The sequence below is a fragment of the Rhinopithecus roxellana genome, chromosome 20 (genome assembly GCF_007565055.1).
Source record: "Rhinopithecus roxellana isolate Shanxi Qingling chromosome 20, ASM756505v1, whole genome shotgun sequence".
NCBI lineage: Eukaryota > Metazoa > Chordata > Mammalia > Primates > Cercopithecidae > Rhinopithecus > Rhinopithecus roxellana.
The window spans coordinates 10,287,517-10,355,677 of NC_044568.1; the positions used below are offsets into that span (position 1 = coordinate 10,287,517).

Sequence of the window (68,161 nt, forward strand, 5' to 3'; positions counted from 1 at the left end):
ATCTCGGCTCACTGAAAGTTCTGCCTCCCGGGTTCACGCCATTCTCCTGCCTCAGCCTCCCGAGTAGCTGGAATTACAGGCGCCCGCCACCACACCCAGCTAATTGTTTTCTTTTTTTTTTTTTTTAGTAGAGACGGGGTTTCACCATGTTAGCCAGGATGGTCTCGATCTCCTGACCTCGTGATCCACCCGCCTCAGCCTCCCAAAGTGCTGGGATTACAGGCGTGAACCACTGCGCTTGGCTTTTTTTTTTTTTTTTGAGATGGAGTCTTGCTCTTGGTCCCCAGGCTGGGGTGCAATGGTAGGATCTCGGCTCACTAAAACCTCTGCCTCCCGGGTTCAAGCGATTCTCCTGCTTCAGCTTCCTGAGTAGCTGGGACTACAGGTGCGCACCACCACGCTTGGCTAATTTTTCTATTTTTAGTAGAGATGGGGTTTCACCACGTTGGGCAGGCTGGTCTTGAACTCCTGACCTCAGGTGATCTGCCTGCCTCGGCCTCCCAAAGTGCTGGGATTACAGGTGTGTGCCACAGCTCTGGCCAACTTGTCTTTTTTTTTTTTTTAATTGAGACGGAGTCTCGCCTGTCGCCTAGGATGGAGTGCAGTGGCACAATCTCGGCTCACTGCAACCTCCGCCTCCCGGGTTCAAGCGATTCTCCTGCCTCGGCCTCCCGAGTAGCTGGGACTACAGGCGCGTGCCACCACGCCCGGCTAATTTTTTGTAGTTTTAGTAGAGACGGGGTTTCACTGTGTTAACCAGGATGGTCTTCATCTCCTGACCTGATGATCCGCCCACCTCGGCGTCTCCAAGTACTGAGATTCGGCCTCTCAAAGAACTAAGATTATTACAGGCGTGAGCCACCACGTCCGGCCCAACTCGTCCTTTCTTTAGACTATCCTGTGAGGATGATTTATGGGCTGTCCCTGAACACACCCGTTCTGCTTTCCCCGCCCCAACTGTATCCCAAATAGGGGAAGTAGTTTCTTCAACCTTCAAAATCGGGGCACTGGCTGGGAACGGTGGCTCACGCCTGTACTCCGAGCCCCCTGTAATCCTAGTGCTTTGGGAGGCCGAGGTGGGCGGATCACCTGAGGTCCGGAGTCAGAGACCAGCCTGGCCAACAGGGTGAAGCCCTGTCTCTACTAAAAATACAAAAATTAGCCGTGCGTGGTGGCGCGCACTTGTGATCCCAGCTACTCAGGAGGCTGAGGCAGGAGAATCGCTTGAACCCGGGAGGCGGAGGTGGCAGTGAGCCGAGATCACGTCACTGCACTCCAGACTCGGCAACAGAGCGAGACTCCATCTCAAAAAAAAAAAAAAAAAAAAAAAAGGTGAGCGACATTAGGCCAGCTCTAGTGTGCGGCTCCAGGCCACCAGGGCGGACGCTCTGACTCCGCCCTGTTAAAACGTGGGCAGCTCCCGCTGAAAATTGGCACATCTTGGCTTCCTCAAGCACCAGGGCCTTTAAAATGGTTCAGCTGGCCGGACGCGGTGGCTCACGCCTGTAAATCCCAGCACTTTGGGAGTTGGAGGCTGGCGGATCACGAGGTCAAGAGATTGGGACCATCCTGGAAAACAAGGTGAAACCCCGTCTCTACTAAAAATATAAAAATTAGGTGGGCGTGGTGGCGCGCCCCTGTAGTCCCAGCTACTCGGGAGGCTGAGGCAGAAGAATCGCTTGAACCCGGAGGCGGAGGTTGCAGTGAGCCGAGATCGCGCCACTGCACTCCAGCTTGGGCGAGAGAGCATGACTCCGTCTCTAAATAAATAAATAAATAAATAAAAGGTTGAGTTGAGTCATCGCATGAGGTAAGTCTGTCTCCACTTCTCAACCATAGGCTGCAGCCTCAGGTCCGCACGGAAAACCAGGAGCTCCAAGACTGCCGCACACTCAACATCCAGCTCGTCGCGGGGCCGCGAGGGACGGCCGCAGAAGCCAATCGGCTCCTGCTACGTCACAGACCCCACCCTCAAACCTTGAGGAGCCCGCCCCACGCACTGCTGACCCGGAGCCAAAAGAGCTGCGTGGCGTCCGACTCTGGCGTCACTTCCCCTCCCGCGATGGCGGCACAGGGAGCTGCTGCGGCGGTGGCAGCGGCGACTTCAGGGGTCGCGGGGGAGGGCGAGCCAGGGCCCGGGGAGAATGCGGCCGCCGAGGGGACCGCCCCATCCCCGGGCCGCGTCTCTCCGCCGACCCCGGCGCGCGGCGAGCCGGAAGTCACGGTGGAGATCGGAGAAACGTACCTGTGCCGGCGGCCGGATAGCACCTGGCGTGAGGGCGGGGCCCAAGGCCGGGGGCTGGGCGGAGCTCAGGGCCAGGGGGCGGGGCGGGGCCAGAGGACGGGCTCTCCGTGAGGGCGAGATCCGGGGGCTGGGAGTGGAGAGGAGGAGGGGCGGGGTTTGAGGAAAGAACGCCGCGATCTGGGCGCTGAGAAACCAGCCGGGTTTTGGGAGGCTGTCGACCTTTGATTATGTGGAGCGACGCTTACAAACCCACCACTCAGGCCTTCACTGGGATTGTTCCCATTCCACTTTCTTGCCCAGTCTTAGACTTCATTCCTTTTTCTTGCTAACGCTGCTTCCTCACCCGTCTCTTGTCTCTGCGTCTTCTCTTTCCATTTGTCCCTGGCAGCCACCCGCAGAGGGAAGGTCGTCCAGAAACAACAGGCTTCCCTTTCCTAATGTTCTGCTGCCTTCTCTCATTTTCAAAATTAACCCCAAACTCCTTAGAGTGGCATTCATTTTTGTGACCCCTCCAGTTTGTAGCCAACCCTAGCAAAGGGCATTGCCAGGCCAGAACACACTGTGTCCTCTGAAGACCACACGCCCTTTACCACCTGTGCCCTCTGCTTGGAATGCGTTTTCTTCCCTTTCTCCTTGTTCGCCTGCCTAGCTCCTACTCATCCTCTTAACTTCATATCCTTTGTGATGTCATCCTTGATTCCCCTTCAGGCGAAGTGAGTGGTTCCCTTCTCTGTGTTCCTGCAACATTTTTTTCATACCTCAGTCATAGTTTTTGTAACATTATGTTGTAATTTTCTCTCTCTGTCTTCCTCCATCATACTGGGAACTTCTGGAGGGCAGGGCTTCTTGTGATTCATCACTGTGTCTTCTGTACCCGGCAACAACGCAGCATAGGGCCAGACACGTAGTGGGTGCCTTACTCACTTACTGAATGCTCTGCTAATTGTCAGGTGCTCTGCTAAAAATTTTGGAGGCATTAACTCACCTTCTAAGGTTGGCACTATTATCCCTTTTTTTTTTTTTTTTGAGACAGGATCTTGCTCTGTCACCCAGGTGGGAGTGCCATGGCGCTGTGACAGCTCACTGAAGCCTAGACCTTCTCGGCTCAAGTGATCCTCCCACCTCAGCCTCTCAGAGTGTTGGGATTACTGGCATGAGCCACTGTGCCCAGGTGTTATCCCTTTTCACAGATGAAGAGACTGAGGCTCAGAAAGATGGAATAACTGGCTCAGTTACACATAGCTAGGAAGTAGGGAGCTGGAATTTTATATATTTTGTTTGTTTGTTTTGTTTTGTTTGTTTGAGATGGAATCGCACTCTGTTGCCAGGCTGGAGTGCAGTGGTGCCATCTTGGCTCACTGCAATCTCTTGCCTCCCGGGTTCAAGCCATTCTGCCTCAGCCTCCTGAGTAGCTGGAACTACAGGTGTGCGGTGCCACGCCCAGCTAATTTTTGTATTTTTAGTAGAGACGAAGTTTCACCATGTCGGCCAAGATGGTCTTGACCTCTTGACCTCGTGATCCACCTGCCTCGGCCTCCCAAAGTGATAGGATTACAGGCGTGAGCCATGGTGCCCAGACCTGGAATTATATATTAATGTAGGCTATCTTAATCCAGAGTCAGCACTCATGATCCCTGAACAAATGAGCAACTGAGGGTATATGGTAAAATAAGCATTGAATTTAGAGTCAGACTTATATTCAGTTAAGTATCAGCTCTTATCACTTTTCAAATCTGTGACCCTGGGTAAGCCTCAGTTTTGTTTTGTTTTGTTTTTTGGGGTTCTTTTTTTTTTTTTGAGACAGAGTCTTGTTCTTGTCACCCAGGCCACAGTGCAGTGGTATAATCTCGGCTCACTGCAACCTGTGCCTCCCAGGTTCAAGCAATTCTCCTGCCTCAGCCTCCCGAGTAGCTGGGATTACAGGTGTGTGCCACCACGCCTGACTCTTTTTTTTTTTTTTTTTTTTTGTATTTTTAGTAGAGATGGAGTTTTGCCATGTTGACCAGGCTGGTCTCCAACTCCTGGCCTCAAGTGATCTGCCCATCTCGGCCTCCGAAACTACTGGGATTACAGGTGTGAGCCACACACCCAGCCAGTTAATTTCCCCTCTTTTTTTTTTTTTCTTTTTTGAGGCAGAGTTTCACTCTTGTTGCCCAGGCTGGAGTGCAATGGCGCGATCTCGGGTCACCGCAACCTCCGCCTCCCGGGTTCAAGTGATTCTCCTGCCTCAGCTTCCCCAGTAGCTGGGATTACCGACGTGCGCCACCACGCCTAGCTAATTTTGACGGAGTTTCTCCATGTTGGTCGGGCTGGTCTCGAACTCCTGACCTCAGGTGATCCGCCCGCCTCGGCCTCCCAAAGTGCTGGGATTATAGGTGTGATCCACCGCACCCAGCCCCAGTTATTTTCTCATTCATAAAATAGTGATAACAGCCCCGACCTGGTCCACCTCACAGTTGTGGCAGTGATTGAGTAGAATGGCAGAGGTGGACTAGTGAGGTTAGCTGATGCGTGGCCCTGGATTCTGGAAACTGCTCCTCAGTGTGCAGGATTCCTTTTGTTCCAGCCTTACCTTCCTGATGACCCTAGCCTTTTTCCATCACAGATTCTGCTGAAGTGATCCAGTCTCGAGTGAACGACCAGGAGGGCCGAGAGGAATTCTATGTACACTATGTGGGCTGTGAGTGGCTTGGTACATCTGGGCCTGGGTGCGGGGAGTTGGGTGCCCTGGTAGCACTCTCATGGCCCATCCTTACAGTTAACCGGCGACTGGACGAGTGGGTAGACAAGAACCGGCTGGCGCTGACCAAGACAGTGAAGGATGCTGTGCAAAAGAACTCAGAGAAGTACCTGAGCGAGCTCGCAGAGCAGCCTGAGCGCAAGATCACTCGCAACCAAAAGCGCAAGCATGATGAGATCAACCATGTGCAGAAGGTCCGGATCCCTTCCCATCCACAGGCCCGGGAGGCCTAGCTGTCTCTGCCAGCTCCCTTGGGTCTCTCGGGCCCCAGTGCCAAAACCATAGCAAATCCTATTTCTTAAGCTCCTGTAGTGTGTCAGGATCTTTACCTACTTCCTCTTACTTATTTTTCATAGCTAAGGAAACAGGCTTAGAGAGGGTAAGGGCTTCGCTTCAGTCTCACAGCAAGGAAATGGCACAGCTGGGACTAGAACTCAGGCCTCCTGCACCAGTAGCCTCTTTTGTCTCCTAGTGGCTGTGCCTTAGTAGAAAAATGATTTGAAGTTCAGTGGGAAAGACGAGAATGTTATTGGGCAGTTGCTATAGCCAGGTACCCTGCCAAGTCCTGTTTGTGTATAAGCTCCTCAAATTCTTCCCAACAGTTCAACACACAGGAATAGTTACTTTTTGGTATGTGAGGAAGTAGCCTCAGAGAGATTAAGTAACATGCCCAAGGTCACACAGCCAGTAAAATGGTGGGCTGGAATTAGGATAATAATGCCAAACACTTGTTAGCCAGTGAGCCAAAGTATTAAGCTAAATGCTGGCTTTTTATTTTTATTTTTTTATTTTTTGAGATGGAGTCTTGCTCTGTCACCCAGGCTGGAGTGCAGTGGCACGATTTCGGCTCACTGCAGTCTCCACCACCTGGGTTCAAGCAGTTCTGTCTCAGCGTCCCCAGTAGCTGGGACTACAGGTGCCCGTCACCACGCCCAGATAATTTTTGTATTTTTAGTAGAGGCGAGGTTTTACCATATTGGTCAGGCTGGTCTCGAACTCCTGACCTCAGGTGATCCGCCCACCTTGGCCTCCCAAAGTGCTAGGATTACATGCGTAAGCTACTGCGCCCAGCCTAAGCTAAGTGTTTTAAGCCTAAGTTACATGACCTCACTGACATTTCACAGCAGGCCTGTGAAGTAAGCATTATTATCCCCAATTTATAGAAGAGCTGCAGATAGGTTTAGGGACCCAGACAGGAATTAGATCTACCAGCTAGATTGTGCTACCTCAGAGCCAGAGGCCTTAGCCATGATTTTGGTTTTTTCTTAAGAGATGAGAGTCTTACTGTGTTGCTCAGGCTGGACTTGAACTCCTGGGCTCAAATGTTCTTCCTGCCTCAGCCTCCTAAGTAGCTGGGACTACAGGTGTGCATCACTGTACCTGCCTTGGTTTTTTCTTGTATTGATATATAATAGTTGTACATATGGTTTTTGTTTTTGTTTTTGTTTTTTTGAGACAGGGTCTTACTCTATCGTCTAGGCTGAGTGCAGTGGCACAGTCATGGCTCACTTCAGCCTCAACCTCCTGGGCTCAAGCAATCCTCCTGCCTCAGCCTCCTGAGTAGCTGGGACCATAGGCAAGTGCCACCATGCCTGGCTAATTTTTTTATTTGTTTGTAGAGACGGAGTCTGCTATGTTGCCCACATTGGTCTCAAACTTCTGGTCTCAAGCGATCCTCCTGCCTTAGTCTCCTAAAGTGCTGGGATTACAGGTGTGAGCCACTGCGCCCAACCGAGTCTCAGTTTCTTAATTTATAAAATTAAAATGAGGAGTGCAAACCAGAGCAAGATTGTCAAAGTCTCCAGACACCCAGACATTTGTTACTTTCAGCCATTGCAGTTTCATCCTTCTAGGTACGTCAGTTCAGTGGGCAAGCCCAGCATTTACATTTCTTTAAATGGAAGAAATAAAGTGGATAAGATAGACATTTCAGGGTGTTGCACTTTATTAAGGTAAGTATTGTTTTGAAACGCTTTTATTTCACACCCAATAAAAGTGTGCAGGATTCCTCTTGTTCCAGCCTTCCCAATGATCCTAGCACACACTTGTGTGTGTATATGGACATGTCAACAGGTTTACAGTGCCAAGTGTACTTCTTACTGTGGTGTGATTTAAAAAATTGAAATACCCTAAGCTGGAAGAACTCCTCAAGGTCTAAACTGCCCAATTGAACTTCCTATTGTAATGGAAATGTTCTATAGCTGTACTATCCAGTACAGTAGCTACTAGCCACATGTAGCTGTTGAGCACTTGAAATGTGTCTAGTGTGACTAAGAATTAAGAATTTTAGGCCGGGCGCGGTGGCTCAAGCCTGTAATCCCAGCACTTTGGGAGGCCGAGACGGGCGGATCACAAGGTCAGGAGATCGAGACCATTCTGGCTAACATGTGAAACCCCGTCTCTACCAAAAAAAACAAAAAATAGCCGGGCGAGGTGGCGGGCACCTGTAGTCCCAGCTACTCGGGAGGCTGAGGCAGGAGAATGGCGTGAACCCGGGAGGCGGAGCTTGCAGTGAGCCAGGATCCGGCCACTACACTCCAGCCTGGGTGACAGAGCGAGACTCCGTCTCAAAAAAAGAAAGAATTTTAAAATTATGGTTGGGTGCAGTGGCTCACGCCTGTAATCCCAACATTTTGGGAGGCAGAGGTGGGTGGATCACCTGAAGTCAGGAGTTCGAGACCAGCCTGGCCAACATGGCCAAACCCCATCTCTACTAAAAATACAAAAATTAGCCGGGCGTGGTGGTATACACCTGTAATCCCGGCTATTTAGGAGGCTGAGGCAGAAGAATTGCTTGAACCCAGGAGGTAGAGGTTGCAGTGAACCGAGATCACGCCACTGTACTCCATCCAGCCTGGGTGTCCAAGCAAGACTGTCTCAAAAAAAAAATAATAAAAGCATTATAATTTAAAAAAAAAATTTATTTATTTTTATTTTTTGAGACAGAGTCTCGCTTTGTCAACCAGGCTAGAATGCAGTGGTGTGCGATCTCAGTTCACTGCAACCTCCGCCTCCCAGGTTCAAGCGAGTTTCCTGCCGCAGACTCCCAAGTAGCTGGGACTACAGGCATACACCACCATGCCCGGCTAATTTTTGTGTTTTTAGTAGAGGTAGGGTTTCACCATGTTTGGCCTCAAACTCCTGACCTCAAGTGATCCACCGGCCTTGGCCTCCCAAAGTGCTGGGATTACAGGTGTGAGCCACCGTGCCCAGCCAAAATTTCCATTTTTTGAAGAGTCTCACTCTGTCACCTAGGCTGGAGTACAGTGGAGAGATCTCAGGTTACTGTAACTTCTGCCTTCCTGGCTTAAGCAATTTCATGCTTCAGCCTCCCAAGTATCAGAGATTACACGCATGTGCCACCACATCCAGCTAATTTTTTTTTATTTTTAGTAGAGATGGGGTTTTGCCATGTTGGCCAGAGTTGTCTGGAACTCCTGGCCTCAAGTGATCCTCCCACTTCGGCCTCTCAAAGTGCTGGGATTACAGGCATAAGCCAGCATGTTTGGCTGAGTATAATTTTAAATAGCCCTATGTGACAAGTGGCTACTCTGTTGGACAGCGTAGATCTAAGATTAATTCCTCAACTATTTTGCACTCAACAAAGACGTACCTCTGAGCTGGCAACCAGCAGGGTGGATAACGGGCCAGTGGTGATTAAATCAAAGAATCGGTAATGAAACAATCATCCAGTTAACAATCAGCAAGGTTCTTCAGAGCCTAATTAATGTTTAATTCTAAATAAATTGCAACAATTAAGAAAAGTAGTGTTTTTGTAGTTCTTTATTGCATTGGCAGAAGAGTACTGTATTTTGTAAGAATTGAGAAATGTGTTTTAAAGAGACGTGTGAGGGGCCGGGTGTGGTGGCTCACGCCTGTAATCCCAGCACTTTGGGAGGCTGAGGCGGGTGGATCGGGAGGTCAAGAGATCGAGGCCAGCCTGGCCAACATGGTGAAACCCCATCTCTACTGAAAATACAAAAATTAGCTGGACTCCCAGCTACTTGGGAGGCTGAGGCAGGAGAATCACTTGAATGTGGGAGGCAGAGGTTGCAGTGAGCCAAGATCATCCCACTGCAGTCCAGCCTGGCAACAGAGAGACACTCCATCTCAAAAAAAAAAAGACGTGTGAGAAGGAAAATCTTTCTTCCTCATCTTTACAGTGGTTAGATTCAGAATTGGACAGACCAGGCGCGCATGCCCGACTCTGCTGAGTACCAGTTCTGTGACCTTGGGCAAGTGACCTCACCTCTTTGTGCCTCAGTTTTGTCTCTTATACAACAGTGACAATGAGCACTCTTATTTCAAAGGCTCATTGTGAGGACGAAATGAAATATGTCGGCTGGGTGCAGTGGCTCATGCCTGTAATCCCAGCACTCTGGGAGGCTGAGATGATTGGATCATTTGAGGTCAGGAGTTCGAGACCAGCCTGGCCAATATGGTGAAAGCCCGTCTCTACTAAAAATACAAAAAGAGGCCAGGCACAGGCCGGGTGCAGTAGCTCATGTCTGTATTCCCAGCACTTTGGGAGGCCGAGGCAGGCGGATCATGAGGTCAGGAGTTCGAGACCAGCATCACCAACATGGTGAAACCCTTCTCTACTAAAGATACAAAAATTAGCTGGGCGTGATGGCGCACACCTGTAATCCCAGCTACTTGGGAGTATGGGGCAGGAGAATGGCTTGAACTCAGGAGGCGAGGTTGCAGTGACCTGAGGTGGTACCATTGCACTCCAGCCTGGGCGACGGGGCGAGGCTCTGTCTCAAAAAAAAAAAAAAAAAAAAAAAAAAAGGCAATGGCTCACACCTGTAATCCCAGCACTTTGGGAGGCCAAGGTGGGTGGATCATCTGAAGGTCAGGAGTTCGAGACCAGCCTGGCCAACATGGTGAAACGCCATCTCTACTAAAAATACAAAAAATTAGCTGGGCGTGCTGGTGGGCGCCTGTAATCCCAGCTACTTGGGAGACTGAGGTGGGAAGATCGCTTGAACTCAGGAGGTGGAGGTTGTGGTGAGCCAAGATTGCGCCATTGCACTCCAGCCTGGGCAACAAGAGCGAAATTTCGTCTCAAAAAGCAAAATAGCCGGGCGTGGTAGCAGGCACATGTAGTCTCAGCCACTTGGGAGGCTGACGCAGGAGAATCACTTAAGCCCGGGAGGCAGAGGTTGTGGTGAGCTGAGATCTCGCCACTGCACTGCAGCCTGGGTGACAGAGTGAGAAGAAAAAAAAAAAATGTCTGCCGTGCTTGCCACTTGGAATAAATGGCAGCTCACTAGTCCCTGAGGGCAAGAGACCTCACCTTGCCCTGCCTGTTTACTACTCTGTAAAATTGAAATAAGAATGCAGCTGGGCACAGTGGCTCAGAGGTCAGGAGTTTGAGACCAGCTTGGCCAACATGGCAAAACCCTGTCGCTACTAAAAATACAAAAATTACCTTGATGTGGTGGCATGTGCCTGTAGTCCCAGCTACTTGGGAGGCTGAGGCAGGAGAATTTCTTGAATCTGGGAGTCGGAGGTTGCAGTGAGCTGAGATGGTGCCACTGTACTCCAGCCTGGGTGACAGAGTGAGACTCTTGTCTCAAAAAAAAGGAAATTAGAACATTCTATGTAAGGGTTACTGAAAGAATTAAATGAGGCCATATAAGCACAGTGATTTGTGGAAGGGGTTCTGGGTAAAGTGCTGGCTCCTTCCTCCCTTCTCAGCTACAGGGCAGGGCCTCGTCTGCCCTGGTGTAGGTCATGGGCCATCTTGGGTCCCTCCTCCATTGTCAGGCTATACTGGGTTCCTCCCGCAGGGTCTGGTCTAGGAGCAGGATGTGCTGTGAGTGTGGTGTGACTCTTAGTCTCTGCTTTCTAAGGACTTGAAAAATAGAGGAACCCAGGTGGGCATACTTGGCCGGTATTGCCCTGTTGACCGCTTCTCCCTGAACTTGGGAAGCAGGAAATGTTTTCTGGATGGGAAGAATCCAGTCAGGCCTCCTGGAGGGGGTAATAAGAATCTCAAGCCTTGAAGGATGGGAAAGAGCACAATAACAACAGTGACACAGGATAGATCACAAAGCATCATGGACTCACCTGACTCATGCTCCGTGCCAGGCTGAGGAAGCATTTTCTGCTGGCAGTGAGAGAAGGAAGGGCATTCTCCAGGTGGAAGGAGCTCTTTGTCCTAAAGCATGAAGGCCGCAAAAAGGGGGCTGCTGATAGCAATGAGGAGGCTGGGGCTAGAGGCAGGGAATCTGAGGAGGCCTAGCGAATTGTCCAGACCTGAGATGGGGCCATGACTACCTGGAGCAGGACAGAGAGGAGAATTCCAGAGAGGACCCAATTCCAGAGATGTCAGAAGTAGAGTCGACATCCGCTGTATTAGGACTTGGCCAGGCTGAGGGAGAGGGAGTAGTCTGAGGCAAACCTAGTTATGTGTCTTGGACATTGGGACCAAGGGTGATATTCCCAGTAAAATGAGCAACCCAGAAGGAGGCAGGCGCAGGTTTGCAGGGAGGAGTGTTGAGGTCCTTTCTGCATATCTTGAATCTGCTGTCCCTGTGGGAGGGACCTCTGGGGCAGTCCCATGGGCAGGCAGGGTCTGGTGCTCAGGAAAGGGGTCCAGGCACATCGGGGAGATGGTAACAGTTCTTATGGTGGGCCTGGAAGGCAAGATCTGTTATTTCGTTTGAGTCTCACAATTTTGGCAGAGCTGGATTGCCCCCCATCGTGCAGCCGAAGCCCCTATTCTGATCCTAACCCTGTTCATCTGGCAAAAGGTCCAAACTTGGACATCAAGGATGTCTGGGATATCCGGGGGTGGGACGGGTGGATGCGAGAGGAGCCTGGACCAGCCAGCTTCAGAACTGAGTCAGATAGTTAGCTATTGGTGTGGTTATTATTGCCATCCAGAAATGAGGTCTGGAAGACAGCAGGGAAGCCTTGTGGGTCCTGGATTCCAGGAGGCCTGAACTCCAGGCCTGGCTTTGCTGTTGCTGGCAGGGGAGGGACAGCCTGGTCACCACTTCTGTTCACCTCTGCTTACTTTTCTTTCCTGGCCCAGACTTATGCAGAGATGGACCCCACCACAGCGGCCTTGGAGAAGGAGCATGAAGCGGTAAGCGGGGCTGGGAAGCTGCCTGCAGGTCCCCTGCCTCCCCTTGCTGAGGAGCCCCTGCTGAGCCATGCACTGTGCCCCCCTCCTACCGTGCCTGCAGATCACCAAGGTGAAGTATGTGGACAAGATCCACATCGGAAACTACGAAATTGATGCCTGGTATTTCTCACCATTCCCCGAAGATTATGGGAAACAGCCCAAGCTCTGGCTCTGCGAGTACTGCCTCAAGTACATGAAATACGAGAAGAGCTACCGCTTCCACTTGGTGAGGCTGGGCTGGCCAGGCCGAGCTGGGCAGGGGCCTGGTGAGAGGCAGAGGCAGGCTGAGGGCGGCTGCGCTGGCAGCTCCAGGGAGGAGACAGGCCCAGAGGGACGAGTATAGGGAAGAGCTGCTGGGGGTCAGGAGGCCTGGATTCCAGGCCTGGCTTTGCTATTGCTGGAAGGGTGACCTTGCCAACTCCAGACCTCAGCTTCCTCTTCTCTGGAATGGGGGCAGTAACTCACCCGCTTTGGGTCTTTTGTCAAGGCCAGCCCCATCCCAGGAAGCACACATAGGCCCTGGCAGTGGGACCTTAAGTGTGGACGAAATTGGGGGCTGTCAGGAAGGGGCGCTGTCGTCACTGACACAGTGGGCTGCTTTCAGAGGTGTGGAATCTGAAGCGAATAGGTGTGGTTTAGGGAAGCCATTGTCATGGACGAGTCCCTCCAGAGCCAGGCCCACAGAGACTCAAAACCCCACCCCGCTGTGTGATGTTTGCGTCTCTGTGCTGGGCCTTGGTCTATATATAAAGCAGGATTGCTTTCCTAAGGCTGCTGGGAGGATTACTCAATGTAAGTGAAGTGTTGTGGGGAGAAACAGAGAGGCAGAGACTTGCTCCAAAGCACGCAGTGGTGGGGTGGGGGCTTCCTAGCAGAGAAGCTATGGGCAGCGAGCTTGTTCTCTTGTCCCCCACCAGGGTCAGTGCCAGTGGCGGCAGCCCCCCGGGAAAGAGATCTACCGCAAGAGCAACATCTCCGTGTACGAAGTTGATGGCAAAGACCATAAGGTGAGTGGGTGGCCAGGGGCTGGGGGAGGCCGGGGAGGCCCTGGGCACCTCCCAGATGATCCTCATTGCCACCAAAGGGGAGGGAGGGAGCAGCCTTAGCTGAGCCTCTATAGGCAGAATGCCTCTGAGGGGCCGGGCACTGTAGCTCACACCTGTAATCCTAGCACTTTTGGAGGCAGACATGGGCAGACTGCCTGAGCTCAGGAGTTCGAGAGCAGCCTGGGCAACATGACGAAACTCCTTCTCTACTAAAAATACAAAAGAATTAGCCGGCGTGGTGGTGCACACCTGTAATCCCAGCTACTCGGGAGGCTGAGGCACGAAAATTGCTTGAACCTGGGAGGTAGAGGTTGCAGTGAGCTGAGATTGCGCCACTGCACTCCAGCCTGGGCGACAGAGTGAGAATCTGTCTCAGAAAAAAAAAAAAAGGCCTCTCAGGGCCTCCTAGCCTGACACTAGGCCTATGGTTGGTGCCTAGGAAACACAGGGCCCTGTGGTAGCCCCAGCATTCTTCTGCTGGTGGGGTTAGGTTCAAATTTAAGTTGTTCTGGAACCCAGAGGAGACTGTCTTGCCTGAGGCTGCTTTTAGAAGCCCTTTCTCCTTCCGTTGGAAAGAAAGGTGTTTGTTTTTGCCTGGGAGGGGACTGCTTTGTGTGAAATTTCCTGCTGAGAGAGCTCTGTGGTTATCAAGGGCTGAGTTCCTTGTTCCTGGCCCTGAATGACTTCAGCAGGGCAGGTTGGGACCTTTGGGACCTGCTCTGCTGTTGTACAGAACTTGGCCTTTGCCTTGTCAGTCTGTGAGGGTCTCGCCAAGTGTACTGGTTTCCGGCAGATGGGCCATACAACATAGGACGGAGAGGGCAGGCTTCAGAGTGGCTCCGCTCACTGCAGGGTGACTCATGTTGCCCTGTCACTTCCTCACTGACCACAGACGAGTTACTTAACATAGTTCCTGTTTCCTTGTCCATAAGACGGGAGTCATAATATTTACCTAGTTGTGTTGTTAGTGGAATAAATGAGACAGCAAATGTCAAGTGTTCAGTGCAGTGCTTGGCACTAGTAAGTGCTTAATAAACACGGGCCTTGTTATAATCGGTGATGTCTTGGGGCTTGATTAGCCTTCGACTCGGAGAATATGCAGGTTGAGCCCAGCCCTTGCCCCTGCTCTGCCTTCCTGAGCATGGCTGGGGGGAATGGCAGAAGGGCCTCCGCTGGAGATGTGGGGATGCTTTCCAGCTCTGCACTCTGCCAGCTCTGAGGCCCTGGGCAAGCGCTTCCACTCTGGGAGCCTCAGCTTCCTCCTGAATGAGATGGGCCTGGCAGTGCTGGGCTCGCACAGCTGCCGGGTTGGATGAGAGAGTGGTTGTGGGGTCATAAACCAGGGAACCCTTTAGTCTGTGCCGTGAAGCCAAACTCAGTCCCATTGTCCCCCTCCTGGAGTGTGGCCAAGTGGACAGACAGGGCTCGAGGCTCCTCCATTCAGCAGACATTTACCAGGCACCCAGCTTCTTAGGATCCAGCCTGCCCTGGCACCCCTGCCCCACAGGTCTCCCACCCCCAGACAGGCCAGGAACCACTCACTGAAAGCGATGAGGAACTTCCCATAGCCACGGCATTGGTGCTGGGGACACAGCCGTAAACAGGACAGTCTGAATTCCTGCCTCGCAGCCTCAGTGTCCTGAGCTGAAACAGAGTTAATGTCTGTGAAGACTGAAGCAGATCCTGCATGGAGGGCACCCAGCCCATATTTGGCGCTCAGAAGGGGTAGCCGGGTGTCGTCCGGTTCTGCTGGCACCTTTGAAGCGCTGCTGCTCTCTGATTTCCAGTTCCCTGTCCGCCAGAGGCTGACTGAAGACTCCTTCCAGTATGAAATCTGTCTGGCCTTGCGAGGCGCCCGCTTCCTGCAGCTGGTGCTGGCCGCTGGAACCAGCTGGGTAGGACCTGTGCCTGCCCCCTGAGCCTATCTTCCCCTCCTCACCTCCAGATTTACTGTCAGAACCTGTGTCTGCTGGCCAAGCTTTTCCTGGACCATAAGACACTGTACTTTGACGTGGAGCCGTTCGTTTTTTACATCCTGACTGAGGTGGACCGGCAGGGGGCCCACATTGTCGGCTACTTCTCCAAGGTACTGGGTCTGGAAGCTCAGGGTGGGGAGGGCGAAGGTGGGCATAAACAGAGAGGGGGCAGAGCCTCCCTAATGGCCCTGAACACCCACCTCCTGCAGGAGAAGGAGTCCCCGGATGGAAACAATGTGGCCTGCATCCTGACCCTGCCCCCCTACCAACGCCGTGGCTATGGGAAGTTCCTCATCGCTTTCAGTGAGTGGTTCCTGGCCTGTCTGGGGGTGGGAGACCTGTGGGGCAGGGGTGCCAGGGCAGGCTGGATCCTAAGTTCCTCTTTCTACTGCCGCCAGGTTATGAGCTCTCCAAGCTGGAAAGCACGGTCGGCTCCCCGGAGAAGCCGCTGTCTGACCTGGGCAAGCTCAGCTACCGCAGCTACTGGTCCTGGGTGCTGCTGGAGATCCTGCGGGACTTCCGGGGCACACTGTCCATCAAGGACCTCAGGTGAGGGGGCCTCCTGGACCATGGGGGCAGGACTTGTCCTGAGATGGGCCATGATCCTGCCTCCTCATACCCTGTCGCCATCCTGGCCAGATCCCACAAGGGCACCATGTCTGGCATTTGCTCTCATCCCTTTTTGCAGCCAGATGACCAGCATCACCCAGAATGACATCATTAGTACCCTGCAGTCCCTCAATATGGTCAAGTACTGGAAGGGCCAGCACGTGATCTGTGTCACACCCAAGCTGGTGGAGGAGCACCTCAAAAGTGCCCAGTATAAGAAACCACCCATCACAGGTGGGTGGGGGGCTTCCGTGTATCGGGGGCGGGGAGGGGGTGTGTGGGCAGTGGGGATGGGGGAGTGTTGGTATATGGACTGCTAGGAGTCAAGGCCTTCTTATTACTGTCACATGATCCCAAACCAGTCAGACCAGCTCCCAGGATGGAGCCTGGGGCAGGCCTCTCATTTCTGGGCTTCTCTGCCCCTCCCCAGCACAGCCTGCCCTTTTGTTCTCACCTGGAGGAGGTGAAACTGGCCTGAGCCCAGAGCAGGGCAGCCAGGTGTGAGCTGGCCTGGCCCAGTCCCAGACCTGCCTCCCGCCCCTTCTCCCCACAGTGGACTCCGTCTGCCTCAAGTGGGCACCTCCCAAGCACAAGCAAGTCAAGCTCTCCAAGAAGTGAATGGCCTGGCCCCCAGCTTGTAAATATGTATAGACCTGTTTTGTCATTTTTTTAATAAAGTCAGTTCTGCTGGTGGCCCTGGACTTTGGAAGGGAAGGGGAGGCCAAGAGCCGATGTTCATCATTTCACTTCACACACGCATGGCGAGTTGTGCTCAAACATTTTAATCCTTTCTGCCCTGTTACCCCCACCCCAGATCCAAGCGTCAGCCCAGTTCCGGTGGGGGCTCAGTCCTCCGGAGTCCAGGAGTCAGGGCTCGGGGGCACTCAGCGGCCAGTGGGCAAGATTGGGGCCTTTCCTGTCCTTGAAGCTGCACAAAGGCGGCCCCAGCCCAGAACACAGGGAGAGGGCAGAGAGATGTGCCCATCAGGCTGGGCAGGCGGGCTGGAAGCAGTCTTCCAGAAACAGGTGGGAGCCAGGGCTCATTTTCATAGCCAAGGGTCCCAGGAGCTTGGCCAATGGGCTGGTCCACGGTGGATGAGGGGCCAGAGGCTCTGGCCATTGCTACAGGCAGTGAAACTCCTGACTCTCAGTTATGGTCCCAAAGAGCACACCCAGAAGAATGGGCTCAAAGATGAAGATGGGGCCCCAGCCTCCCGCAGAGTCCTGGAGGAAGGAGTGGCTCAAGCCAGGCCCTGGGTCCAAAAGCCATCAGGGAAACACCAGGCTCGTGTCCTTGAGTGTGATGCATCCATCCTGGAAGGAGGCCAGCTCAGTGCTCGCTGAGCCATGGGGAGAGGAGGCCCAGAGCCAGGCCCAGAGGCAGGAAAAGGATTGGCCTCAGCAAGCCCTGGGCTGGGGCAGAGTTGAAGGCCAGGTGACTGCTACAGAGGTTGCTGTCAGGCTGGGACTCCTGGGTTTGGGGCACCACACGAGGCTGGAGTTCTGTCGCCTTGCTTTGGATCCAGGAGGCATAGCTGGAGGCCAGAGTGTACACACCAGGCCTGTTGCGGGCCCCACAGGCATCGCCCCAGCTCACAATGCCCGTCAGGTACCAGAGACCCTCCACAGGGCAGGAGAGTGGGCCCCCAGAGTCACCCTGAGGAGAGAAGCCACACAGCAGCCATCAGGACCTGGCCAGGCCTCCTTTCCCAAGTTGCACTGGTTATCTGCCCCCCGGGCCTGTGCTTACCTGGCAGGCGTCCTTGCCCCCCTCCACGTAGCCGGCACACACCATGTCCTCCTGGACAATGTGCAGCTCCTCAGGCTTGGCGTTGATGTTGTACAGACAGTTACATGTCTCACGACTGATCAGAGGCACCTCAAGTTGTTGCAGTGGCTTGGGTGTCAGGAGGCTCACTGTGGGGGCAAAAGAGGCTTACTCTGGGCCCCTCCCCAAGTCAGCTACCCCTCCACGCTTCTAGGCACCCAGCGTCCCACCTCACCTGAGGGGGCCACATGGCCCCAGCCAGTGACAGTGCAGTGGAGGCCGTTTGGGAAGGAGGCGTTGGCTGCAGGGAGGCAGATGGGCCGGATGTAGCGGGAGAAGGTGACGGGGCTGCTGAGTTGGAGGAGTGCAATGTCACCCTGGGAGCCCTCCTGGAGGTAGCTGGGGTGGCGGATGATGCACTTCACGGTGCTGACCTTGGCGTCCTCGGAGTAGGAGTCCAGCTGGTGGGCTCCCAGCTTGACCTCATAGTCTTCCTTGCGGTGCTCGCTGCAGGCAGGCAAAGGCTGAGACCCAGGAGACCTCTCCTTGTTCCCCAACCCCTGCTGCAAACCCCTGATTCTGATCAGCCCCTTTTAGGTCTCAAATTGCACCTTAGTTTTATCCTGTAACCTCTGACCCCTCACCTTCACTCCTAACTGGTCCTTCCAGACTTAACTGACACTCTCAGACCCAACCCAAGAACCCCAACCTCTGACCTGGATTGACCCATGAACTTTGACCTCCAACCCACTTTTGACTTTCACCATTTGGTACCTGGGGAAGCAGTGAGCAGCTGACAGCACCCACTGCTCAGACACGAGAGAGCCACCACACACATGGACGCCGTCATAGGTGATGCTGACCTGCCAGGGCCACTGACCGGGGACTGCATTGCTGCCACCTGTGATACGTGCTTGGGGGGCCACACCGCAGGGGGCTGCCCAGGGAGGAAGGGAAGGGGTCAGGTTGTTAGCCTGGCCACTCCTACCCAGCCCAGGAGCTCTGATACAGAGCTTGGGAAGTGGGTTCACAGGAGTCAGCACCCCTTTGTCCCCTCCCAGGTGTGGGCAGTTCTGCCCCTTTTATTCACTACCCATTACCTAATTCAGGTCTCAGGGCAGCCTCCCTCCTTGCAAGCCTGTCCATCCCGCCCCTTACAAGTCTGAAAATTTTCATAAATCCCCAATCTGACCAGGCCACAGCCCTGCTTAAACCCTTCCCTGGCTCCACGCGGCCCTTAAGATAACATTCCAGATAACCATGGCACTGCCATCAGACCCGGCCGTCCCCTCTGGACCCTTCAGTCATGTACATCAGGCCACACATTTGTTTACCTGGGACCTTGGCTGATCCAGGTCACTCTACCTGGAATGCCCTTCCCCATCCTTACTGTCTGGCAAACTTCCCTTTGCCTATGGATGCTTGACTGGAACAGCAGCCCTTCCGTAGACAGGTGGGCTCCTGCTGGCTGAGTTGGGCATTGCCTCCGAGTCCAGTACCCCCCACCTCCACCGTGCTCCCCGGAGCTACCCAATCTCACAATTGTTCCGGAGTCCACAACTGTGTCTGTTTCCACTACGCCAATCTGGGTGTTCCCTAGGGGCAGATTCCCATATCCGCAGTGCCCGTGGCATCGTGGACATGTGTTCAACAAACCAACGGCAGAACTGGGCTCCCGTGACGTGAATGTCTACTTTCCAGGACAGCCCCGGCCCCAACCCCATCGAGGCCACTGTTTGAAGTGGAACCCAACTGCTCTTCACAAAGTCTTCTAGGAGTAGAGAAAACTGCAGACCGGATCCTCCTCTCCCTTATCATCATGACAATAGCCACTATTTAGAGAGCCTAGCGGCTGTGCCAGGCCTGGGAAGGGCTTTCGTTTCCTCATCTCCCTGCATCCTCTCCACAGCCCCAGGAGACGGACATGACCAGCTTCATTTTAGAGGTGCGGAGTCTAAGGCTTAGAAAAGTGGGGGGACTTGGTCAATGACACACAGCCAGTGCATGGGGAAGCCAGGATTGAAAGCTGGTCTGACTCAGAACCGGGTTGGGTGCCTTCCAAGAAAGGAGACCCTTGGTTTGGTTCCCACAAAACCACCTCGAGGATGGGAACGGTGGCTCACACCTATAATCCCAGCACTTTGGGAGGCTGAGGCAGGAGGATCGCTTGAGCCCAGGAGTTCAAGACCTGCCTAGCCAACATAGTGAGACCCCCATCTCTACCAAAAATAAAAACAAAAACAAAAAAACACAATTAGCTGGGTGTGGTGGCATGCACCTGTAGTCCCAGCCACTAGGAAGGCTGAGGTGGGAGGATCATGTGAACCCGGGAGGCTGGATCACTGAGCGGGCAGGGAGCTGTGATGGTGCCACTGCACTCCAGCCTGGGCGACGACAGACCCAGACCCTGTTTCAAAAGACAAAACCAAACCAAAAACATCGCTTCAATTGCCCCACTTTGGGAGTCCGACGTGGAGCTAAATCCCAGCTGCACCCTCACTGGCAGTGTGCCCTGGGCAAGTCCCTGCTTCTCTGCCTGTAAGGTGAGGGCTACAACCCCCCACTCTCGGAGCCCTAAGAGAATCTAGTTGGAAGGCAGCCCAGCCGAAGGCCAGGCACTGGTTAAACCCCAGGGGAATCCGATCCAAGTCACCTCCCCCTCCCCTCCTCCCTCTCTGAGGAAAGTCTCACCTTCTGCCCCTTCCGCTCCTAGAAAGAAAGAAAGAGGAGGGGTGAGTAGGGAAGACTCGGGTTCCCTGACCCCTTAGCACCCACCACTGCTCCAGAGGGCTGGCCCCTTCCCTGGCAGAGCCGAGGTGGGAAAGGGAGGCCAAGAGCTAGGGAGGCCGTGGGTTTTCTTGGGCCCTAGACAAGGGCGCACCCCAGAAAATGATCACGCTGACTCCCTCCAGTGCATTGTCCCCACCCCGCCCCCACGTCTTCACTTACCTGTCCCTGACCGGAATAATCCAAGATAGAGCAGAATGGCTACAGCCCCCAGCTGCCCAGGCCCCAGGACCCCATTCTGGACCATGGCCCAGGACAAGGGCCCCTGGGGCAGACTCCAGGCGCACAAGGTAGGAAGCCTAGGGGTAGTGTCGAAGGCAGGACCCAGATGTTGGCTCAGAGGGAAGGATCCCAGAATCCGGGCTGGAAAGGGGCAGCAAGTGTCCAAGGCTGGCCTCTAAGGCAGGGAGCAGCCGCAACGGGAGACGCCTGGAGTATCCGCAGCGAGCAGTGTGGACAAGTCACCACCACGGTCTGGCCACGCAAGGTCCTCCCAGGAGTGGCTGCACCTACCTGCCTGCCCCTCCCCTGGCCCCGCCCACTGGCTGGGCCCCGCCAGCTCCTCCTGCTACCAAAGTCATGAGTCCTTTCAGAGCTGCAGGCCCGCGTGTGTACATGTGTGTGTCTGTGTGTGTATGTATGTGTGTGCGTGTGCATAGTCCGTTTGTCCCAGTGTGTAGTGTGTATATGGTATGGGTGTATGCGTGTGTAGGCTGTGTGTATCCCCTTAAGTGGTGTGGTGTGTGTGTGCATGCACATGCTGTGTGCGCACGTATGTAGGCTGTGTCCCTGTGTGTGTAGTGTGTGTCTGAGTGTGTACGCACGTGCATGTGGTTTGTGTGTGTGCCCGCAGCCTCCCTGGAATGTGATGGACTCTCCTCCGCCTCAGGTCTTTCAGGTTATCTCAGGCCAGTTATGCCCCCCAGGGCCTGGCCCCAGCCCTTATTATCTGGAGCCACAGCCACTCCTCCCTCCTTCCCTCCCTCCTTAGGCTGGGTATGGGAGCTGAAGACACTAGGGTCAGCTCCTCGCCAGGCCCTTTCTGCGAAGCCTGCACCTGACGGTGGTGGTGAGCTTGTGGAGCAGCAGCAATCATCCCATAGACATTTCCTGAGTGCCTATGATGTTCCCAGGTGCCCAGGACAAAACAGGCACCAGCCCCGTTCCCCTTGAGCCCTGAGCTCGTGGTGAAGTAGGGGTGACACACTTCAATCAAATAATCACCAACAGGCTGGCAAGGTGACTAGTTGGCTTTGGGAGGCTGAGGCTGGAGCATCGCTTGAGGCCAGGAGTTCCAGACCAGCCTGAGGAATATAGCAAGGCATCTCCAAAAGAAATATAAAAATTAGGCAGGCATTGTGGTGCATGCCTATGGTCCCAGCTACTTGGGAGGCTGAGGCGGGAGGATTGCTTGAGCCCAGGAGTTCAATGAAGCATTGAGCATGGTCGCACCACTGCACTCCAGCCTGGGCAACAGAGGGAGACCCTGTCTAAAAAAAAAAAAAAAAAAATTGCAATTACACAATAATTTCAAGCTAGGAATGGCGATAAAAAAGAATGGCGTGAGCACACTGCAGCCTGGCAAAGGCTGGCATTGTGAAAGGGTCCTGGAGGAACTGCCTTGGAAACTGAGACCGAAAGGGGTTATAAAAGGTGGTAAGGTGAAGACGCGGGGGATGGATTGCAGAGGGCAGAGGCTCAGGGAAACAAAGCCTGCCGTGTGGCTGCAGTGGGGGTGAGGCATGTCCTTTTTGAGGGCCACTCTGGCCCTCAAAGCACCTGTTGAGGCTGGGTGTGGTGGCTCTTGCCTGTAATCCTAGCATTTTGGGAGGCCAAGGCAGGAGGATTGCCTGAGGTCAGGAGTTGGAGACCAACTTGGCTAACATGGCAAAGCCCCGTCTCTACTAAAAATACAAAAAAATCAGCTGGGTGTGGTGGTGCATGCCTGTAATCCTAGCTACTCAAGAGGCTGAGGCAGGAGAATCACTTGAACCCAGAAGGCAGAGATTGCAGCGAGCCGAGATGGCGCCACTGCCCTCCAGCTTGGGCGACACAGCGAGACCCTGTCTCAAACAAAAAACAAAAGACAAAAAACAAAAAACACCTGTTGGGTCTGAGCTTCAGGAAAAGCAGAGCCTAGAGTCCTCATCTGCTTTCTGGAGACCAGATGTCTGGGGTCCAGGCTAGAGGTCAGGTTATTCCTGGGGTGGGTGAGTGGGAGAGGCCTGACTGGAAGGAGTGTCTTAGCTGGGAGGACGGGGCAAGACATGGGGCCTGGTGGGTGGGTTTCAGTAGAGGACGGGGTAAGTGTAGTGTTTGTGGAGATGGCATGGGGTGACTGACTGGGTATGGGAGCAGGTGGGGATGTACGCACTGTGAAGATCCTGGGGAGTATTACAGCTGGCATGTAGCTGCTAAGGCTAAGACTGGCTTCGTAAGAACCTCTGCCCTTCTCCTAAGCCTCCCAGTGAAAACTTCCAGCTTCCCTTTAGGCCCTTTACCCCCTTCCTCTTCCTTCTCAAGCCAGCGATTGTGCCCAGCCCGAGAGGCGACCCCTCTGCCACCCTCATGAGCTGGCTTTCACCCCCAAACCTATCCTTCCCCAGGTCCCCATTTGTCCTTTTTCTTTCTCTTTTTGAGACAGGATCTCACTCTGTTGCCTAGGCTGGAGTTCAGTGGTAAAATCATGGCTCACTGCAGCCTTGAACCCCTGGGCTCAAGTGCTTCTCCCTCCTCAGCCTCCTAAGTAGTTGGGATTACAGGTGCATGCCACCATGCCCAGGTAATTAAAAAAAAAAAAAAAATTGGCCGGGCACGATGGCTCACGCCTGTAATCTCAGTAATTTGGGAGGCTGAGGCAGGCGAATCACGAGGTCAGGAGTTCGAGACCATCCTGACCAACATGGTGAAACCCCATTTCTACTAAAAATACAAAAATTAGCCAGGCGTGATGGCACGCACCTGTAATCCCAACTACTCAGGAGGCTGAGGTAGGAGAATCGCTTGAACCCGGGAGGCGGAGGTTGCAGTGAGCCGAGATTGCGCCATTGCACTCCAGCCTGGGCAACAGAGCAAGACTCCGTCTCAAAAAAAAAAAAAAAATTGTGGAGCTTCGATGTGGTGGTTCACACCTGTAATCCCAGCACTTTGTGAGGCCAAGGTGGGAGGATCATTCTTCGATATCAGGAGTTTGAGACCAGCTTGGCCAACATGGTAAAACCCTGCCTCTCCTAAAAAATACAAAGAAAATTAGCCAGGCGTGGTGGTGCATACCTGTAATCCTAGCGACTCGGGAGGCTGAGGCAGGAGAATCACTTGAACCTGGGAGGCCAAGATTGTGCCACTGCACTCCAGCCTGAGCAACAGAGGGGACTCCATCTCAAAATAAATAAATAAATAGGCCAGATGCAGTGGCTCATGCCTGTAATCTCAGCACTTTGGGAGGCTGAGGCGGGTGGATCATCTGAGGTCAGGAGTTCAAGACCAGCCTGGCCAAGATGGAGAAACCCAATCTCTACTAAAAATACAAAAATTAGCTGGGTATGGTGGTGGGCATCTGTAATCCCAGCTACTCAGGAGGCTGAGGCAGGAGAATTGCTTGAACCTGGGAGGTGAAGGTTGCAGTGAGCCGAGATTGCGCCACTGCACTCCAGCCTGGGCGACAATAGCAAAACTGTTTCAAAAATTAAAAATAAATAAATAAAATAAATAAAAATACAAAAATTAGTCGGGCGTGGTGTCTTGGGTCTGCAATCCTAGCTACTTGAGGCTGAGGCAGGAGGATCGCTTGAACCCAGGAGGCGGAGGTTGCAGTGAGCCGAGATCGCACCACTGCACTCCAGCCTGAGCATCAGTGTGAGACTCTGTCTCCAAAAAAAAAAAAGGTGGAGATGGGGGTCTTGCTTTGTTGCCCAGGCTGGTCTGGAATGCCTGGCCTCAAGTGATCCTCCCAAAGTGCTGGGATTACAGGCATGAGCTACTGCACCCTGTCTCTGGTTTTGCTTTACTTTTTAATTGTAGATTCATTGGCTGGAAACCACCTTCCCTTTTCCTGTGCTCAAACATCACTGGTATGACCTTTTCCCGATCCCAGCCAGGGGTGTCCACATGTGTCCCCACTAGATTGGGAGGGCTTTGTGGGCTTATATATCAGACCCCAATTGTGCCACGACTTAGTAGCCACCAGGGAACAGGGGTTGAATGAATGCAGGAAGGTGCAGGTAAGCAGTGGGTGAAGGAGTGGGGTTCACATACAAGGGACCCAAGTTCTGGGCAGAATGTGAAAGCAGCGGACCCTTGAAGGGCCCATATGTTGTGTGTGTGTGGGGGACACATCGGAGCATCATGCATTGAGATGTGTCTATGGCAGGCAGCGAGGGCAGCAGGTCTGAGCTGGGGTTGAGATGTCCAGCACGTGCCGAGGGTGCTGACTCCACTGGACAGGTGACACACAGCCAGCTGGCCACCCGACCTCCCTGCCCTGGGGCAGGAATGAAGGAATCGCTGCCAGGTTATCAGGGTGCATTTCCTGAGAGCCCAAGACCTGACTCAGAGGCTGGAGGAGGGAGGAGGGAGGGGACCTCTCCCTTGGGCTTCCCGCATAGCCTCTGATGCCCAGCCCTTCAGCCTGACCACAGCAATGCCACAAGGCCACACAGGTGCCTGTGTTTACACCTTTACTGTCCCGCTCCTCCCGCCACCCCCAAGGATTCCTGGGTTCAAAATAGCCCGGGCACTGAGGCCCAATTCCCCCGAGCCGCTGCAATCTAGGTGGGTGGGGCCCTTGAGGTTCCAGCCGGCTGGGCCACATTCCAGCCCCACTGGGCGGGAAGTAGAGGGTGGGAAGTAGAAGGGGGAAGTGGCACCAGGACCCTAGCCCCTCAGCTCTGGATCAGGAGAGTCAGCAGGAGCAGGAAGTGCACTGCACGCGGAGATCCTGAGGCCTTGGCCAGTTCTGGGGGACAGAGGTTGCTGCCTCCAGTAGGCCAGTGTGGGGAGCCACTGGAAGGCAGGAAGTGGGCCTCTCCCACTGTCTGGGAGATCCAGGCCTCTTCAGGACCAATGGCGGCAAACAGCTCCTGGCTCCCTTGAACAGCCATGCCCACGAGGACCCAGGAGCCTTCCGTTGTCTGGCATAGGAGGGGCGGTGCTGAGGTCATCTGCAGAGTCGGAGCGAGGCCATGTGGGTCTGCTGCCCTTCCTCTTGGTCCCCTGCCCCTTTCCCCAGGGTCTGGCCACGAAGCACTCTGGTCTGCATCCCTAGACATCCAGGTCCCCAGTTTCTCTCCGGGGTCCAGCTAGGGTCCCATTTGGGGCCAAACACCCAATAATTCTAGTCCTGGCCTGGTGCAGTGGCTCATGCCTGCAATCCCAGCACTTTGGGAGGCCAAGGTGGGCGGATCATTTGAGCCAGGAGTTTGAGTCCAGCCTGGCTAACACGGTGAAACCCCGTCTCTACTAAAAATACAAAAATTAACCAGGTGTGGTGGTGCATGCTTGCAATCCCAGCTACTAGGGAGGCTGAAGCAGGAGAACTGCTCGAACCTGGGAGGTAGAGGCTGCAGTGAGCCAAGATCGCGCCACTGCACTCCAGCCTGGGCGACACAGCGAGACTCAGTCTCAAAAAAAAAAAAAAAAAAAAAAAAATTCCAATCCTGCTCTCTCTCTAGGGTACCACAGTCCAACACTGCCTCTCTCCTGCCTACTCCAGGATGCCCAGGCCCCTTTACCTCACACCTGTTCTCTTGCCCCTCTGCATACAGGACACAGAGGGTTCCAGGGGGCAGGATTCCCTGATAGAGGCAGTGGCAGATTCGTGGTGTTAAGATGGAGACAGCAGCAGCCACAGGGACTGGGGAGAGGAGACAGACTTGTTCCAGGGCTCTGGCCTCCAGCCACTCCTTGTTCCCGCAACCCAGGAGTCTCACCTCGGTCCTGGGGTTCTTTCCAGCCCAGCACCCAGCAGCTGGCCCCCGGAGGGATACCCGCCGGGTGGAGACAGATGGGCAGGGCTGATGGGGAGGGCTCCACCCGGGAGCTCAGCTCCAGGAGGGCCAGGGGGGGCCTGAGTCCCAGGTGCCGGGGCAGCCGGATGCTGATGACCAAGCGGGATACCTGGTGGCCCTGTGGGAGGGGGCTGGCCCCTGCCCGGCCCAGATACACTTCAATGTAAGGCACTGTTGTAGAGCCTGGCCTGTTGGAACAAGGCCCAATGTAACCTTCTGCTCCTCCCATTGCAGGCAAAGTCCTTCCCAGCCCAGGGGAAGGGTCACTCTCTGGGGTCATGCCACTCACTCCTTCATCATCTCTCCTTCCAAATCTCCCTTCCAGGTCAAAACATCTCCCAGTGCTGTAAGATTCTTCCCTCACGCCCCACCCCGGACAGAGTCTTGCTCTGTTGCCCAGGCTGCAGTGCAGTGGTGCAGTCTTGGGTCACTGAAACCTCTGCCTCCCGGGTTCGAGTGATTCTCCTGCCTCAGCCTCCCAAGTAGCTGGGTAACGTTACAGGTGCCTGCCACCATCCCTGGCTAACTTTTGTATTTTTAGTAGAGGGGTTTCACCATATTGGCCAGGCTGGTCTTGAACTCCTGACTTTGTGATCCGCCCGCCTTGGCCTCCCAATGTGCTAAGATTACAGGCATGAGCCATTGCGCCTGGCTGTAAGATGCTTAAAGGAGACTATCCCACTATTTTAAGAGTCCTCTGGGCCAGGCACGGTGGCTCATGCCTATAATCCTAGCACATTGGCCAAGGCAGGAGGATTGCTTGAGGCCGGCCTGGGCAACACAGCAAGATCCCATTGTTAATTTTTTTAAACAAACAAACAAACAAACAAACAACAAAAACAAGTCTTTGGCTCTGTTCCATTCTCCCTTCCCGCCTCTCACCTAGGAGATGAGTAAGACCCACCTGAGGACACAGTGAGTGGCTACCAGGACCCAGCCTGGGGCCAGAAGGATCCCAGTGCAGATTCGATCACCAGCCACATGCACCTCTGCCAGCCAGGGCCAAAGGACCCCCACTGTAGCAGCCTCCGGCCGCAGGCCACAGGCTAGGGAGAGGAGGTGGCTACCTTAGTTGGGGCCCCATGGCTGACCCCTGAGCCCCTGCCATGGGTCTATGCACCCCCAGGAGCCCCTAGAGCCCAAAGGCGTCCTGCTCACCACCATGCTGTGTGTGGGGGGGACAAGTCTGTGTCTCAGTCTCCTCCCCATCAGGGCCCCAATCCCAGGCTAGCTGGTCCTCCAGGTAGGCTCCCTGAGTCACATGGCTGATCCATGGGCCATGGGTCTGCACGGGGAAGAAGGCTCGGGGACGTAGACAGCCACTGGGAAAGTCTCTGATTCCAACCAGAAACCAGGTCCCCTCTTCCTGGCACAAAAGGCTCCAACGCGAGTCATTCTGCAGCAACAAAGTGCATGTGTTACTTGCCTCTGCGTGTGTGCAGAGAATATCAGAACTCCTGGGGCTTTCCAGGACTCTAGATTTTCCCATTTGCAGAAATATCAAGTTCCACGTTCTCCAAATCAGACTCCAAATACTAATTTGTGTAAGAATTCAGCCCTCACTTTAGGATTCTCCTTAAATCCAGGGATACAGAGAAACCATAGTACCAGCTCAGGACCCGCTTCCCAAAAGTTCTCCAGGGCCAGGCCCCGCCCCCAGTTCGTTCTGGCCCCGCCTCCACTCCGGCTCCGCCCCATTCCCAGTTCCACAAGTCCCGCCCCTCCCTAGAGCCCACTCAGACCCGCCTTCCCCAGGCCCCGCTCCCTCCCTAGAGCCCACTCGGACCCGCCTTCCGCAGGTCCCGCCCTCTCCCTAGAGCCCACTTGGACTCGCCTTCCACAGGCCCCGCCCTCTTCCCCAGAGCCCTCTCGGACCCGCGTTCCGCAGGCCCCGCCCCCGCCGCTTACCCAGCAGTGGCCCGCCTCCGCCTCCTCCTGGTAGGCAGGGCAGAGCGCGTGCGGCGGGTCTCCCGGCAGCGGCACTGCCGCCCCCTGGCGGCCATACAGGCAGTGGCACCACCAGCCGCCTAACAGCTCTGCCTCCAGCAGCGCGCCTGGGCCAAGCGCGGGTTCTGGAAGGGAAAAGGCAGGGAGCTCGCGCTGAGGCCCAGACGGCCCCTGCACCGCCCGGTGCCACCCCGGCCAGCGCCGGGCCCCAGCTCACCCCCGCGGCCCCAGCGGGCCAGGCGGCAGCGGCTTCCGGGCAGGAAGTAGTGTTCCGGGTGGGGTAGGCACACGGGCCTCGGAGCCGCGCTCAGGTTCACAGGCGTGCGCAGCTGCAGCAGCGCCAGGTCCGAGGAGTCGTCCCACGAGGCGTTCTCGTGCTGCACCAGGCGTGCCACCCGCTCCGCGCGTGGGCGCGAGGGTAGCAGCACGCGCCAGGCGTCGAGGTCGCGGGGCGGGCTGTCGGAGCTGCTCGGGCTGCGGGATAGGGGGCGAGGGACGTGGGCCGGATCCCGCACACGTGGCTAGAAACCTCGCACCCCTGGCTTAGACTCGCCTGGCGAGGATCCTGCATCCTGGCGGGATCCCCACGCTACCCCCATTCCAGCGGCTCACTTACACCCCTGCCTCCGGGATTGAACTTCTACCATGCCTCTATCCACCCCTGCCAGGCTAGGACCCCTCTTTTTGTGCTGGATCCTACACCTCCGAATGGGATCCCGCACGCCCCACACCCCCCAGGGGAGGGGCTGGGGCCAAATAAATGGTGTCTCAGGCTGATGTAGGGAGGGGCAAGGATCGGCTTGAAACGTAGATTTTCACTCACTACAGAAAGCAGCTGGCAGGTGCCAAGACCCAGCTTTCAGACACCAGTGCCCCATGGCAGGGTCTGGATCCTGGTACCATCACCTGGGCCTCCCAGGGCCAGGCCCCTGGCCGCAGGGCCTTCCCACACTCTGAGAGGCAAGAGACCTGGGTCAGTGGGCCTCCTGCACCCCAATCACTCCCAGCAGTCTCCATCCCAACTCACTCTCCCACGTCCCACTCACATCCAGGGGTGCCGCCCACTCACCAGGCAGGGCAATGGTACAGTTCTCCCTGGGCTCCTGGGGATCTGACTGGGGCTTCTGAGGCTGGATTGGAAAGGCAGGCCCAGGCTCTGAACCCATCACCTGTTCTCGTATCCATGCCTCATAGGTAGCCACGGCAGTGAAAACTCCAGGGCGGTTTCTCCGTCCACAGCCAAAGCCAAAGCTGGTGATTCCTGCCTGGAACCAGCGGCCACCTTCCTCACAGACCAGGGGCCCCCCAGAGTCACCCTAGTGACAGATGACTGCATGTCAAGGGGTCAGCCCAGGGACCCACCCGTTTATACTGGCCTCCTCGAAAAGGTCCTGCACCTTCTTTTGGCCCAAGATACACCACCTTCTCCCTTCTCCTAGAAACCCTCCTTGGCTAGGCCTTGTCCTCTGCATTCCCTGGGGCTCTAAACAGAAGAAAACCCTGTAAGCAGAAGGCCGATGGCAGCCAGAGCCAAGAGCACTGGGGGAGTGCGTTCAAGACCACGAAAGAGAATCCTGCAGGTGTCATCAGAGCCAAGTGATTCTTGTCCAGTTACTAGCTCAAATAATTCCCCTCCCTCCCTTCCTTCCTTCTTTCCTTCCCTTTCTTTTTCTTTCTTTCTTTTCTTTTTTGAGACAGCCTGGGAAATGCTCTGTTTCCCAGGCTGGAGTGCAGTGGTGCAATCTCGGCTCACTGCAACCTCTGCCTCCCGGGTTCAAGTGATTCTCCTGCCTCGGCCTCCCGAGTAGCTGGGACTACAGGTGTACACCACCACAGCCGGCTAATTTTTGTCTTTTTAGTAGAGATGGATTTTCTCCATTTTGGCCAGGCTGGTCTCAAACTCCCGAGCTCAAGTGATAGGCCTGCCTCGGCCTCCCAAAGTGCTGGGTTACAGGCGTGAGTCACTGTGCCCAGGCAGTTCCTCTCCTTTTTTGAGACGAGGTATCACTATGTTGCTCAGGCTGGTCTCAGACTTCTGGGCTCAAGTGATCCTCCCGCCTCAATTTTCTGACTAGCTGGGATTACAGGCATGAGTCACTGCTCCTGGCAATGCTGTCTTTGGTTTTTAAATTCACTCGGCCTCGGCTGGACATGGTAGCTTATGCCTGTAATCCCAGCTACTTGGGAGGGTGAGCCAGGAGAATTGCTTGAACTTGGGAGGTGGAGTTTGTAGTGAGCCAAGATCGTGCCATTGCACTCTAGCCTGGGCAACAAAAGCAAAACTCTGTCTCAATAAATAAATAAATAGCCGGGCGCGGTGGCTCACGCCTGTAATCCCAGCACTTTGGAAGGCTGAGGCAGGCAGATCACCTAAGGCTGGGAGTTCGAGACTAGTCTGACCAACATAGAGAAACACCATCTCTACTAAAAATCAGCTGGGCGTGATGGCACATGCCTGTAATCCCAGCTACTTGGGAGGCTGAAGTAGGAGAATTGCTTGAACCTGGGAGACGGAGGTTGTGGTGAGCTGAGATCATGCCATTGTACTCTGCCCTGGGCAACAAGAGCGAAACTCCGTCTCAATAAATAAATAAATAAATAAATAAATAAATAAGTTCACTTGGCCAGGCGCAAGTGAATACAAAATTAGCAGGCTGTGGTGGTGCATGCCTGTAATCTCAGCTACTTGGGAGGCTGAAGCACGAGAGTCGCTTGAGTGGTGGAGGCGGGTGGGGAGCTTGCAGTAAGCCGAGATTGCGCCACTGCAGTCCAGCCTGGGTGACAAAGTGAGGCTCTGTCTCAAAATACACAAGCAAAAGAATTCACATCAACCCCATCGCTTGGCAATCTTGTCGTTTTGCAGATGAGGCTAGGAGAGATGTCATTTATCTGTTTGTCACCGGTTAGGACTCTGGCCCTGCCAGGCAGGTGCAAGGGCCTTCCCTCACCTGGCAGGTGTCCCTGCGGCCCTCTGGGTAGCCAGCACACAGCATCCCTGGCAATATCTGGAGAGTGAGGTTGAAAGGACCAGGCTGGCTGTAGAGACACTGACAGGTGGCCTCACCCAGCAGCCTTAGCTCCACTTCCTGTAGCACCCAGGGGAGAGGCAGAGGATCTGGGGGCAGAACCAGAGAGCAGGTGCTGTGAGGCAGGTATGGTGTCCCCAGTTCCCAGGATTCAGGTTTGCCCCCTGCGGCTGCTTCTTGGACATCAGCTAGATCCCCCATGGCCTCTCAGCCCATCACATTCACCACATCTCCTGCTGCTTCTCTCTATTCTTTCTACTTCTTCATCTCAGGAATGGTCCCATCAAGCTCCTAGTGAGAGCTGCCATGCATGGTTGTGCAGGTTGTGCACTGCAACAAAGGATGCAATTTAGGGACTGTAATCATTAAGTCTGAGCTCTCATGTGGAGTTGTGTTGGTCCAGAGACATCTTTTCGCAAAGATGCCATATGGACTTGACATGATCCTGTCTGGAGTTGCCAAGCATGGAATCTGGGTGTCATCCCTGTCTCCTCTCTCAACTCCCCTCCCCCAGTCAGTTCCCAGTTCATGAAAACCTCTCATTTGTGACTTCTTGGCATTCTCACCAACTACCCTAATTGAGGATGCATAGCTTTGGGCCTGGATAACTGACTCAGTCTTCTGATCCACTCTTCACTTCAGCAGTGAAGAGGAATGTTACTCAAGTTCAGTTCTGATCTCACCAAGAAAAATAAATGGAACCCACTGTCCAAACCTGGTGCTGCAGCCCCATCCTGCTTTTGATGGAAACAGCTTTAGGATCCAGAAAGGTGGGGGGAGGTACAGACAGAACTCCTTCCCCATCACACTCAGAATCTGAGGTCAAAGGCGTGGTGGCTCACGCCTGTAATCCCAGCATTTTGGAAGGCTGAGGCGGGTGGATCACCTGAAGTCAGGCCAGCCTGGCCAACATGGTGAAACCCTATCTCTACTAAAAATACAAAATATTAGCTGGGCATGATGGTGGGTGCCTGTAATCCCAGCTACTTTGGAGACTGAAGCAGGAGAATGTGCTTGAAGCTGGGAGGTGGAGGTTGCAGTGAGCCTAGATCGTGCCTTTGCACTCCAGCCTGGGCAACAAGAGCGAAACTCTGTCTAAAAAAATAAATAAATAAAATAGCCCGGCGCGGTGGCTCAAGCCTGTAATCCCAGCACTTTGGGGGCCGAGACGGGTGGATCACGAGGTCAGGAGATTGAGACCATTCTGGCTAACATGGTGAAACCCCGTCTCTACTAAAAAATACAAAAAACTAGCCAGGCGAGGTGGCGGGCGCCTGTAGTCCCAGCTACTCGGGAGGCTGAGGCAGGAGAATGGCGTGAACCCAGGAGGCGGAGCTTGCAGTGAGCTGAGATCCGGCCACTGCACTCCAGCCCGGACGACGGAGCGAGACTCCGTCTCCAAAAAAATAAATAATAATAAAAAAATAAATAAATAAAATAAAATAAAATAAAAATAAATAAAAAAGAATCTGAGGTCAGGTGATGGCTGAAGCTGTACTTGGGGCTCACCAGGGAAGTTGGGGATTGTCCTGGGCATCCCTGGAGCTGGTGGAGTGCTCTGGCCCTCAGTCTGATCTTAAGGCCTTCATGGTCAGCCCTCAGCAGCCTTTGCAGCCCAGGTGCCTGTCCCCTTCTCACTCCAGCCTGGCATCCTGGCTCTTGTTCATCTAACATGCCTCATCTGGGTCCATGGGGTGGCCTTCATCTCCCCCCGTCTTCCTGCACCCTGTCTTCGAAAACCTCTGCAGAAATCTACTTCTCTGGGTGCCCATTGTCAGGATGGCCTGGCCCCATTCACACAAACTTCCTGGGCCTCACATTGATGCTTCCTTGTCACCTCCCGCCCTCGTGAGACCTCCACAAGCAGAGGCTGTGGCATCTCCCCCTGCAGCACCTTCCCAAAGCCCCCAGGATGGGCACAGGTCTGACCACGGCTGATGGGGATATTTGTGGGGACCCTGGGAGCATAGAAAGCTTGGGTGATGGGGATGAGGGGTATGAAGATTCAGTCTATTCCCCCCCCACCTTCTAACATAATGTGTGCTTATTTATTGAACTTGTTGTTTGTCTATCTGCTAGGATGTAAACTCTGAAAAGGCAGGATTTTGGCTTTTTATGTTCACTGGTGTCTCTCTAATGCCTAACACAGTTCCTGGCACGTAGAAGGTGCTCAAGAAATACCTTGAGTGAAAGAATGACTGAGTGAATGACGGTGGGTAGGGAGAAGAGAGGAGGTGGGGAGTACAGAGATGAGTGGGGGTGGATGGGATGGGAGGAAGGCGGATGGGAGGGAGGCACAGACTGGCATTCACTGAACATCTATTATAGGCCAGCCTTGTGTTTTACTGCTTTACTATAGATTACCTGAGGTGAAGTATCTAAAGTGCATTGGTTATTGCTATGCCAGGCGCTGTCCCATGAACTTCACATGGATTTTCTCATTTAATCCACCCAATCACCTCTTGAAGTGGGCATGGCTATTTTCCTCGTGTTACAGAGGAGGAAATGTACTGGGTGAAGCGCTTTGTCTGACATGGTAGAGCTGGGATGGGAACCCTAGTCGGAGCCTAAATCCAGGAAAGAAAATACTGGAAAGAAAGGTGAGGAGGGAATGGGGTGCCTGTGGGTGATTCTGTGGTCTTAGTTTGAGAATCCTTGTGGGGAGAAGGCTCCATGGTGATTGGTGTGGGATTCATCTACCAACTCGCGGAAACCTACCCTCCAAGACTCCCCACCAGACTCCTCTCTGTGGCCCCACCTCCCGAGGCCCCGCCCTAGGAACCTCTCCCGAAACCCCGCCCTAAGAACGTCACCTCGAGGCCCCGCCCTAAGAACCTCACCTCCAGAAGCCCCGCCCTAGAAACGTCACCTCCCGAGGCCCCGCCCTAGGAACCTCACCTCCCGAAGCCCCACCTCCCCGAGGCCCCCCTTCTTGTCCTGTCCCATTCACCTGCCTCCTGAACGTCTCACCTGCCTCCTGGACGTCTCCCCAGCCGGTGGCCCAGCAGGCGGTGCCGTGCACGAAGCGGTGTGAGGCGCGCGGCAGGCAGACGGGCCGCACGGCGGGGCCCAGGCTGGCGGGTGAGGCCAGGTGCAGCAGGGCCAGGTCGGCGCCCAGCTCCACTTGGCTGTAGTTGACCGGCACCACGATGGCGGCCACTGCGCGGGTGTGCGCGCCGTCCAGGGGCCCGTCCTGGGAGTGCACGCCCAGCAGTACCGACCACTCGGCCGCGGGCTCCAGCGTCCCGTTCCTGCGCTCGGCCGGGGCAGTAGGAGGTTAGGTTGACCCTATTGAGGGGGCAGACCCTCGTGGGGGCAAGGGGCTCAGAGCCAGAGGGGCAGGTGCTATCCGATCCAGATTTGGTGCAGATACTCCTCAAGGGGGAAGGGCAAATCCGATCTTGAGGTGGTGGTGGGGGGTCATCGGAAAGCTGGGATTCAGACTCGGATATTCAGTGGAGTGGTGGGACCAGTACGGCAGCCTTGCCCCACTCGGAACCATGATGCCTCGAAGAGCACCTCGCTTTGGGGACAGCTCGGCTCCAAATTATCCTTGAGGACGGAAGTGGGGCGGGAGGAGGGGGATCAACTGCGGGGGCGGGGCTGGCCTTGGCGGAGAGGGGCTGGGTCCAGGGCGAATACTCACGTCATGAAACAGTGAGCAGCAGAGAGGACCCAGGAGGGGGCGATAAGGGAGCCCCCGCAGATGTGGCCACCCCCGTGGTGCAGGCTCACCTGCCAAGGCCAGGTGCCCGGCTGCGCGTCTGAGCCCCCCACGATGCGGGCCGAGGGCTCAGAGCGCCCGCAGTCTGCAACGGGGAGCCGTGGAAGTCAAAGCCCACCTCAGGTTCCCCACTCCAGAAGCCCAGGTAACTCAGCACGAAGCCCCGTCCTCCACCCATTTCAGTTTGCCCCTCTGAACAAAGAACATAGAGGACCCAGGTTTGTCTACATTTCTGGTCTTTTCCACCTCCCTCATGGCCTGACCAGCCTTAGCCTCCTTTAAAGTCTGAGGGTTCCAAGGCCTCTTCCTTACCCAGATCTTCAGGTTCTTCCTGGGTGGGACTGAGAGCTGGAAGCCAGAGGGTAAAGAGAAGAGGACACTTGTGACTTCCAGACCTCCACCGCCCAGCCCCACTTCCTGCTCTCCAACCCCTGACCCTATCTTCCCAATTCCCTGTCTATTCAGCAACCCCTGCCAGCACCCATGCCAGGCCTCTGGTCTTTTCTGCCTCTGCACGTGGCTTTCCCCCATTCCGGCTGCCTTACCTGAGTCCTGGAAGGCTCCTGGGATGGGACTGATGACTGGAAAGATAGAGGCAGGCAGGAAGAGGCTGGTGACTCGCACTCGGTAGATGCCCTCCCTGACTCCCTCCCCAACCTCCGTCTCCCCAGGGCACCCAGGCCTCCCTCTCCCTCCTCTGATACACCCTCGCCTTCTGCTGCCTCACTTCCTTCCTTCTGACGTCCTCCTCCCCACATGGAACCCAGGAATCCTGCTCTCCAGTCCCTCAGATGCTAGGACCCAGGCCCTTTGCAGCCACTTCTGTCCCCTGAGGTTACCAAGCATCACAATGGGGAGGAACAGGTGCCCAGCCATGGTGTTAGAGTCAGAGGAGGCAGAGCCAAGTGAAGGTCTGCTCCCTGCAGGGCTCTGTCACTGCCCAGGCAGCCCGTGACTCCTGATGGTCCCAGGGGCAGCCCCACCCTCCCTGGCTGGAGCCCATCTCTGGAAATCTGAGAGGATCTGGGGCTGGAAGGGGGAAGTTGGGGAGCCTGAAGGCCCCACCCAGAGCCCTGAGCACATCTCACGTCTCTGGAGGCCCAGGGTGGGGGTGGGGGACAGGTGTTCTAGCTCCAGGACACCTGTTGGGTGGGAGAGGGAGGGATGAAAATCACTGTAGGCAAAGGTCAAAGAGGAGGACAGTGTTCTGGGTCCTTGATGAGCAGTGGCACTTAGGACAGGGGAAGTGGCCCCTCACGGGCATGACTCATCGGAGACCTCACCTCTGTTTGGGGTGCGGCTGCCCCAGTGGCTTGGCCTTTTCTTCTCACACAGCTCTGGTTACTGGAGCTGCTGGCCAGGTCCAGGACAGGAGCCCTAGGGAATTCAATCCCATTCCAACAGAAGGATCACAGATTCCAGCAGGTTGGGCAGGGCATAGGGACCCTGGGAGGGGGCTGGGCAGGCTGGTGAGGTTGAAAAAGCCTCCATCCTGCTCTGTGTTCCAGTGACAATGCTCTCAGCTGCCCTGTCACTTACTCTGTGTGACTTTGGGAAAGTCACCCAACCTCTTGGTGTGTATCAGTAAGAGGCCATTTAAGGGACATATGACTTGGCCGAGCATGGTGGCTCACTCCTGTGATCCTAACATTCTGGGAGACTGAGGTGGGAGGATTACTTGAGGCTAGGAGTTCAAGACCGGCATGGGCAACATAGCAAGATCCCATCTCTACAAAAAACTAAAAAATACAAAAATTATGAACGGCAGGGCTTGGTGGTGCACACCTATATCCCAGCTACTTGGAAGATGAGGTGGGAGGATTGCCTGAGCCTGGGAGGTCGAGGTTGCAGTGACTGCACTCTAGCCTGGGTGACAAAGCATGACCCTGTCTGAACAACAACAACGACAACCACAAAAATAAGAAAAAGAAGAAGAAAAGGAGGAAAGAAACATATGACTCTTCAAAGAGGAGTTGAAAAGAGTTTAAGGAAGAAACTATAGAGGTGTGGGCAGGGTCAAAGTAAACCAAAGAGGCCAGGTGGCTCATGGCTGTAATCCCAGCACTGTGGGAGGCCGAGGTGGGCAGAGGACCTGAGGTCAGGAGTTCAAGACCAGCCTGGTTAACTTGGCGAAGCCCCATCTATACTAAAAACACAAAAATTAGCCAGGTGTGGTGGAACTCACCTGTAATCCCAGCTATTAGGGAGGCTGAGGCAGGAGAATCTTGAACCCAGGAGGCGGAGGTTGCAGTGAGCCAAGATTGCGCTGTTGCACTCTAGCCTGGGTGACAAGAGCAAAATTCCATCTCAACAACAAAAAGAAGGAAACCAAAGAGGGATGGTAACGCACCCTGGGGCCAGCAATAATGGAGAGCCCTTGCTACCTGCTGGCCTGAAGAGGCAGAGAGAGGGCAGTTACTGGAATCCAGCAAGAGCTGCAGCTGTGGGACAGATAGCTGTTAGGAGCCATGGCCTTTAGTAGAGAAATGCAGCCTTTACCAGCAGAGAGGGAGCTGGGAAAGAAAAATCCCTATCTCACTTTCCTCTCATCCTCTCTATTTTTAATCAAACCAATTAAAAAAATTTTAGAGACATGCTCTCACTCTGTCACCCACGCTGGAGTGCAGTGCTGTGATTATAGATCACTGTAACCTCGAATTCCTGGGCTTAAGCGATCCTCTGGCCTCAGCTGCCTGAGAAGCTGGGACTACAGGCATGCACCACCATGCCCAGCTAATGTTTTTTATTTTTGTAGCGATGGGGTCTTGTTATGTTGCCCAGGCTGGTCTCAAAGTCCTGTCTCAAGCGATCTTGCTGCCTCAGCCTTCCAAAAGTGCTGGGATCCTCCCATCCTCTGATCACCCACTAGCTCCTCTCATTGTCTGAAACCTCCCAGAGGCCAGAGTGCAAGGGAGCCCATTATATGGTCCATAAAGGTCACTCTTGGGGAACAAATCAGGGTGGACAGCAGAAATGTAGGGTCAACCTGGGAATATCCACACATGTATATCTATCTTCTTACCGATAATACTAGCTAATAATAATATTGGTCTATGAGTCCAGTTGCCCTAGAAAACAGGCCTAGGCAAAGCCTGCATGCTTATGCTTAATTGGGAGGTGCAATCCCAGTGTGGCAAGAGTGAGGGAAAAGGAGAAGTGAGCAGGAAGAGGGAAAATGCAAATTCAGCCACCCAACAACGGACTGGACTCAATCGATAAACCTGCTAGCCTTAACCCGTCCACAGGAAACGATGGAGGTAAACTGAGTCTTCACTTCAGACTTCTTAACAATCAGAGCCTCCTCAGCCATTTGTTTAACTTGCTGCTTGGGTAGCTATTTGCCCTTCAAAGGATAAAGAACTAATCATTTGACAAAAACTCAGAAAAATGAGGTAATGGGCAAAGGTAGGAAAGAAGAGAGTGCAGGTGTCATTAACGCAAAACATGCATGCCCTGGAGATCCTCACTGATACATTGCTTGCTCCAGTTTAGCGGTTAATAAACATTTTGGAGCTCCGTGCGGTGATTCACGCCAGTAATTCCAGCACTTTGGGAGGCCGAGGCAGGTAGATCATGAGGTCAGGAGTTCAAGACCAGCAGCCTGGCCAACATGGTGAAACCCTATATCTCTTTTTTTTTTTTTTTTTTTTTTTTGAGACAGAGTCTTGCTCTGTCGCCCAGGCTGGAGTGCAGTGGCCGGATTTCAGCTCACTGCAAGCTCTGCCTCCCGGGTTCACACCATTCTCCTGCCTCAGCCTCCCGAGTAGCTGGGACTACAGGCGCCCGCCACTTCGCCCGGCTAGTTTTTTTGTATTTTTTAGTAGAGACGGGGTTTCACTGTGTTAGCCAGGATGGTCTTGATCTCCTGACCTCGTGATCCGCCCGTCTCGGCCTCCCAAAGTGCTGGGATTACAGGCTTGAGCCACTGCGCCCGGCCAAAACCCTGTATCTCTACTCAAAAAAATTAGCCGGGCGTGGTGGCATGTGCCTGTAATCCCAGCTACTCGGGAGGCTAAGACAGGAGAATGACTTGAACCCAGGAGGCGGAGGTTGTAGTGAGCTGAAATTGCACCACTGCACCCAGGCAAGATAATGATTTTTAACCCTTTCCCCAACCCCACAGACAAGAGAAGTAGGACTTGCTCTTAAATAGCACAGATGTTAGCCAGGCGCGGTGGCTCCCGCCTGTGATCCTAGCACTTTGGGAGGCCGAGGCAGGTGTATCACCTCAGGTCAGGAGTTCGAGACCAGCCTGGCCAACATGGTGAAACCCCATCTCTACTAAAAACACAAAAAATTAGCCAGGCGTGGTGGTGGGTGCCTATAATCCCAGCCACTTGGGAGGCTGAGGCAGGAGAATCACTTGAACCTGGGAGGCGGAGGTTGCAGTGAGCTGAGGTTGCACCATTACACTCCAGCCTGGGAAACAAGAGCAAAACTCCGTCTCAAAAATAAATAAATAAATAAATAAATATTAAAAAAAAAAAATAGCACAGAGGCTTGCCAAAGCAATGGATCTTGTGGGAGGAAGGAGAACATTTTCCTGTAGGGAGACAGATTGGAATTTCTGGAGGAGCAAGTGCAGTTTGCAAAAGCTGCCCAGGTGATTCTGATGGTTCCACGACGCTAAGATGCCCTTGATTGCAACTAGCAGCCAAGGTAAGGAAGGAAACTCATGCAGGAGTCTCTCTCTTCCAGGTTCAAGGACAGAAAATAAATTTCTCCTTGGAGCCAGATGTGCCAGTGCATGCCTGTAGTCCCTGCTACTCTGGAGGCTGAGGTGAGGGGATCATTTGGGCCCAGGAGTTCAAGTCCAGTCTGGGTAACATACATTGGGAGATCATGTCTCTTTACTTGGGTATAATAAAATCTTTCTTAACAACATCATGTCAAAAACAGCAAATAGTTTCATGAGCTTTTTTTTTTTTTCAGATGAAGTTTCGCTCTTTTTGCCCAGGTTGGAGTGCAATGGTATAATCTCGGCTCACTGCAACCTCTGCCTCCGGGGTTCAAGTGATTCTCCTGCTTCAGCCTTCCAAGTGCTGGGATTACGGGATCCCACCACCATGCCCTGCTAATTTTGTATTTTTGGTGAAGATGGGGTTCCACCATTTTGGCCAGACTGGTCTCAAATTCCTGACCTAAGGTGATGTGCGTGCCTTGGCCTCCCAAAGTGCTGGGATTACAAGCGTGAGCCAGCATGCCCAGCCTTTTTTTTTTTTTTTTTTTTTAGAGATGGAGTCTTGCTATGTAGCCCAGGCTGGAGTGCTCACTGGTCATAGCTCACTGCAGCCTGGAGCTCCTGGGCTCAAGTGATCCTTCTACTTCAGCCTTTTGAGTAGCTGAGACTATAGATGTGAGCTGCCATGCCTGGCTACAAAATTCTCTTTTCTTCTTTTTTCCCTATGCAAGCTGGTGCTAAGGGCAATTTTATTTATTTATTTATTTATTTATTTATTTATTTATTTATTTAGACAGTTCTGCTGTGTCACCCAGGCTGGAGTGCAATGGTCTGGTCAAAGCTCACTGCAGCCTCAAGCTCCTGGGCTCAATCGATCCTCCTACGTCAGTCTCCTGAGTAGCTGGGACTCCAGGCATGTGTCACCATGCCCAAGGTTGATTTTTGTAGTGCTGCTTAATTTCAGCCTATGACACCATAAACAAACCACAGTTAATAAAATAAGGATATGCGGTGGTGCCTCTGGGTAAGAGAGGCGATACATATGCAGTTCTCTACTTGTCTCACTAGTGGAAGGGGAAATGATAGGTGAACTAGTATATTAGCTTTCCATTGCTGATGTAGCAAATTCCCATATACTTAGTGGATTAAAACAATACCAACTTATTTTGTTACAATTTTAAAGATTAGAAGTCTGGCACTGGGCTGGGTATGGTGGCTCACATCTGTAATCCATCCCAGCACTTTGGGAGGCCAGGGTGGGCGGATCACTTGAGGTCAGGAGTTCGAGACCAGCCTGACCAACACAGTGAAACCCCGTCTGTACTAAAAATACAAAAATGAGACTGGGCGCGGTGGCTCAGGCCTGTAATCCCAGCACTTTGGGAGGTTGAGGCAGGTGGATCACGAGATCAGGAGTTCGAGACCAGCCTGGCCAACATAGTGAAACCCTGTCTCTACTAAAATACAAAAAATTAGCCCGGCATGGTGGTGTGCGCCTGTAATCCCAGCTACTCAGGAGGCTGAGGCAGGAGAATCGCTTGAACCTGGGAGGTGGAGGTTGCAGTCAGCTGAGATCACATCACAGCACTCCAGCCTGGGCAACAGAGTGAGACTACGTATCAAAAAAAAAAAAAAAAAAAAAAAAAAAAAAAAGACCAGGTGCAGTGGCTCACGCCTTGTAATCCCAGCACTTTGAGAGGTTGAGGCAAGAAGATCACTTGAGCTCAGGAGCTTGAGACCAGCCTGGAAAACATAGTGAAAACTCATCTCTATTCCTAAAAATAAGAATTAAAAAAAGATAACTGGCAGAATAGACGAAAGCTAAACATATGCTTGTATTTTGACCCAACAATCAAGATCCTAGGTATAGACCTAAGAGAGATGAGGGCGCCATAAGGCATATGCAGAGCATGGCACTCACAGAAGGTCTAGACACAAGAGCCAAGATCCAGAACATAAATGTCCGGCCCCAGGAAGATTGATAAATTGTGGCATAGTCATACAATGAAATACTGTGCAGCAACACAAAAGAATGAATTACTGATATGTGCAACAACATGGATGAATCTTACAGGTTTTTTTTCAACAAATATGTGTCATACTGCATGATTCCAATTATATGCAATTTAGGAACAAGCATAACTAATGCCCAGTGGTAGAAGTCAGAATAGTGGCTGGACGCGGTGGCTCACGCCTGTAATCCCAGCAGTTTGGGAGGCCAAGGCAGGCAGATCACTTGAGGTCAGGAGTTCAAGACCAGCCTGGCCAACATGGCGAAACCCTGTCTCTACTAAAATACAAAAATTATCCGGGTGTGGTACTGGCACATGCCTGTAATCCCAGCTACTCAGGAGGCTGACGCAGGAGAATTGCTTGAACTTGGGAAGTGGAGGTTGCAGTGAGCTGAGATCGCGCCACTATACTCCAGCCTGGGTGACAGAGCAAGATTCCATCTCAAAAAAAAAAAAAAAAGGAATCAGAATAGTGGTTGTTTCACAGGTATATACACATGCAGAGTTTCACTGAGCTGTACACTTAAGATCAGGACTCCCTATGAACTTAGCTAGAGAAGCTGAGGTGGGAGGATCTCTTGAGCCCAGGAGTTTGAGACTAGCTTGGACAGCCTAATGAGACTCCATCTGTACAAAAAAAAAAAAAAAAAAAAAAAGTTTACACCTGTAATCCCAGCACTTTGGGAGGCCAAAGTAGGTATGTCACCTGAGGTCCGGAGTTCAAGACCAGCCTGACCAACACAGTGAAATCCTGTTGCTACTAAAAAAAAATACAAAATTAGCTGGGCATGGTGGTGCATGACTATAATCCCAGCTACCTGGGAGGCTGACACAGGAGAATCACTTGACCCTGGGAGGCAGAGGTTGCAGTGAGCTGAGATCGTGCCATTACACTCCAGCCTGGAAAACAAGAGTGAAACTCCATCCCTAAAATAAAATAAAATAAAATAAAATAAAAAATAGCCAGGCATGGTGGCATGCACCTGTAGTCCCAGCTACTTGGGAGGCTGAGGTAGAAGGCTCACTTAAGCCTAGGAGGTTGAGGCGGCAATGAGCTATGATTGCACCACTGCACTCCAGCCTGGGTGACAGAGCGAGACTCTGTCTCCAAGAAAAAAAAAGAAGAAAGAAAGATAAAAAGAACTATATGGCTATTCCACATGAGTAAAAAGAAATAAAAAGAGACAAAACACACTTTGCAAATAAATGAATTCCATGGATTCCAGGGTCAATTAAGAAACAAAACAAATGAACTAGCTCCAAAAATGCTTTCCTGGACCAAAAACGTTGGGAAAAGGTGCAGCTTTACATTAGATAACACCAGGGCATGTGTGTAATGTTGTTTTTGAAAGCTTAGCTAAAATAATGAAACCCTTCAGCATTTGGAAAAACAAGAAAAGCATGCTTAACCAAAGATGTTGATATTACATTTCCTGATAAAAGATATCATGTCTTTTAAATTATTTTGGTATCAGGTTACTTTTTTTCTGAATTGGCTTTGTCACTAAAATGGCTGGTTATCACTGACATAGAAAAAAAGGCATTCTTCAGATAATCCTTGATAGTATTGTTGTTCTCACCAAACTTTCCAAAGGTGCTGACCAGAGGGAGCAGAAGACTGTTTGCCAGCTCAAGCACACAGCCACATGCGCTCCACACCAGGGAAGCCCAGCAGTGTGGCATCTCATTGTGAAAAGAGGAAGCCAGAAGCTGGGAGTCACTCCACTTCTGGTCAGGGCTGTTCTGTGGAAGATATTGTGGGCAGGGCCACACGTCTCCTCGAAAAATAATCTGGGCTGTCTGTCCTCATGCACACCAGAATGGGTGCCATGACAGAGAAAGCTGAATTTTATTTTCCTTTTTTATTTGAGACAGAGTCTCACTCTGTTGCTCAGGCTGGAGTGCAGTGGTGCAGTCTCCACTCACTGCAGCCTCTGCCTCCTGGGTTCCAGTGATTCTCCTGTCTCAGCCTCCCAAGTAGCAGGAATTACAGGCACCCACCATCATGCCCAGCTAATTTTTGTATTTTTAGTAGACACAGGGTTTCATCACATTGGCCAGGCTGGTCTTGAACTCCTGACCTCAAGTGATCCACCCATCTCAGTCTCTTAAAGTGTTGGGATTACAGGCGTGAGTGCAGCCACTGCAAACATTTTGGTTTGTAAAACTCTTTTTTTTTTTTTTTGAGATGGAGTTTCATTTTTGTCTCCCAGGCTGGAGTGCAGTGTCGTGATCTTGGCTTACTGCAACCTCTGCCTCCCGGGTTCAAGTGATTCTCCTGCCTCAGCCTCCTAAGTAGCTAGGATTACAGGTGCCCGCCACCATGCCGTTAATGTTTTTGTATTTTTAGTAGAGATGGGGTTTCGCCATGTTGGGCAGGCTGGTCTCCAACTCCTGACCTTGGGTGATCTGTCCACCTCGGCCTCCCAAAGTGCTGGGATTACAGGCGTGAGCCACCACGTCCGGCTGGTGTCTAAAACTCTTAAAGCATGTGTCACTCCTTTCGGAGTGCCTGATAAAATAGAAAATACTTAGCTCAGTCTGAATTTGAGATAAACAATGATTTTTTTTTTTTTTTACTATAACTAAGTCTCAGGAAATATTTGAGTTATATTGAAAATTATTTGTAGGGCCAAGTGCAGTGGCTCGCACCTGTAATCCCAGCACTTTGGGAGGTTGAGGCAGGTAGACTGCTTGAGCTCAGGAGTTTGAGACCAGCCTGGGCAATATAGTGAGACCCTATCTCTACAAAAAGTTTTTTAAAAAATTAGCTGGATGTGGTGGTGTGCACGTGGGAGCTACTTGGGAGGCTGAGGTGGGAGGATGGCTTGAGCCCAGGAGGCAGAGGTTGCAGTGAGCTGTGCCGCTGCACTCCTGCGTGGGCGACAGAACCAGACCCTATCTCAAAAAAAAAATTATTTGTGTTTCAGATAGGCACAGGGCTCACGTCTGTAATCCCAGCAGTCTGGGAGGCTGAGTCAGGAGGATCACTTGAGATCAGGAGTTCGACAGTGCAGTGAGCTATGATTGCACCATTGCATTCCAGCCTGGGTAACAGAGCAAGACCCTGTCTTTAAAAAAATTTTTCTGTGTTCATCTGAAATTCAGATTTAATTGGGCACTTGTTTTATTCGCTAAATCTGGTTGGGAGTGGTGGCTTATGCCCTTAATCCCAGCACTTCAGGAGGCTGAGATGGGAGGCTTACTTGAGTCTAGGAGTTCGAGACCAGCCTGGGCAACATAACATAGACCCCGTTTGTACAAAAAAAAAAAAAAAAAAAAGGAGTAAAATAAAATTTTTTGCTAAACTTGGCAACCCTATTCCCTATTCCATAACATTGTCTTGCTAAGTCACTATGTTGTTGCACATCTGCTTGGAAGAAATAACTTTTTTTTCTCTTTTTTGAGATGGAGTTTGGCTCTTGTTGCCCAGGCTAGGGTGCAACGGCATGATCTTGGCTCACTGCAACCTCCACATCCCAGGTTCAAGTGATTTTCCTGCCTCAGCCTCCCCAGTAGCCGGGATTACAGGCATGCACCACCACACCCGGCTAATTTTGTATTTTTAGTAGAGACAGGGTTTGGCCCTGTTGGCCAGGCTGATCTTGAACTCCTGACCTCAGGTGATCCTCCCACCTCGGCCTCCCAAAATGTTCGGATTATAGGCATGAGCCACCTCGTCTGGCCAGAATTAACCTGTTGTCAGAAAAAACTTGGAGTTAAAATGCTATTCTATCAGGGACCCTCTGAGTGGGAATATTTGAGAGACTTGATAAAATTGGGAACGGGTTGTGTGTTGACTCCATGCTTGACTGATACGATTACATCTCCTTGGTGCTCCCTCTCGTGGCAAGAAGAGTAACTGCCCCTTCAATTTCACCCTGCCAGACTCTGCCCCCACCTTCCCACCCACCTCTTGGTCTCCAGGGACCATGCTGGTACCCTGAGCCTATCAGAGCCAGAGATTGCCCCAGGATTCAGAGTTTTAGACTCAAATGAGTTGCCCTACTTCAAGGATACCTCACTCTGTGAGATGCACTGTATGGATTTTTTTTTTTTTTTTTTTTTTTTTTTTTTAAGAGAGTCTCACTGTGTCGCCCAGGCTGGAATGGCGCAATCTCAGCTCACCGCAACCTCTGCCTTCCTGGTTCCAGTGGTTCTCCTGCCCCAGCCTCCTGAGTGGCTGGGATTATAGGCATGTGCCACCACGCCCAGCTAATTTTGTTTTTTTAGAAGAGATAGGGTTTCTCCATGTTGGTCAGGCTGGTCTCGAACTCCCAACCTCAGGTGATCCGCCCGCATTGGCCTCCCAAAGCGCTGGGATTACAGGTGTGAGCCACTGTGCCTGGTCCTAATTTTTGTATTTTTAGTAGAGACGGGTTTTACTATGTTGGCCAGGCTGGTCTCGAACTACTGACTTCAGGTGATCCACCTGCCTCAGTCTCCCAAAGTGCTGGGATTACAGGCATGAGCCACGGTGCCCAGCCATTGTATGCGATTTGGAGGGTGGTTCCTGAGACACAGAGAGAATAATCGAGTTGGAGTCTGAGGAGGTGGCAGCTCATTCCTGGGAAAGAGACAACCCCCTGCTTCTGAGGGGAGCAGTTTTGAGGTACTCCTGCATAAACTGTATGGGGTCTGGGGCAATTTTTGGGGGCAAGAGAGGAGGTCAGGACGGGATGGGGGTGAGGGCGAGGTTTTGAGTCATGGCTGGAGGCAACAAGGCTTATGGCCCTGACTTGGAGGCCTGAGCACAGCGAGCTTTCTGAAGCCCTCTGGAAAACAAAGGAGGTAGGGCGTTGCGGGACCTCAGGTACTCAAGCTGAACAGCCATTTCTCCTGCGGATTGTTTGTGTTTTCTGAATTCTAAACGTCTGAAACAAGAGTGTGTATGAGAGGGGATGCTGTTTAGATAATGAAAACCCATCAAGATTAGTTTAATCAAACACACAGGGACAGGGCCGGGCGTGGTGGCTCACACCTGTAATCCCAACAGTTTGGGAGGCTGAGGTGGGTGGATCACCTGAGGTCTGGAGTTCAACAGCAGCCTAGCCAACATAGTGAAACCCCATCTCTTCTAAAAATACAAAAAATTAGCTGGGAGTGGTGGCAGGTACCTGTAATCCCAGCTACTAAGGAGGCTGAGATAGGAGAATTGCTGTACTTGAACCGGGGAGGCAGAAGTTGCAGTGAGCCGAGATCGTGCCATTGCACTCCAGCCTGGACAACAAGAGCGAAACTCCGGGCTGGATGAGGTGGCTCACGCCTGTAATCCTAGAACTTTGGGAGGCCGAGGTGGGCGAATCATGAGGTCAGGAGGTTGAGACCAGCCTGGCTAACATGGTGAAACCCACTTTCGACTAAAAATACCAAAAATTAGCTGGGTGTAGTGGCAGTAACCTGTAATCCCAGGCTGAAGCAGGAGAATCGCTTGAACCTGGGAGGTGGAGGTTGCAGCGAGCCAAGATCACACCACTGCACTTCAGTCCCGGCGACAGAGTAAGATTCTGTCTCAGGAAAAAAAAAAAAAAAAAAAAAGCGAAACTCCATCTCAAAAAAAAAAAAAAAAAATTGGCTGGGCATGGTGGCAGGCACCTGTAATCACAGCTACTCGGGAGGCTGAGGCAGGAAAATTGCTTGAAGCCATGAGGCGGAGGTTTCAGTGAGCCGAGATCGTGCCACTGCTCTCCAGCTGAGCAACAAGAGCGAGACTCAATCTCAAAAAAAAAAAAAAAAAAAAAAAAAAAAAGGTGTTTGTCCCTGCTTAAAAGTCTCTGTGGCCGCTCAAGGCTCTTATAGTAAACTCAAGCTCTCCTTGGTCGCTGCTCACTGTCCCAGTCCCCGCCTGCTCCCTGCATGCCTTGTTGCCATTAAGGGAGGAGACCACCCCTCATATTGTCTTATGCCCAGTTTCTGCCTCCACAGAAAGAAGTAAAAACCAAAAGGCAGAAATGAAATTCACAAGCAGACAGCCCAGCGCCACACCCTGGGCCTGGTAGTTAAAGATCGACCCCTGACCTAATCGGTTATGTTATCTATAGATACAGACATTGCATAGAAATGCACTGTGAAAATCCCTGTCCTGTTCTGATCTAATTACCAGTGCATACAGCCCCTAGTCATGTACCTCCTGCTTGCTCAATCGATCACGATGCTCTCAAGTGGACCCCCTTAGACTTGTGAGCCCTTGAAAGGGAGAGGAATTGCTCACTCGGAGAGCTTAGCTCTTGAGACAGGAGTCTCCCGGCTGAATAAACCGCTTCCTTCTTTAACTCGATGTCTGAGGGGTTTTGTCTGCGGCTTGTCCTGCTACATTTCTTGGTTCCCTGACCGGGAAGCGAGGTGATTAATGGACGGTTGAGGCAGTCCCTTAGGCGGCTTAGAGCTGCCCTGTGGAACATCTCTGCAGGGGACTCCGGCCAGCTTGAGCGACTTGGATCCTGAGAGTGCTCCCAGGTAGGCAATTGCCTTGGTGGAACACCTTGCCAGAGCAGTGCATGGCAGGCCCCCATGGAGGATCAATGCAGTGACTGAACACCGGGAAGGAACTGGCACTTGAGGAGTCCGGACATCTGAAACTTGGTAAGGCTAGTCGTTGGAACTTGCCCACTCCATTTGAGTGGAAGTGTGGCCTGATCACCCACGGCGTGCCTGTACCGGCACTTTGGTTTTTGTTTTTGACTTGACTTGGATTGCTTGATACTTTGGTTTTGGTTTTGACCTGGCTTGGATTTCTTGATACTCTGATTTTGGTTTTGATTCTGGTTTGGTGTAAACTGTAAAAGTGTGTGTGTGCCCTTTTTACCTGTTCTTTGTTTTGTGGTGTGCATGTGGTGTTAGCGTGGTGTTTTGTCTCGAGGAAACATGGGTCAGGCACAAAGTAAGCCCACCCCACTAGGAACTACGTTGAAAAATTTCAAAAAGGGATTTAAGGGAGACTATGGAGTCACCATGACACCAGGAAAACAGAACTTTGTGTGAGACAGACTGGCCAGCATTAGAGGTGGGTTGGTCATCAGAAGGAAACCTGGACAGGTCCCTTGTCTTGAAAGTAGGCACAGGGTATCCTGTAAGCCAGGGCACCCAGATCACTTCCCATATACAGACTCCTGGTTACAGCTAGTTTTGGACCCCCCACAGTGGTTAAGAGGACAGGCAGCAGCATTTTTAGTAGCAAAGGGACGTTAGTTAAGGAAGGTTCTTGCTCCACCTGCTGAGGGAAGTCGGCACCAAAAGTCCTGTCTGACCCAACACCAGAAGAATCACGGCAGGAATTGGTACCAGCAGTACCCCTTCCTTATCGAAAGGAAGGGCTCCCCACTCCTGAGCGCACAGCACCTACACCTCCACCAGATAAGCACACCCCAAGCCACCCAGATTAGACAAAAGAGGAAGTGAAGCCACGGGAGAAACTCCCCCCTTGGCAGCTCGCTGATGGCCCAAGACTGGAATCCAAATGCCCCTGAGAGAGCAGTGATGTATACTGAGATAGATGAGGATGGACACATGGTGAAAAGGCGTGCCTTTGTATATCAACCTTTCACCCCTGCTGACCTCCTCAATTGGAAAAATAATACTCCATCTTACACTGAAAAGCGTCAAGCTTAAATTGACTTGCTCCAAACTATTATACAGACTCATAATCCTACTTGGGCTGATTGCCACCAGCTGCTCATGTACCTCTTTAATACAGATGAAAGGTGAAGGGTGTTCCAGGTGGCAACTAAGTGGCTAGAGGAGCAAATCCCAGCCGATTACCAAAACCCCCAAGAATATATAAGAATTCAGCTGCTGGGAACAGACCCCCAGTGGGACCCGAACGAGGGACCAGACATGGAGAGGCTAAGACGGTACCATGAGGCATTAATAGAAGGTCTAAAGAAAGGGGCTCAAAAGGCTACAAATGTAAATAAGATCTCTGAGGTCATCCAAGGAAAAGAGGAAAGTCCAGTGCAATTCTATGAAACACTGTATGAAGCTTACCGTATGTAGACTCCTTTTGATCCAGATAGACCTGAAAATCAGTGCATGACTAACATGGCCTTAGTCAAAGTGCAGAAGATATCAGGAGAAAATTGCAGAAACAGGCTGGGTTTGCGGGTATGAATACCTCAGTTACTGGAAATAGCCAATCAAGTGTTTGTGAATAGACATGCAACACACCGCAGAGAAAGCTGTAAGGAAGGCAAACACCAGGCTAGGCGAAACGCTGACTTACTTGCCGCAGCCATTAGGGGAATTTCCCCAAAAGGAGAGGGAAAGGGGGTTCCGGGAAGAATACCCAGTCTAATCGCCCATGCTTGCAACATAACCAATGCGCCTATTGTAAGGAAATAGAACATTGGAAAGATAAGTGTCCCCAACAGGAGGAAAAGCAAGGTGACTTGGAACAAAAGACCTCAGATAAAGATGAGGGAGCTTTGTTCAATCCGGCTGAAGGGCTATTGGACTGAAGGGGACTGGGCTCAAGCGCCCCCAAGGAGCCCATGGTCAGGATTACAATTGGTGGCTAGGACATTAAGTTTTTGGTCGATACTGGTGCTGAACATTCAGTAGTGACCACCCCGGTCACCCCCTTATCCAAGAAAACCATTGATATACTCGGAGCAATAGGAGTTTTCACTAAGCAGGCTTTCTGTCTACCACGGGCCTGCTCGGTGGGGGACATGAGATAGTTCACCAGTTCTTGTACATGCCTGACTGTCCCTTGCCCTTGCTGGGAAGAGACTTGCTTAGCAAGCTGAGAGCCGCCATCTCCTTTACAAAACAGGGCTCTTCACAGCTAAAGTTACCAGGAACAGGAGTTATCATGACCCTTACAGTCCCCTAGGAAGAAGAATGGAGACTTTTTCTAACCGAGCCAGACCAAGAGATAAAACCAGCTCTAGCTAAGCGATGGCCCCGAGTATGGGCAGAGGATAATCCTCGGGTACTGGCAGTCAACCAAGCGCCCGTACTCATAGAAGTTAAGCCTGGGGCCCAACCAATTAGACAAAAGCAGTATCCGGTACCCAGAGAAGCTCTGGAAGGAATCCAGGTTCATCTCAGGCGCTTGAAAGCCTATGGAATTATAGTTCCTTGCCAGTCTCCATGGAACACCCTCCTCCTGCCTGTCCCTAAGCAAGGACCACCAGCCAGTACAGGACTTGTGCTTGGTCAACCAAGCTACAGTGACTCTGCGCCCAACAGTTCCTAACCCTTACACATTGTTAGGGCTGCTGCCGGCTGAGGACAGCTGGTTTACCTGTCTGGACTTAAAAGATGCCTTCTTTAGCATCAGAATAGCTCCTGAGAGCCAGAAGCTATTTGCCTTTCAGTGGGAAGATCCGGAGTCAGGTGTCACTACTCAGTACACTTGAACCCAGCTTCCCCAAGGGTTCAAGAACTCCCCTACTATCTTCGGGGAGGCCCTGGCTCGAGACCTGCAAAAGTTTCCTGCTAAAGACCTAGGCTGCGTCTTGCTCCTGTATGTGGACAACATTCTACTGGGACACTCCATGGCAGTCAGGTGTGCAAAAGGGACGGATGCCCTGCTTTGGCACCTGGAGGACTGTGGGTATAAGGTGTCCAAGAAGAAAGCTCAGATCTGCAGACAGCAGGCATGCTACCTGGGATTCACTATTTGGAAAAGGGAGCGCAGCCTGGGGTCAGAAAGAAAGCAGGTCATCTGCAGCCTACCAGAACCTAGAACCAGAAAGCAAGTAAGGGAATTCCTAGGAGCTGTGGGGTTTTACAGATTATGGATTCCAAACTTTGCAGTACTAGCCAAACCTTTGTACGGGGTTACAAAGGGTGGCGACCAGGAGCCTTTTGAATGGGGGCCTCCACCACAGCAAGTCTTTTGTAAGTTAAAGGAAAAACTTATGTCAGCCCCAGCTGAGTACCAGATTTGACAAAGTCCTTTACACTCTATGTGTCAGAAAGAGAAAAAATAGCAGTTGGAGTTTTAACCCAGACTGTGGGGCCCTGGCCAAGGCCAGTGGCCTCTCAAAACAACTAGATGGAGTTTCCAAAGTCTGGCCCCCATGTCTAAGGGCCCTGGCAGCAACGACCCTGTTAGCACAAGAAGCAGATAAAATAACCCTTGGGCAAAACCTGAATATAAAGGCTCCCCTTGCTGTGGTAACTTTGATGAATACCAAAGGACATCATTGGTTAACAAATGCTAGATTAACCAAGTACCAAAGCTTGTTATGTGAAAATCCCCACATAACTATTGAAGTCTATAACACCCTAAATCCCGCCATCCCGCTCCCAGTATCAGAGAGCCCGGCCAAGCATAACTGTGTAGAGGTGTTGGACTCAGTCTATTCTAGCAGACCTGACCTTCGAGACCAGCCATGGGCATCAGTAGACTGGGAGTGATAAGTGGACTGTAGCAGCTTCATCAACCCACAAGGAGAAAGATGTGCAGGATATGCGGTGGTAACTTTGGATGGTGTCATTGAAGCCAAACCGTTGCCACAGGGCACTTTAGCCCAGAAGGCTGAGCCCATTGCTTTAACTCGGGCTCTAGAACTCAGGGAAGGTAAGACTGTAAACATCTACGCTGACTCTCGATATGCCTTTCTAATCCTCCAAGTGCATAGAGCATTATATAAAGAAAAGGGCCTGTTAAACTCTGGGGGAAAGGACATAAAATATCAACAAGAAATTCTACAATTATTAGAGGCAGTGTGGAAACTTCAGAAGGTGGGCAGTCATGCACTGCAGGGGACACCAGCGAGCCTGTACCTCAGTGGCCTTAGGAAACTCTCGAGCTGAATCAGAAGCTCGAAAAGCAGCATCCACCCCTTACCGGGCATCGGTAGCAGCCCCTTACTCCCTCAAACACCTGACCTGGTGCCTACCTATTCCAAGGAAGAAAAAGACTTCTTCCACGCAGCAGGGGGGCAAGTAATAAAAGGAGGATGGATCAGACTGCCAGATGGGAGGGTAGCTGTGCCGCAGTTGCTGGTAGCCACAATGGTATTGGCCATGCACGAAACCACTCATTTAAGACAAGAGTCACTTGAAAAATTATTAGGCTGGTACTTCTACGTCTCATACTTGCCAGCCCTTGACAAAGCAGTAGTACAACGGTGCGTTACTTGCTAACAACACAATGCGAGGCAGGGCCCCACTGTTCTGCCCGGCATACAAGCTTATGGAGCCGCTCCTTTTGAGGATCTTCAGGTGGATTTCACAGAAATGCCAAAATGTGGAGGTAACAAGTATTTGCTGGTTCTTGTGTATACTTACTCTGGGTGGGTGGAGATTTATCCAACACGAACCGAAAAGGCCTACGAGGTAACCCATGTGCTTCTTCGAGATCTTATTCCTAGGTTTGGACTGCCTTTACGAATCGGCTCAGATAATAGGCTGGCATTTGTGGCTGACTTGGTACAGAAGACAGCAAAGGCATTAGGAATCACTTGGAAGATACATGCTGCCTACCGACCTCAGAGTTCCAGAAAGGTGGAGCGAATGAATCACACTGTCAAAAATAGTTTAGGGAAAGTATGTCAGGAAACAGGATTAAAGTGGATACAGGCCCTTCCTATGGTATTGTTTCAAATTAGATGCACCCCTTCTAAGAAAACAGGATACTCCCCTTATGAAATACTGTATCATAGGCCTCCTCCTATACTACGGGAGCTTCCAGGCACTCCCTGAGAGTTAGGTGAAATTGAATTACAGCGACAGCTACAGGCTTTAGGAAAAATTACACAAACAATCTCAACTTGGGTAAATGAGAGGTGTCCCATCAGCTTATTCTCTCCAGGTGATCGCGTGTGGATCAAGGACTGGAATGTAGCCCCTTTGAGGCCACGGTGGAAAGGACCTCAGACCGTCATCCTGACCACCCCCACGGCTGTAAAGGTAGAAGGAATCCCAGCCTGGATCCACCACATCCATGTGAAACCTGCAGCCGCTGAAACCTGGGAGGCAAAACCGAGCCTGGACAACCCCTGCAAAGTGACTCTGAGGAGGACGACAAGCCCTGCTCCAGTCACACTCGGAAGCTGACTAGTCTATGCATGGCCGAAGCATGAGGAGAATCATCATGGGACTCATTTTCCTTATAATTTAGACTTGCATAGTAAAAACTTCCACTGATTTTCCCTGCATGGAGGACTGTTCCCAGTGTATACATCAAGTCACTGAGGTAGGACAAAAAGTTGCTCCAGTCCTATTATTTTATGGTTATTATAAGTGTACCAGAACTCTAAAAAGAACTTGTTTGTATAATGCTATTCTATGCAAGGTATGTAGCCCAGGAAATGACCAACCTGATATGCGTTATGACCCATCTGAGCCTCCATGACCACAGTTTTTAAAATAAGATTAAGGACTGAGAACTGGTGGGGATTCATAAATGATACGAGTAAAGTTTCAGCCAAAGCAAAAGAAAAAGGGGTGCCCAAACAAGTCACCTTGAAGTTTGATGCCTGTGGTGTCATTAATAGCAATAAGTTAGGAATGGGATGTGGCTCTTTTAGTTGGGAAAAAGGCTATATGGCTGAAAATGAGTACATTTGTCATAAATTAAGACTGTGTGAAAATGAATATAGATACTGGTTTTGTGTTATTTAGACCACTTGGATAAAAAATGAAAAGGATCCAGTCTACCTTCAGAAAGGAAAAAATGGCCCTGCCTTGCCTCCCGAGTAGCTGGGATTACAAGATCCTGCCACCACACATGGCTAATTTTTTTGTATTTTTAGTAGAGATGGGGTTTCACCATGTTGGCCAGGCTGGTCTCACACTTCTGACCTCAGGTGATCCGCCTGCCTCAGCCCGCCAAAGTGTTGGGATTACAGGCGTGAGCCACTGCGCCCGGCTTCCTTTTTAATTTTGTAGGCAGAACTTTCCAAAATAATTTCTTATGAAGTTTCCACTAAAGAAAGAAAACAGTTACTAAATTCTCTGGTTTCTAAACAGCTAATAGATAGGAGCCTTAGGGCAAAATTCTTACTTTCCTTCTTTCTTATTTCACCATGCAAGCCGGTGCTGAGGGCAAAATTCTTATTTATTTACTTATTTATTTATACATACTTTAAGTTCTGGGGTACATGTGCAGAACGTGCAGGTTTTTTGTTGTTGTTGTTGTTGTTGTTGTTGTTTTTGAGACGGAGTCTCGCTCTGTCGCCCAAACTGGAGTACAGTGGCCGGATCTCAGCTCACTGCAAGCTCCGCCTTTGGGGTTCATGCCATTCTCCTGCCTCAGCCTCCCGAGTAGCTGGGACTATAGGCGCCCGCCACCTCGCCCGGCTAGTTTTTTTTTTTGTGCAGGTTTGTTACATAGGTATACACGTGCCCTGGTGGTTTGCTGCACTCATCAACATTAGTTATTTTTCCTAATGCTATCCCTCCCCAAAATTCTTTTTTTTTTTTTTTTTTTTGAGACGGAGTCTCGCTCTGTCGCCCAGGCTGGAGTGCAGTGGCCGGATCTCAGCTCACTGCAAGCTCCGCCTCCCAGGTTCACGCCATTCTCCTGCCTCAGCCTCCAGAGTGGCTGGGACTACAGGCACCCGCCACCTCACCCGGCTAATTTTTTGTATTTTTTAGAAGAGACGGGGTTTCACCGTGTTCGCCAGGATGATCTCGATCTCCTGACCTCGTGATCCGCCCGTCTCAGCCTCCCAAAGTGCTGGGATTACAGGCTTGAGCCACCGCGCCTGGCCTTTTTTTTTTTTTTTTTTTTTGAGACAAGGTCTCTCTGTGTTGCCCAGGCTGGAGTGCAGTGGCACGATTTTGTATTTTTTTGTAGAGACAGCATCTCATGATGTTGCCCATGCTGGTCTCAAACTCCCGGCCTCAAGTGCTGAGATTACAGGTGTGAGCCACCTCACCTGGTCACAATATTCTTTCACACACACACACACACACACGCACACACACATGCACGCACACACACACACACCAATAAACACAACAGGAAAACTGCTTAGTTGGAAACAAATATCGATATTGGAAATTCCAAGAGATGTCCTTTTAGGAGTGTGGGTGTGTGTGTGTGTGCGTGTGTGTGTGTGTCTGTGCATTCTTGGTGTGTGTACCCTGGGCAGAATCATCTTGGCGACCCACCCACCAGACTTTGAAGACTTAGTACGAAAAAAAAAAAAAAAAGGCTGGGCATGGTGGCTCACACCTGTAATCCCAGTACTCTGGGAGGCTGAGGCAGGTGGATTGCTTGAGTCCAGGAGCTCCAGACCAGCCTGGGCAGCATAGCAAAACCCTGTCTCTACTAAAAATACAAAAAATTAGCCAGGCATGGTGATGTGCACCTGTAATCCCAGCTTCTTGGGAGGCTGAGGTGGGAGAATTGTTTGAGCCCAGGAGTTCAAGGCTGCAGTGAGCCATGATCCCCACCACTGTACTCCAGCCTGGGTGACAGAGTGAGAACCTGTCTCGAAAAAAAAAAAAAAAAAAAAAAAATGACTCCAGCAAGGTGACCTCTAAGGGGACAGGGCTCTTGAAGGCCTTTGTGGGCCAGAAGAGTTCCTTCCTGGTGGACTGCAGCAAAGCCAGCTCCAACATGCTGCTGCTCCGGGTCCATGGGCCCACCACCCCCTACGAGGAGGTCTCCATGAAGCATGTAGGCAACCAGCAATACAACGTCACATACATCGTCAAGGAGAGGGGTGATTACGTGCTGGCTGTGAAGTGGGGGGAGGAACACATCCCTGGCAGCCCTTTTCATGTCACAGTGCCTTAAAACAGTTTTCTCAAAACAAACAAACAAACAAAAAAAACGTAGCTCCTAGAAAATTTAAAATTACGGCCGGGCGCAGTGGCTCACACCTGTAATCCCAGCACTTTGGGAGGCTGAGGCGGGCGGATGACTAGGTCAGCAGTTCGAAACCAGCCTGGCCAACATCGTGAAATCCCATCTTTACTAAAAATACAAAATTAGCCGGGCATGGTGGCAGAGGCCTGTAGTCCTAGCTACTCGGGAAACTGAGGTAGAAGAATCGCTTGAACCCGGGAGGCAGAGGGGTTGCAGTGAGCCAGGACTGCACCATTACACTCTAACCTGAGCAACAAGAGTGAAACTCCATCTTAAAAAAACAAAACAAAACAAAAAATTAAAAAATATGTGTACGCCGGGTGTGGTGGCTCATGCCTGTAATCCCAGCACTTTGGGAGGTTGAGATGGACAGATTGCCTGAGCTTGGAAGTTCGAAACCAGCCTGGGCAACATGGCGAAACCTCATCTCTACTAAAAATACAAAAAATTAGCCAGGTGTGGTGGTGGGTACCTGTAATCCCAGCTACTCAGGAGGCTGAGGCAGGAGAATCACTTGAACCGGGAGGTGGAGGTTGCAGTGAGCCGAGATCATGTCATTGCTCTCCAGCCTGGCGACAGAGTAAGACTCTGTCTAAAAAAAAATAAGGCAAGGCTCGGTGGCTCACGCCTGTAATCCCAGCACTTTGGGAGGCTGAGGCAGGCGTATCACGAGGTCAGGGGATCGAGACCATCCTGGCTAACACAGTGAAACCCCATCTCTACTAAAAATACAAAAAATTAGCTGGGTGTGGTGGCGGGCGCCTGTAGTCCCAGCGACTCAGGAGGCTGAGGCAGGAGAATGGCGTGAACCCGGGAGGCGGAGCTTGCAGTGAACCAAGATCGTGCCACTGCACTCCAGCCTGGGCAACAAAGAGAGACTCCGTCTCGAAAAAAAATAAAATAAAATAAAAAATAAATATGTGTAATTTTTTTTTTTTTCAAGACGGAGTCTGACTCTGTCACCCAGGCTAGAGTGCAGTGGCGTGATCTCGGCTCACTGCAACCTCCACCTCCCGTGTTCAAGTGATCTCCTGCCTCAGCCTCTTGAGTAGCTGGGATTACAGGCACCCACCACCACACCTGGCTAATTTTTGTATTTTTAGTAGAGACAGGGTTTCACCATGTTGGCCAGGCTAGTCTTGAACTCCTGACCTCGTTATCTGCCTGCCTCAGCCTCCCAAAGTGCTGGGATTACAGACGTGAGCCACATGCCTGGCCAAATATGTGTAATTTTTGTTTTAGCTGTCCCACAGAGAAAGTCAGAACTCTTCTCAGTAGTTTTACATGTATCTTCCTGGAAATATTTGCAAATTAATCTGAAAAAAGTATACATACATATTTGGCATGTTAGGGTTTAAATCTCCTTGCAGGGTCAAACATAAACAAGTTTCTTTCTTTCTTTTTTTTTTTCTTTGAAACAGAGTCTCTGTCTCCCAGGCTGAAGTGTGGTGGCACAATCACGACTCACTGCAGCCTTGAACTCCTGGGCTCAAATGATCCTGCCTCTTCAGCCTCCCCAGTAGCTGGGACTACAGGCATGTACCACCATGCCCAGCTAATTTTTTTATTTTCTATTTTTTTGAGACGGAGTTTGAGTCTTATTGCCCAGGATAGAGTGCAATGGCACGATCTCAGCTCACTCCAACGTCTGTCTCCCGGGTTCAAGCGATCCTCTTGCCTCAGCTGCCCAAGTAGCTGGGATTATGGGCATGGGCCACCATGCCTGGTTAATTTTGTATTTTTTAAGTAGAGACAGGGTTTCTCCATGTTGGTCAGGCTGGTCTCCAACTCCTGACCTCAGGTGATCCTCCCGCCTCGGCCTTCCAAAGTGTTGGGATTACAGGGGTATACCACTGTGCCCGGCCTAATTTTTTAAAGTTTTTGTAGAGACTGGGTCTGGCTATGTTTCCCAGGCTGATCTTGAACTCCTGGGCTCAAGTGATCCTGCAACGCTGGCCTCCCAGAGTGCTGGGATTACAGGTGTGAGCCACTGAGCTTAGCTTGAAGCATAAAGAAGTTTCTTCGTTCTTTTGCATATTTGTCCTGAAGCCCCTGTACTGATACTCTCTCTCACTCTTCTCCCTTCTCCTATTTAGAGCTAGAAAATCTGTAGCACTGAGTCCTTGAAAAAGGCAAACGATATGGAATTGTTAACAGATACTTTACGTTACACCTTTTTTTTTTTTGTTTTGAGACAGAATTTCACTCTTGTTGCCAGGCTGGAGTGCAATGGCACGATCTCGCCTCATTGCAACTTCCGCCTGCTGGGTTCAAGCGATTCTCCTGACTCAGCCTCCCGAGTAGCTGGGATTACAGGCCCCTGCCACCATGCACAGCTAACTTTTTGTATTTTTAGTAGAGACAGGATTTTACCATGTTGGCCAGCCTGGTCTCAAACTGCTGACCTCAGGTGATCCACCTGCCTCGGCCTCCCAAAGTGCTGGGAATACAGTGTGAGCCACCACGCCCAGCCTAAGTTACACTTTTGTTTTGTTTGTTTGTTTGTTTGAGACAGTGCCTGTTGCCTAGGCTGGAATGCAGTGGTACCATCTCGATTCACTGCAACCTCTGCCTCCTGGGTTCAAGTGATTCTCCCACCTCAGCCTCCTGAGTAGCTGGGACTACAGGCACGTGCCACCACGCCTGGCTTATTTTTGTATTTTTAGTAGAGACAAGATTTCACCATGTTGATCAGGCTGGTCTCGAACTCCTGACCTCAGGTGATGCACCTGCCTCAGCCTCCCAAAGCACTGGGATTACAGGCGTGAGCCACGGTGCCCGGCACACTTTTGTTTTTGTCCTTGAGAAACAGAGTTTTCTTCTGTGGCCCAGGTTGGAGTACAGTGGTTCAATCATAGCTCACTACAGCCTTGACCTCCTGGGCTCAAGCAATATCCCCCACCATCTCAGCCTCCCAAAGCCCTGGGATGACAGGTGTCAGCCACTGTGCCTGACCACACTATGTTTTTGCAAACCAGGTACCAGGATGCTCAATTTGTTTCCCTGGGACTTTAACCTGTTTGGAGATGGATCTGGCACAACGATTGGTCAATTTCCCATCTGTTGCTGTGACTATTGCATACCTTGCCCCAGGCCCTTTTCCTGCCTCCAGGGGGACTTTCTGCAGTTTTCCCTCAGACCCAGCACTGTGTTGCTCTTTTCTAGCTGGTCCAAGCAGGTCTTTTCTTAGCACAGGCCAATTATCTGCCCAGCATTTACTTTCCCAGGCTGTTTACCATGACAACCTCTCCTAGAGACACAAAATCTGAGTGGGCCCCACGCAGACAGGGGCACTTCCTGTCCTGGGCACTGCCCAAGAAGATAATAAAGCAATTATTTCTCTTTGAAGCAGTACATCTTGAGGGACGAGTGAGAGAGAAAAGGTCATTTATTCATGCCTACTATGTTCTAGGCCCAGTTAAGGGTAATTTGCAGATGGAAATGTCATTTAATATTCCCAGAAGTTGTTTTTTTTTTTGAGACAGTTCTTGCTCTGTTCTCCAGGCTGGAGTGCATTGGTGCAATCTCCACTTGTTGCAACCTCTGCCTCCGGGGCTCAAAAGATCCTCCTACCTCAGCCTCCCGAGTAGCTGGGACCACAGGCGTGCACCACCAAGCCTGGCGAATTTTTGTATTTTTTGTAGAGACTTGGTTTCGCCATGTTCAAGATCAACCTGGGGTCTTGAACTGCTGGACTCAAGAAATCCACATGCTTTTGCTTCCCAAATTGCTGTGATTAAGAGGTGTGAGCAACCCCACGCCTGTTGTTTTGAGTGATGTGAAATAGCAGGTTGTCTCATACCTCAGGGCCTCTGCTTAGGCGTGTGACCATTTCGTCCTGCATGAAATTCTCTGTCCAGAGTTGAAATGCGGTGGAGTAAAATTCAGCTCCTGCTCTCCTTCCCAAGCTTTGGGCCCTGGGGGGCAGGGTAGGGGGTGGGTTTCTGCCTAGAGTAACGGATGCCTTTTCCTAATTTGCACAAAGATGTGCAGCAGGTTAGAGGTGGGGCCTGGGTCTGGCCCGAGCTGCACTCTCACCATCCCTCCACACTGCTCCCCAGGTCAGAGTGCTCCTGAGGGGAGGGCCTTGCCTGCTCTTCCTCCCTTGCCCTTCTATAGGGACCTAGGTAGGGCAGTGGCATACATCTGTGGTCCCAGCACTTTGGGAGGCTGAGGCGGGAGGACTGCTTGAGGCCAGGAGTTCGATGTTACAGTGAGCTATGATTGCACCACTGCACTCAAGAAGCCTGGGCAACAGAGCAAGATCCTGTCTCTAAAATATAAATACATACATACAAGAACCCAGCTAAAGTGCCTGGCCAGGACGGGCTCTGGGTCAAGCTTACTCTCTTCTGTTCGTGCAGTTTTTGTACTGAGAAATGCTTCATTCGTTCAGTTGAAATGTCAACTCCTCGCTGGGCACAGCTGCGCGTGCCTGTAATGCCAGCACTTTGGGAGGGTGGGGCAGGAGGATTGCTTGAGCCCAGGAGTTTGAGACCAGCCTGGGCAATGTGATGAGACCCCGTCTCTACAAAAAACAAAAATTACTGGGGCATGGTGGTGTGAGCTGCTGGGGAGGCTGAGGTGGGATGATCTTCTGAACCCAAGAGATTGAGGCTGTGGTGAGCAGAGATTGTGCCACTGTACTCCAGCCTGGGTGACAGGGTGAGACCCTATCTCAAAAAAAAAAAAAAAAAAAAAAAAAAGTCAATGCCTCAGTGAAGGCTGACCCAGCCTACTCACTGCAAAACTAATCACTCTTCCCCTGTGACTGGTCTTACCCTGTATAGTACCCTCCTCACCTACTGTGCTGTGGTGCTTTGTAGGAGTCAGTTTGCTTTTAAATTGGTCATTATAGGCACATGATGAAAAATTAAAATATAAAAGGATCTAGAAAAAGTGAATTTCCTTCAATCCTTGATCCCAAGTTCCCCAGATTCCTTCCTCAGAAATAGGCTATGAATTGTTTTTCTTCTTCCAGAGATATTTTATGCATAAGTAAACATACATATATTATCCCTAACTGTCCTCCTTCTCTTTTTTTTATTCTTTTTTTTTTTTTTTTTGCTACAGGGTCTCACTCTGTTCAGGCTGAAGTACAGTGGGGCAGTCATAGCTCACTGCAGCCTTGACCTTTTGGGTAGTAACCCCCACCCCACCCCCGACTCAGCCTCCCAAGTAGCTGGGACCACAGTCACATACCACCAAACCCAGCGAATTTTTAATTTTTTTGTAGAGATAGGGTCTCACTATGTTATTAAGTGATCCTCCTGCCTCAGCCTCCCAAAGTGCTGGCATTACAGGAATGAGCCACTGCCTGGCCCTCTTTCTTTTTTAGAAACCCAAATAGAGGCCGGGCACGGTGGCTCACACCTTTTATCCCAGCACTTTGGGAGGCTGAGGCAGGCAGATCATGAGGTCCGGAGATTGAGACCATCCTGGCTAACACGGTGAAACCCCATCTTTACAGGCTGGGCACAGTGGTTCACGCCTGTAATCCCAGCACTTTGGGAGGCCGAGGTGGGCAGATCATGTGGTCAGAAGATCGAGACCATCCTGGCTAACACGGTGAAACCTTGTCTCTACTAAAAATACAAAAAACTAGCCGGGCCTGGTGGTGGGCGCCTGTAGTCCCAGCTACTCCAGAGGCTGAGGCAGGAGAATGGCGTGAACCCGGGAGGTGGAGCTTGCAGTGAGGCAAGACAGCACCACTGCACTCCAGCCTGGGCGACAGATCGAGACTCTTGTCTCAAAAAAAAAAAAAAAAAAATTAGAGGCTGGGCCTGGTGGTGCAGACCTGTAGGCCCAGATGCTGGTGAGGCCAAATTTGGAGGATTGCTTGAACCCAGGAATTTGAGGCTGCAGTGAGCTTTGATTGCGCCACTGCACTCCAGCCTGGGCGACAGATTGAGATCCTATCTCAAAAAAAAAAGAAAAAAAGAAAAAGAGGCCAGGCGTGATGGCTCACGCCTGTAATCCCAGCACTTTGGGAGGCCTAGGCAGGCAGATCACGAGGTCAGGAGCTCGAGAGTAGCCTGGCCAACATGGTGAAACCCCATCTCTACTAAACATACAAAAATTAGCTGGGTGTGGTGGCACGCGCCTATAATCCCAGCTACTCAGGAGCCTGAGGCAGGGGAATCGCTTGAACCTGGGAGGCAGAGGTTGCAGTGAGCCGAGATCACGCTACTGCACTCCAGCCTGGATGACAGAGCAAGATTCAATCTCGAAAAAAAAAAAAAAGGCCACTGTCGCCACCACCGAGACCAAGATGGCCACGAGACTCAGCATTTTCCTCAAGATTTCCTGGGCCAGGGAGCCAGTGCTGGTCGGGTCCTTCATCATCTGGAGCCTCGCTGTAATTCTACCCCCACTTAGCCCCTACACCAAGTACTCCACCATGATCAATGAGGCAATGCCCTACAACTACCCAGTGCCTGTCTGCGACGACGGGAACATGCCCCACGTGCCCAGCCACCCCCAGGACCCCCAAGGCCCCAGTTTGGAGTGGTTGAAGAAATTGTGAGCACCTCCACTGACAGAGGAGGACCCTCCCATGGCTCCCACTAAAAACGTGAAAACCAACCTCTCCCCACCCAAAAAAAAAAAAGAAAGAGAAAGAAAAATTGCATTAAATATCTGATCTAGGCCAGGCACAGTGGCTCAGGCCTGTAACTGTAACTCTAGCACTTTGGGAGGCCGAGGCAGGAAGATTGCTTGAGGCCAGGGGTTCAAGACAAAACTGGCCAACAAAATGAGACCTCGTCTTTAAAAAATAAATTCTGGGGCCAGGCGTGGTGGCTCACACCTGTAACAGCACTTTGGGAGGCCGAGGCGGGTGGATCACGAGGTCAGGTGTTTGAGACCAGCCTGGCCAACATAGTGAAATCCCATCTCTACTAAAAAAAAAATACAAAAAATTAGCCAGGCGTGGTGGCGGGTGCCTGTAATCCCAGCTACTTGGGACGCTGAGGCAGGAGAATCGCTTGAACCTGGGAGGCGGAGGTTGTGGTGAGCCGAGATTGTGCCATTGCACTCCAGCCCAGGCAACAGTGTGAGACTCCGTCTCAAAAAAATATATATAAATAAAATAAATAAATAAATATAAATTCCTGGCACAGTGCACACGCCTGTAATCCCAGCACTTTGGGAGTCCAAGGCGGGTGGATCACGAGGTCAGGAGTTCAAGACCAGCCTGGCCAAGATGGTGAAATCCTGTCTCTACTAAAAACACAAAAAATTAGCCAGGTGTAATGGCGGGCGCCTGTAATCCCAGCTACTCAGGAGGCTGAGGCAGCGAATTGCTTGAACTCGGGAGGTGGAGGTTGCAGTGAGCCGAGATCGTGCCACTGCACTCCAGCCTGGGTGACAGAGTAAGACTCCATCTCAAAAAAAAAAAAATTAAATAAGTAAATTAAAAGTAACTAACTAAATACCTGGATATCTGAGCTGGGTGCCGTGGCTCATGCCTCTAATCCCAGCACTGTGGGAGGCCAAGGCAGGCAGATCATGAGGTCAGGAGTTCAAGACCAGCCTGGCCAACATAGGGAAACCTTGTCTCTACTAAAAAAATTAGCCAGGTGTGGTGGTGCACATCTGTAATCTCAGTTACCCAGGAGGCTGAGGCAGGAGAATCGCTGGAACCTGGGAAGTAGAGGTTGCAGTAAGCCGAGATTGTACCACTGCTCTCCAGCCTAGGTGACAGAGTGAGACTCTGTCTCAAAAAAAAAAAAAAAAAAAAAAAAAAATCAATATCTGATATACATTTTTGTTTGTTTATTTATTTATTTATTTATTTTTGAGACGGAGTCTCGCTCTATCGCCGGGGCTGGAGTGCAGTGGCCGGATCTCAGCTCACTGCAAGCTCTGCCTCCTGGGTTCCCGCCATTCTCCTGCCTCAGCCTCCGGAGTAGCTGGGACTACAGGCGCCTGCCACCTCGCCTGGCTAGTTTTTTGGTATTTTTTAGTAGAGTAGGGGTTTCACCGTGTTAGCCAGGATGGTCTTGATCTCCTGACCTCGTGATCCGCCCGTCTCGTCCTCCCAAAGTGCTGGGATTACAGGCTTGAGCCACCGCGCCCGGCCTCATTTATTTATTTACTGAGATAGAGTCTCACTCTGTCGCCCAGGCTGGAGTGCAATGGTGCAATCTTGGCTCACCGCAACCTCTGCCTCCCTGGCTCAAGCTATTCTCCTGCCTCAGCCTCCCGATTAGCTGGGACTACAGATGCGCACCACCACGCTCGGCCAGTTTCTGTATCTCTAGTAGAGATGGGGTTTCACCATCTCGGTCAGGCTGGTCTAGAACTCCTGACCTCGTGATCTGCCCACCTCAGCCTCCCAAAGTGCTGGGATTACAGGTGTGAGCCAACATATCCGGCCCAATATCTGATATACATGTTAATTGAAGCTGGGTGTAGTGGTCACACCTTTAATCACAGCATTTTGGGAGGATCACTTGAGCCCAGGAGTTCAAGACCAGCTTGGGCAACATAGCAAGACCCTGTCTCAAAAAAGAAAAATTTGGCCGGGCGCGGTGGCTCAAGCCTGTAATCCCAGCACTTTGGGAGGCCGAGACGGGCAGATCACGAGGTCAGGAGATCGAGACCATCCTGGCTAACCCGGTGAAACTCCGTCTCTACTAAAAAACACAAAAAAACTAGCCGGGCGAGGTGGCGGGCGCCTATAGTCCCAGCTACTCGGGAGGCTGAGGCAGGAGAATGGCGTGAACCCGGGAGGCGGAGCTTGCAGTGAGCTGAGATCCGGCCACTGCACTCCAGCCTGGGCGACAGAGCAAGACTCCGTCTCAAAAAAAAAAAAAAAAAAAAAAAGAAAAATTTAACATTGACTTTTCTGTCAGAGATAGGAAGTAAATAAGACATTTATCGTGAATTTAAAGCACATATGGCAGCTAATGGTGACAGCATCTCACTCCAGCTGACCCTTGGCCTATGGAAGCGGGCCTGGAATGGCCCACTATTCTTAGTGTTGGCAACTAGTTAAAAAATTAAAATATTCGAGGTGGGTGGATCACTTGAGGTCAGGAGTTTGAGAACAGCCTGGGCAATATAGTAAAACCCTGTCTCTACTAAAAAATAGGAAAATTAGCTGGGCATGGTGATGCATGCCTGTAATCCCAGCTACTCGGGAGGCTGCGGCACGAGAATCACTTGAACCCGGGAGGCAGAGGTTGCAGTGAGCTGAGATAATGTCACTGCACTCCGGGCTGGGTGACAGAGTGAGACTCCATCTCAAAAAAAAAAAAGAAATGGCCACTTGATGTAGTCTTTCAGAGTCACAAATATTTTATTTTTTTTGAGACCGAGTCTCATCTGCCACCACAACCAGCCCAGAGTCACAGTTGGAGCCTGAACTCTGCCTCAGCATCTTCACCACTTGTGCCTTTATCTTTGCAGTTCTGCCTATTATAGCTTTCCTCCCTTGCTGCTTGGCGAACTTCTACTTATCCAGTAAGGCCTGGCTTCAGTGTTACCATCTCTCTTTAGTGTTCTGTGGTTGTCCACCTGATGGATGACTTACTCTCCTGGCAGGGTTTCCAGTCTGATTCCATGTGATGGCACTTACTACACTCAAGTATACTTTGTGGTCTGTGTGTCTCACCCACATTCACCCACTGGCTGGTCCTGTGGTTTAGGGACTGAGCTTTTCTTTATCCATATCCATCCAGTCGGCCCCATGATTGGAACATACTATGCAGTGCTCAGGCAATGTTTGCTGAAGCGCAGGGGTTAAGAGCAGGCTACCTGGCTTGGGAACCCAGCTTTGCCACTTCCTGTGTAGCTTCGGCATAACTTTCCATCTTTCTTTTTTTTTTTCTGAGATGGAGTCTTGCTCTGTCACCCACGCTGGCGTGCAGTGACGTGATCTTGGCTCACTGCAACCTCCACCTCCTGGGTTCAAGCAATTCTCCTGCCTCAGCCTCCCGAGTAGCTGGGACTACAGGTGCCTACCACCACACCCGGGTAATGTTTGTATTTTTAGTAGAGAGAGGGTTTCATCATGTTTGTCAGGCTGGTCTCGAACTCCTGACCTTGTGATCTGCCCTCTTTGGCCTCCCAAAGTGCTGGGATTACAGGGGTAAGCCACTGTGCCCAGTCAGCTTTCTGTCTTTCTACGCTTATTTCCTCATCTGTAAAATGTCATCCTTAGCAGGGCGAGGTGGCTCACACCTGTAATTCCAGCAATGTGGGAGGCCGAAGCAGGTGGATCCTCTGAGGCCAGGAGTTCGAGACCAGCCTGGCCAACATGGTGAAACCCCGTCTCTACTAAAAATACAAACATTAGCCAGGTGTGGTGGCACACACCTGTACTCCCAGCTACTCAGGAGATTGAGGTGGTAGAATCGCTTGAATACGGGAGGTGGAGGTTGCAGTGAGCTGAGATGGCACCACTGCACTTCAGCCTGGGTGACAGAGTGAGACCGTGTCTCAAAAAAAAAAGATAAAATGTCATCCTCACATCAGCCTTTTGTTGTGAAAAAATAAAATCAAGAGTTTACTCAAAGCAGTCAGAACAGTGCCTGACAGTAAGTCTTGTTAAAGTGTTAGCTCTCATATATTATAGATGAGCACAATGTATATCATTATTAAATGTCAGCTTTATTATTATTATTTGTTTTGAGACAGAGTCTTCCTCTGTCGCCCAGGCTAGAGTGCAATGGCACGTTTTGGCTCACTGCAACCTCCGCCTATTGGGTTTAAGCGATTCTCCCATCTCATCCTCATGAGTAGCTGGGATTACAGGTGTGCGCCACCATGCCTGGGTAATTTTTGTATTTTTAGTAGAGACGGAGTTTCACCACATTGGCCAGGTTGGTCTCAAACTCCTGACCTCATGATCTGCCCGCCTCGGCCTCCCAAAGTGCTGGGATTACAGACGTGAGCCACCGCGCCCGGTCAGCTTTATTATTAAATGTTAGCTTCATCTGCTTTGTACACTAATGCATACCCAGTGCCCAGAACAGTGCCTGGAACATACTAGGTGCTAAATAAATATTTATGACTTAATGTATGAATGAGGGTGGACTTCCTTTCTTTTGCTCGCACTGGAGAGTTGAACTCTCCTTCCAACGCGGGTGGGGTGGATATTGGCGTATTCAGGGCCATCAGGGCTGAAGTCAAGGGCTTAGTGGGGCTTAATTTGTTGGGGGGGCCCAGGGCATGGCCCTCATTGTTTCTCTAGAAGGAAAGGTCCAACCCTCAAAAGACCTTCGGAAATCCCGCTGAAAGTTAAGTTGGGAAGGAAAACCTGCATGCCTATGTATCAGGAATTAACGTCCTTTGTCTTGCTTTGTTCAGTAGTTTCAAATTGCCTTCTCCAGGCAAGGCTGATGAAAGTGCAAGTTGCAAGTTAATTTGGATTTTTCTTTCTGCTTTTGCTCTCACAGGAAGTGGAAAGGTGACCAAACACTCTAGCATTCATGCCACCAAAAAGAGGAGTGTTTTGCAGTTACAAGACCTGGATTCCAATCACGACTCCTCTTAGCTGCCCTGTAATCAGGCACAATTACTTGGGTCTCTGAGTCTCACTTTTCTTATGTAGAAAACGGAGATATGTTTACTTCCTTCATAAGACTGATGAGAAGGAAATTATCTGTGCATTTTGAAACCACTGAAGCCTTGTACAGGTTTTATTTCTTGGATCGCCACTGGTTCCCCGCTAGGAA

General features: G+C 51.6%; 4 protein-coding genes and 1 pseudogene across 9 annotated transcripts; 3 read left to right on the top strand and 2 right to left on the bottom strand.

The window, feature by feature from the left end:
• Positions 1–2,035: 2,035 nt before the first annotated feature.
• Positions 2,036–16,473, top strand: KAT8 (lysine acetyltransferase 8). Of its 2 annotated transcripts, XM_010362258.2 has the most exons (11): positions 2,038–2,273; positions 4,851–4,925; positions 5,004–5,179; positions 12,031–12,084; positions 12,185–12,349; positions 13,041–13,130; positions 15,115–15,255; positions 15,355–15,448; positions 15,544–15,694; positions 15,834–15,988; positions 16,308–16,473. In XM_010362258.2, the coding sequence occupies exons 1-11, from the start codon at positions 2,063–2,065 to the stop codon at positions 16,370–16,372; spliced, it is 1,377 nt and encodes a 458-aa protein (XP_010360560.1). In that variant the 5' UTR covers positions 2,038–2,062; the 3' UTR covers positions 16,373–16,473. The 2 variants fall into 2 exon arrangements, with proteins under 2 accessions (XP_010360559.1, XP_010360560.1); XM_010362257.2 differs by lacking the exon at positions 16,308–16,473 and having other exon boundaries at positions 2,036–2,273; positions 15,834–16,301.
• A 47-nt stretch (positions 16,474–16,520) lies between these two features.
• PRSS8 (serine protease 8) lies at positions 16,521–21,659 on the bottom strand. The gene is made up of 6 exons (XM_010362259.2): positions 20,472–21,659; positions 20,214–20,231; positions 18,297–18,459; positions 17,758–18,029; positions 17,505–17,671; positions 16,521–17,411 (listed from the first exon to the last, which is right to left on the bottom strand). Exons 1-6 carry the CDS (start codon positions 20,554–20,556, stop codon positions 17,085–17,087), a joined length of 1,032 nt encoding a protein of 343 aa, XP_010360561.1. The 5' UTR covers positions 20,557–21,659; the 3' UTR covers positions 16,521–17,084.
• Positions 21,660–24,972: 3,313 nt separating this feature from the next.
• LOC104661572 (serine protease 36) lies at positions 24,973–37,247 on the bottom strand. 5 transcript variants are annotated; one of them, XM_030925175.1, is made up of 16 exons: positions 37,197–37,247; positions 36,295–36,388; positions 35,557–35,592; positions 35,324–35,359; positions 34,934–35,096; positions 34,258–34,538; positions 31,210–31,376; positions 29,331–29,577; positions 29,085–29,214; positions 28,479–28,735; positions 28,223–28,386; positions 27,473–27,710; positions 27,219–27,360; positions 26,237–26,502; positions 26,039–26,160; positions 24,973–25,468 (listed from the first exon to the last, which is right to left on the bottom strand). In XM_030925175.1, exons 5-16 carry the CDS (start codon positions 34,936–34,938, stop codon positions 25,190–25,192), a joined length of 2,298 nt encoding a protein of 765 aa, XP_030781035.1. In that variant the 5' UTR covers positions 34,939–35,096; positions 35,324–35,359; positions 35,557–35,592; positions 36,295–36,388; positions 37,197–37,247; the 3' UTR covers positions 24,973–25,189. The 5 variants fall into 5 exon arrangements, with proteins under 5 accessions (XP_030781035.1, XP_030781036.1, XP_030781034.1 ...); XM_030925176.1 differs by having other exon boundaries at positions 35,023–35,096; positions 37,197–37,241; XM_030925174.1 differs by lacking the exons at positions 36,295–36,388; positions 37,197–37,247 and having other exon boundaries at positions 35,557–36,249.
• Positions 37,248–56,123: 18,876 nt separating this feature from the next.
• LOC104661597 (filamin-B-like) lies at positions 56,124–56,454 on the top strand (the record flags this gene model as incomplete). Its single annotated transcript, XM_010362288.1, is given in 2 exon segments — positions 56,124–56,357; positions 56,359–56,454. Coding segments are annotated over 2 exon segments (330 nt in total), but the record flags the coding sequence as incomplete, so codon positions are not given.
• Positions 56,455–62,748: 6,294 nt separating this feature from the next.
• On the top strand, positions 62,749–63,003 carry LOC104661573 (annotated as a pseudogene).
• The last annotated feature ends 5,158 nt before the right edge of the window (positions 63,004–68,161 follow it).

Excerpts from the sequence above, each read along its gene's own strand:
- LOC104661572 (XM_030925175.1), bottom strand. Across the intron at positions 26,503-27,218 it reads GCCACTCACTGTGTCCTCAG|GCCAGGCTCTACAACAGTGC; the intron begins GTGGGTCTTACT and ends TTGTTCCAACAG. Across the intron at positions 26,161-26,236 it reads GAAAGAACCCCAGGACCGAG|TCCCTGTGGCTGCTGCTGTC; the intron begins GTGAGACTCCTG and ends TCCTCTCCCCAG.
- KAT8 (XM_010362257.2), top strand. The coding sequence starts at position 2,063 with ATGGCGGCACAGGGAGCTGCTGCGGCGGTGGCAGCGGCGACTTCAGGG. Across the intron at positions 4,926-5,003 it reads CTATGTACACTATGTGGGCT|TTAACCGGCGACTGGACGAG; the intron begins GTGAGTGGCTTG and ends CCATCCTTACAG. Across the intron at positions 15,695-15,833 it reads CTGTCCATCAAGGACCTCAG|CCAGATGACCAGCATCACCC; the intron begins GTGAGGGGGCCT and ends CCCTTTTTGCAG.
- PRSS8 (XM_010362259.2), bottom strand. The coding sequence starts at position 20,556 with ATGGTCCAGAATGGGGTCCTGGGGCCTGGGCAGCTGGGGGCTGTAGCC. Across the intron at positions 17,672-17,757 it reads GGGCCATGTGGCCCCCTCAG|TGAGCCTCCTGACACCCAAG; the intron begins GTGAGGTGGGAC and ends TTGCCCCCACAG. Across the intron at positions 17,412-17,504 it reads GGGGCAAGGACGCCTGCCAG|GGTGACTCTGGGGGCCCACT; the intron begins GTAAGCACAGGC and ends TTCTCTCCTCAG.